The following is a 71,482-nucleotide window of genomic DNA, read 5'->3' on the forward strand; positions in this document are numbered from 1 at the left end:
CCTTGTTTATCTGACTTCATACATTAAAAATACCCTTCAACCCCACAGGGGCATTTATCTCCTCCCTCTCACCTTCCTCTCGGGGAGACTTCTCCTGCTGCTCCAGCCATAGTTGCATGCGTTAGAAGCCAGGTGGCACTTTCGTGTTTCCTTTCTCACCTGACTCTCTAAGTCAATTAGAAGTTCCTTAATATATTTTGAATCTCTATGGCTATCTTGCAACCTAGGCGGCAGTCCCTACCTCCGCCACCCCAGCCTCTCATTGCTCTTCCCGCTGCAGTCCTGCTCCATCCCTACAGGATGCTCTTTCTGGGGCACATACCTCACTTCCCTGCCTATAGCCACAGCGGCTCCTGGTGGGGAGGGTGGGGGGGCAGAGGGGTGGGAGAGATGGGAGGTGGGGGGCACAACTTCTTCCTTAGCCTGGCCATGTGGGGTCTGGCTCCTTCCAACCTCAGTTTCCTTGCAGCCTCTCTAGCCAATGCCTTTCTGTCTAGAGCCCCATCCATTCCTCCCCTCCAGAGTTCTGTCCCTACTGTTCCCTGTGCCCGGAATTACCTCTCATCCCCTTTGCTTGGCTAATTCTTGCTTTTCTTCCCATCTCGGACATATTCTCCTTCCAGAAGTTTTCCTTGACCTCATCCTACCAGGGATAGCTCATGTACCTGTAGTGTGAGTTTTAAGCTTTTCATTGTCAGGGCATCCGTTTCAAAAGATATCCATCTAGAACAAACATATTGCCAGCTGTATGACCCAACTTCTAGCAAACAACAAGATGAGGGACTCGGCTGCCCTCCCTCATGAAGGCACACCCCGTCCAGAGTTGGCCAGGCTCTGCCCTGTGACTGATGGCTCGGAGTTCATCTGGGCAGTGGGTGGGGGGTGGGGTGGGGGTGGGTGGAGATACCCGTGCCCCTCTGCACTGCACGCAATCTGTGGCCGTTTATGTAGCTTTATGTAGCAGGAGAATTCCAGATTGAGCCAGAAGCCCGAGGTGCCAGTGCGGGCTTTCCCACTAGTTCCCACCATGACCCGGGATAAAGCACCGCCTCTCGCCAGACCTCAGTTTCCCACCTCTGGGACGGGACGCGTCAGACCTGTGCAGCCTGTGTCTCAGAGGGCCTGGTTGACAGGTCCTGAAGCTGGGGGAAAAGCTGCAGCCTTGGATCAGTGGGATGACCCACAGGACGGGCTCCCAGGGGCTGCACATGCCCTCTCTGAATGCGCTCAGCCAAAGCCACGCAAGGCAAAGGCATGTTTGTGTGACGGCTGAGGACCCCAGCCCTCCCTTCTCTTGCACCCTCTCTTAATTGCAGTGTGGGCAGCTGCCATCTTCTCCCCCCTTCCCTCGCCTGCCTTTGTTCAAACCCCTAATTTGTCAGTCAAAGAAGCAACAGTGCATTAGCAATGGGTGGAACGTGCCAGGCAAAAATGTGGCGTTCATTCAGCCTGGGGCCCGAGTGGGGAGGGGCACCGAGTTATTTCCCTGCCCGGGGAGCTGGAGACCGGGGTGGTGCCTTTTCCCCTCACACCCTTGTATGTCTTCACCCGGAGAGCATATTTCCGAACGGAGGCAGGCAGCGGGCACGCAGTGGGTGCTTTGCTTTCCTCTGACAGTTGCCTTTAATAAAACATGACATTAAATCGGAGCTCGGAGGGGATAATTGGAGCCATTTATCACGTCTGCAGCCAGAAAGAGGGCTGGCTCACCGGCACAGAGGCTGGTGACCAGGCACTGAGGGGCGAGCTGAGCACCTGAGGGCCGAGGCTGTATGGGGGGGGGGAGCACCGGGCAGAGGCAGGGTCTAGGTTTGACACTCTGACCCTCCCACCCAACCCCAGGGTTTTCAGCAGTGTTAAGGACCATCCCTTTGGCCTAAGCAGAGGCCAGGAGGCCAGCTCTGCTGCCAGATGGGAGACACTGGAATCCTGACCCCACTCCTTACCACCTGGGCAAGTTCTCTAACTTTCCCGAGGCTCGGTTTTCTCATCTGTAAAATGGAGATGGTTAGTAATACCCACATCCAGGGCTTTTGTAGAGATGATGTGAGCGCATGCATTGGAAGTGTGTAGCAGTTACCTAGCACGCAGGAAGGGCTCAGGAAACATTAGGTGTTATTTTATTCCTTTAGCTGGCTGAGGGAAGCATGGAGCGTAGGAGGGGTGCCGCCCACTTCCGGTGTGAAAGTTCACCATTAGGAAGTGGGGAAAACATGAGCTTCATCCTCAGGCAGACCATCTGGGCACTTTCAACCCTGACCACTCAGCTCCTTTCTCACTGCGAGACTGTAGACAGGTCATACAACCCCTCTGAGCCTATTTCCTCTTTGCACAATGGGGACGTTCACAGCCACTTCACGGAGCTGTTTAAAGGTTCCAGTATGAGTGGAGGTATAGCTTCTAGCTCAGAGCTTGTCACACGGTGGGATTCACTTGATTTGTGTTAAGGCTCTTCTTTTCTCTCTTAGAAGAGGATTGCCTCCATTGTTAAACAAAACATGCTATCCCTTAAGGTATGTAGAGGGCGGGGTTGGGGAAGGCAGATCAGTCAGACTCAAGTGGTGAGTCTGGCTCAGGCTCAGCTGGCTCCAGCACTTAGATTGCCTTCCAGCCCCACATCTTAACCTCTGTCCGTACCACGCCCTTGGTAACAGGACTTTGCCGTTCCTTCGACTTAAGGGGCAAAGTGGATTTCAGTTCCCCTTGACTCTGGGCCGTGTGACTAATTTTGGCCCATGGAAGGACTAGAGTGATAGCGTGACCGTTCTGAGTCCAGTCCTTACAAGACTTTGTGTGGTTCTGCTTGCTTTCTTGCCCGTTTGCCATTCTGTGAGAAGGACTATCTAGCCTGCTGGCCCAAGGAGGATGAGAGCCATGTGTTACAAAGTCAGCCCAGCCGCTACTGTTCCTACAGCAGAGTGGCCCAGCCGAGCCTGCCCCAGCTCAGCCAAGCCCTAGCCGATCTGCACGTCCGCAGGAATCAAAGCTTAGTGGAGCGTGCTGCTGCAGTGTCGTGGTTGGCTATTGCACATAAAAGCTACCTGATACACCAGGAGCGCTCCCTCTCCATCTCTCGGTCTTCTTTCTCAAGAAGGTGCTGCCCCTACTGTGGCAAGTTGACCACCAACATATCCAGCTTACCTCTAACACCTAAGACACCCCAGAACAATCCCCAGTGGGTCCTATAAAAGTCTAGGACCTGACTCTAATTGACTTAGATTAGATCAAATGTCTATCCTCAAACAATCATTGTTACCAGGGGTGTGGAATTCTTTGGCAGGCCTAGGTCACGTGCTTACCCATGCAGCTGGGGCCTGGGGTCAACCTAGAGCTCTCCACCAATCCACATGGACCGAGAGGTGGGAGAGGCCTTTCCCCAAAGGAAATCAGGGTGGCCTTATCAGAACAGGGAGGAATGGATGGTAGGCAGGCAAGAGCAACAGATGTTCACTACAGGAAGGCAGGGAGGACATAATTACATACTGAGGAAGGAGAATTTATGGGTATTGATGGCTGATTGAATAAGCAGAACATGACCCTAAGGTTTCTAACTGGTGGAGGACTGGTGAGGTCATCTGCAAGAAGAGACCTAGCTGTGAACAGAGGAGAGGGAAGACTTCGGGACAGAATCCCCATGGCTTATTTGGAGGAGAAAACAGTAATCCAGCCTGGATAGATTGGGGGAGTTCTTCCTTTGTGTTTAATTTTAGGTTCCAGAAAAGTCCCAAGAGAAATGGAGCATTTCACATTCAACAGGCCTCCCTGACTCTGTGTTTTTAGGACTAATGAAGGTTATTCCAGAAGGCTTGTCCCCAGTAGGCGGGATGGAGTAGGACACACTTCCATGGAGGAATCCACAACTTGAGAAGGGGTGCATCAGAGTCTTTGGGGCTAGGCTAGGCTATCCAAGATCAGTCCTGATGCCTGGCCCCAGGGGCCAGAATGGTCGGGCACTGAGACAGGGTCCTGGACACCCAGCTGGACTCCCTTCTCTCAGCAAAGCTCAGGCTGGATTCCAAAGCTGAGATGTGGTCTCTGAAATGTGAGTGGTAAGCATGTCTACCATGTTGCTTTCAAATGTAGATGGACTGGATTTGATCTTCTGGGATCTCCCAAGAGATCACACACTGAGAAGACAGCTGTCTGCAAGCCAGGAGGGGAGCTCTCAGAAACCAACCCTGCTGCCCCCTTGATCTTGGACTTCCAGCCTCCAGAACTGTGAGAAAAATGTCTATTGTTTGAGTTACCTAGTCGGTGGCATTTTGTTATGGCAGCCCAAACTGAGGACTCTGGGAGAGAGAGTGGCTGTAATGGAGCTACCTGGGCCAGGTGTTTACCAAGTATCATTCCATGTGACCCTCAAGTGACCTCCCGGAGGAGGGGTTATCACTCTCACTTCCCAAGTGAGGAAACCGAGTCCTGGGGGCCGGGTCCGTCCAACTCTTTCCACATTGATGCACTCCAGACCCAAACTACCGATGGCCTATGGTTCTGACAGAGGAGGACCTTGGGGACCTTGGTGGTCTCACAGAGATGCCACAGGACCTCCCTCACCCATTTAATTCCCTAAAGAATTGTGCAAGGTAGATACTGTTGTCCCATTTTATAGTTGGGGAAACTGACTTTTGGAAGAGTTCAATGTCTTGCCCATGGCTCCGTGGCTGATAAGAATTTGAACCCATGCTTCTCTGACTACAGATCCTGCATTTTGGACCACAGACCCAGAAAACCCCTTGTAGAACATGCTCCCCAACAGATGGGAGCCTGCCTCCTCCAGACTGATTCTACTCTAATCAATGTCCCTTAAGGAAAATGGCAGCTGGCACTGTGACGCGTGGTGCCAGGCCCATCAGAAGCCACGGCGGAATGCAAGGAAGATTTCAGGGTGCGCCGGGTCAGAGAGGAAGTGGCCCCTCGCCCTGTCTTTTCTGGATCTCATCTTCCTCTTGGGAAGTCTCTGACTCTGACCCACCCTTGCCCTCTTGGTGGCCGAACTGCTGCTCACCACCCCTGTTACACTTCTGTCGTCCACCAGCCCTAGCCACTCTGGTCTTCAGAAAGCCAAGCCTCTTTCCCTCTTCCTGGGCCTTTTCCCACACCTTGCCCTCTGCCCGGATGGTCTACCCCGACTCCAGATCGTCACAGGACGGAGGTGTCAGCTCCTCTACCATCTTCTCTCGGGGCCCCTTCCTGACCACGTCCCTTAAATCTGCCACCCGCTCCCATCTCTATCACTTTATTGTTTCCAGAACACTCTGACGGCCAGGCATCATCTTATTTATTTACTTGTTTGCTGCTCTTCTCACTGTCTCTGCCAGGGTCCAGAGCAGCTCAACATCTCAGTGCCCAATAAGTAATAGTTGAAAGCACAAATGAATGAAGGGCCCTTTAAGGTGGCAGCAGTGGGGAGTGGGCTGGGGAGCCACAGATCCCTCTTCGGGAGAGCTGCACAGTTTGATGGTGCCCTGGAGATGGTGAAGGCTGCTCGCCTTCGGAGATGCTCAGCAAAGGAGCAAATGGGCTGGTGTGGACACAGCCTATGAGGAACGTGGCCAGACCTGGGGAGCCTAGCCCAGCTCTCCCATGCCAGGGAGCCCCGGGAGAGGCTGTTCACTTTGCAGGAAGCTTCTCTACGAGGCTCCCCTCCCAGGGCCCCTCCTTGGCTCCTGGGCTGAGTGGGGCCAGGCCGGGCTGGGCCGGCTGATTTTTGCTTTATTATGTTATGATGATTTCCCCCTCCCCGGAATGATTAGGCCTTAATAAATAACACTTCTCTCCGATATTGTGCCATCATTAATTCTGCTTAGCTCTCCTCGGAGAAAATTTTGTGGAAACATTCTCAGTGCTGCTATTTAAAGCTAAATTAATTCGGCTGATTATTTCTGTCCAAGTAGATCTGTGCCCAGGCAGCTGGGGCCAGTCCTGAGGAGAAGCGAGGTGGGTGCTTGTCTCTCTCCCCGAGGCCATGCCCAGGGTCTCTGCTTCCCCCTTGCTGTGCAGACCTCAAGCTTGAGTCCTCCCTGGCAGGGGGAGGAAGGAGCGAAGGGGGCCGGGATCCTGGTTTGGGGGGCCCAGGTCCTCCCAGCCTCACCTAAGGTGAGGGCAGTATTGGGAGGATCCATCAGCCATTCTTCCTATCACTGGCCTCACAGAGGCTTGTACAGGGGCCCATGTCCTTACAGAAGCCTCTAGTGTGATGCCAGGCTTCATTGAAGAACGTGGGAATCTGTGAACCAGGACGGGGTCCTGCCAACCAAAGCTGAGCTCAGTGTAACCCACTAGGTTTCAATGTACCAATTCTGGGGTACTATGTCCAGATTGGGGTTCTGAACCTCCTGGGAGGACTCCGTGCAGCCAAAATGGGTTCTAAAGAACAATGAGATTGGCAAACAGTGCTCAGGCGGAGAGCAGGGTCCTGAACCCCAGAGCAGGTGTCCGAGTCAATGATACAGGCGCAAATCTGCTGACTTTTCTCTAATGGGGCAGAGCGGTTAGAGCTCAGCAGGTTTCTCTGTAACAAAGCAGGATTCTGTGAATTCAGATTTCTATAAAATCACCAAGGGTTCGGCACGACCAGGCATGGTTCTGAAAAGAAAAGGCAGGATTCTGTGTAATGGGGTGGGTTTCTGTAGAATAAAGCTGGTCTCTGGATGTCAATATTGGAATCTGTTTTTTTTTTTTTAAGCCAAGAGAAGAATTCCGGGAAGCTGAGTGGAGTTCTGCAGAATCAAGTGGAATTCTGTATAAGAGAGCAGACTTCTGGGTCCCTGAAGAGGGCTCTGTGGCAAGTGCGGGATTTCTGATAACAATGATGCAGTTATGCGTTCGGGGGCCAGAAAGCAGATTTTTATGATGTATAAAGACTGAGATCCAGATAAAGCAGGGCTCTAGCAACAGAGCAGAGTTCTCTAAGGGCTCCAGCAGATTCTCACTTTCAATGACCAAGAGCCTTGCATGCGTGCTCTGTGCCGTGGTCACAGTCCTGGGTGGCAGAGCAGGGCACAACTTGCCTTGGATGGTCTGGCCCAGGTCCAGTGCCTGCATCCTGGCTGCAAGGGAGACTGGGAATGTGACTATTTGACATTTTTAGTGACTATGGTGGGAAGCTGCTCTTGCCAGAGGAAGTAGGGGACTCTTCAACATAGCAAGGGGGTTCTAATATAGATGAGCCAAAAAAGAATGGCCAATTTCCATTGCATCCAGCTTCCATTGTGCCGAGTCTCCGTAGCCCCAAGGCCTTTGCTCATGCTGTTTTCTCTGCTTGTCTCCCCTCTGCCCCATTGCCGTCCTACCATATACCTGCAAACCCTCCATGTACCCTACGTCTCGATTTAAACATCATGAACTCATGGAGCTTGCCCTGACTTTTCTCATGCAATCTGTTTACTCAGATACAGCACCTTATTCTTTTCCTTCCTTGTACTTACCACACTGAGTACATTCATATTGATCTGAGTGTTTGTCCAGCTCTTCTCCAAACGCTTTGTCACCCCTGTTCCTGGGCTTCAGCTCCTTAGAGAGATAGTCCCTAAGTCTCCACTTCCGGCCCCCCAGGCTGCCCTGCATCCCGGACAGCACCCCCTGGAGGGCATGCACACACTTCAGTTCCCTGTGTCCCAAACTGGGCTCATCATCCTCTTAGATGGGCTCACCTCACAATCACGCCATGTAACCAGCTCTGTCATCATCCTTCCATCCTCCAAACAACACATGGACTCTGCCTCCATGTGTCGCTAACCCGGTCTGTCTAGTCTTTATGACCCATCAGTCTGCTCTTCCCCTGCCCACCCTCAGGCAGACCCTTCCCCACGTTCTTTTCCACTCCTTGCAATTGAGCTGTAGTGCCAAGCTGTGGTGATCCAGGAAAGAGAGTGTTATCATTTCGATGGGGGGGACACCTTCCATTGCAATACAAAGGCCTAGGGTAGCAGGAGCTTCAAGAGGATCAGAGCTGATTTTGTTCTCATGTTTATAGGCTGGTCATGAGCAGTCCAACTTAACATGGCAGCCCCTGGGCATTGGGGATCCCTTCTGACTGTTCTCCCTTCCTTGGAGTGCTGCCCTCCTTAGCATGGGCAAGATGACTCATCAGCGTATCCATTGGGTCTGCTTTCCCGTCAGTTAGAAGGGAGGAGACGGAGCAGTGGAGAAGGAGGGCCAGCCAGCTGCCTTCCTCAACAGCATACCCAAGAGTTGCACACGCCACTTCTCACCCACTGCTGGCCAAATCTAGCTGCAAGGTAGGCTGGGAAATGTGCTTGCTTCTGGAGGGCCATGTGCACAGCTAAAATCTAGAGCTTTCCACCATGAAGGGAAGAGGGAAACATAATGGGCAGTCTCCGCCACACAGGTTTAAACACTAAAATAGCAGAGACATGAAAAGCAAACATCTACTGAGCCCCTGGCCGGCGCGCACTTTCATTTGATCCTCAAGACCCCATTGCAGGGGGAGTGTCCTCTCCTTTTCACAGAGGAGAACACCAGGGGGAGGAGGGGGCATTAAGTGACTCACGCAGGATCGCAAACCTGAAAGTGGCAAGATGGGGTCCAAAGTGCTGGCATCTGAGGCCGGAGCCCAGGATTTACCCATCACACCACACAGGAGGGATGTTCCAGGAAAGGAGGGACATTGCGGGTTTCCCCCACAGCCCTATTCCCAGCACCTCAAACAGGAGGAGTGGCTCATGAATATTTTGGGACTGGCTGGATCTGCTTATTTCTGTTGGTGCCTTGACCGACCAGAGAGGAGGGACATCCACCCTTTCCGGCAGGAGGGCCTTCCCGTTCCTGTGGGAGGGGGCTGACAGGGTCTCCCGTCCCTTACTTACCCCTCCCAGCCCGGGCACCGGCCCTGCGCCTCCACTTTCCCCGCTGCGTGCGTGGCGTGCGTGGCGGGGGTGGCGGGGGTGGCGGGATGCATTCCTCCGTGCGGTCTGGTTTTCAAGGGTGAGAGCTCAGCTAGAAAGAACGCTTGCCACGGTTTCCTGGACCTTAAATGGTCTCCGCGCCTCTCTCTTCATAGAGTCCTGCTGGGAATGAGAGGCTGAGGAGCCCGAGGGGGGCTGTGCTTCTCTAGTTCCCTCCCGACGCGTCAGTAAGAGGCGACATCTCTCAGCCCCTTACCACGTGCTGGCTCTGTTGCAGGTACTGCATTTACTTCTCACCCGGTCCTATGAGTCGGGTGCTCTTTTTAGTCCTGTTTTATAGACAAGGAAACCGAGGCACAGAGAGGTTAAGTAACTTGTGGAAGATCATACAGTAAGTGATGGAGCTGGGATGAGGCCCCTGTAACTGCACTATAACTGTGTAACGCACAGCTAGATGGTCAAACACTTTACAGCGTACAAGGCCCTGTTGTAGCTGTGGTGTATTGTCATTCACCCTGAAACTCATTTGCCCGATAAGGAGACTGAGGCTCAGAGGGGCTAGCTACGCTTCCTGGTGGACCAGCTAGCCACTAGGCCTCTCCAGGGCTCCATGTGGTTTCCAGTTGGGGGAAGCTTGCAGAAGAATCTGGTCCTGAAAGTCCCTTTGGCTCTGAAGGCAGCTGTCTGGCTCGTCTGCCTCCTTTCCCTCCAGGGGAGCTCCCTGGCTCTCCTTGGGGGCCGCCCGCCGCCCCTGGCAGCCCTCTCCGCCTTCCAGCTGTTCCAGCTGGGCACGTGTAGGGCGGAATGGTGGTGGATGGTGGGCGTTGAGTGGGGGAAGAAGGCTGTTTATTTACGATGTGACAATTTTGATGTATTTGCTAGGGGGAAAAACACCCCAGCACTGCACAATTAAATTAAAGACTGGCAGTTGTAGGCGAAGCTCGTCTACAGCTGACTTAGAATCCAGTAGATTAGAGAAAAACAACAGAAATGGCTGTGGCTTCAGTCCCTCAGCCAGGCAAGTCCCCTGTAGCTCTTGGATGCTGCTCTGGACAGGTCCCAGTTTGCCCAGGTGTGTGCCCCGACTAGGACCCTGTTTATGGGGGGTGGTAGGGGCCTTGAGGGGGGCAGCTGTATGTGCTTATTGTCTTTCATGGTGCCATGGGCCTTCCTGGGGCATCAGGGAACAAAAGGCCTCCATATTCTCTATGGACTGCTCCATCTTTTCTCTGCTGTCCAAAAATGTGGCCATTATAGTCCTGTGTCTCATCTGAAATATGGCAACCGCCTCCTACCTGGCCTCCCTGCCTCCAGTTTTGCCTGATTAGATCTACTCTACACTCAGCTTTTATTCTCCTATTTGCATGGATCCTAAATGTGTTAGCATGTCATTCTAATTAGTATTAGTCAGGCTTCTGCTATGATAATGCAGTATAAGAAACAACCCCCCCTAAATTCCAGTGGCTTACAGTCACAAACACTTATCTCACTCCTGCGTCTTCAGGTGGGCTGGGGCAGTTCTGTGTCAAGTCTGTGACACATAGCTCCCATGCTGGGTTCAGCAGGTGCCCAAAGCATGCTCTTCCATGGCAGATCAGAGAAGTGCAAGGCGCCATGCTGAACCACACAAGCTAATTTAAAGTCTCTGCTCACATCAAGTCCACCAGCACTTTATTGGTCAAGCCCAATGGGGGCAGGGAATATACGCCACCTCCTTTAATAGAAGGAGGCAAGTCACATGGCAGAAGGAGCAGATATGTCATTCTATTACAAGGAGGAACTGAAGAATTGGGAATAATAATCCAGTCTGTCACAGTCCTTTATAACTGTGGTTCTCAAAGGTGCAGTCTTGGGATGGGTATCATCAGCATCAGCTTGACCCCACCCCAGACCCACTGAGTCAGAAATCTGGGACTGGTAATTTGAGTTCTGATAAGCCCTCCAAGTGATGTAGGCCATAGTTTGAGAACCACTGCTGGACAACCAGGCTGTCCCCCCTCCTTTTTTTTTTTTTATCCCCGAGTCCCCTAAGCAACGCCCCTCCCTGGAGCCTTTACCTTCTCTCTCTTTGGGAATGCTCATTCCTCCTCCATCTGGCAAATTCCTGCTCATGTTTTAAGGCCTGAGCCAAATGTCTCCTCCTCTGGGAAGCCCTTCTCCACCCTATCCCAGGCAGAATAAATCATTCCCTCCTCTGTGTTTCCATAGGATTCCTACAGATACACTCCATACGGTGGGCCTTGGATTGTATGACCACTTTGTGTTTGGGACAGGGTGTCCTCCGGGGCCAGGACTCTGCCTTATTGGCTATTTCATCCCTAGCACACTATATACATTGGGCACACAGTCAACCCCCCGTTACTGTTCAGTGATTCTGCTGCTGATTTTCAGGTACGCTTGCTGGGCTGAGGGGATGCAATATTTCTGCCTCAGGAGCCCGGGCTTCCCAGAAAGTTAGGTGGTGAGTGTGGATGGAGGGGGGAATCATGGGTGAGGATGGTCAGGACAACCCAGTCTGGTCTCTGCTCAGGCTCCAAGTGTTGAGTCGCAGGGAGGTCCTGGAAACCTGGGCATGGGCAGGAAGCAGATGAAGAGAGCATCTGGTGCCCAGATGTCCAGCAGCTGTCCTTGCTTATGGCAAATCTGGTGAAGGCTCACCCAGTGACTCTGCAGGGCTGGAAAAGCTCTGATTGTTTATCAGATGTTGGGAAAGCTGACCAACCTTCAGACTGGGGGATTTCGGCAGAACTACCTCCCCCATCAGACTAAGAACTTGTCTGAGGCAGGGCTGTGTCTCCTCTGTTAGGTTGGCAGCTCCTGGGCAGTATGAGTTTTCTCTGCCTGCCCCATTGGACAAGGAGAACCCTTCCTCTCCAGCTGGGCTGTATCTTTCCCATCATATGGAGGGCTCCTGGTTCAGCAACTGGGTCCCCCTCTCCAGACTTGGGCATCCCTGGGATGGGGAGGGGTGTGTCCTTTTTAGTCCTCTGCCCAAAGAAGGAGGCAAAGAACTCTCAATTCACTTTCTTTTTTTTTTTTTTTTTCAATTCACTTTCAATAGCAGAGGTCCTTGTAAGGCTTTGCTCCCTCAACCCACCCATTGCTCTGCCTTCAAACCCAACGCATCTCCAGATGAGCTTTCTCCTCCCTTCCCCAAAACACTGAGAGAATGAACAGTCAACCCAAGGGGAAGAGATTTCGGTGGCCCTGTGGAGGGATGGGAGCGGGGGCACCGGGTGCTGGGAGGAGGGTTAGGTGCAGGCCAGGAAGAGCCCCCGGCTCTCTGATCTTTGCGTTCCGGGCTGACAGGTACATTTCAAGGGAAATTGAACCTGCACCTCTCAGCTTCATTTGCGTTTAACGCATCTGGTTGGCAGTGGGCAGGCGGCTTTTGATGTCTGCGTCTTGGTGCCCAAGACTTTTAAGCCTCTCTTCTTTGAAGCCAAGGAGACTTGTATTTCTGCCAAGGAGTAAATAGACTTGCATATCCTCCAGTGCCTTAGTCTTTGGAGATCCAGCTCCCAGACACCCTAAGGCCTGGTGGCCCTTCTCCATTCGCTCAGCCTGCCAACGGCTTGTGGGGGACTTAGCTCGGGAAAGCTTTCATAAAACTGTCTTTGCTAGCATGGGATCAGGAGACACCGTGGGAGATTTCAGGATTGGGCTCACCAAGCTCATCCTTCTAAGAAGCAAGGGAAGGGGGCCTGCATTCCTGCCAGGGCTTTTCAGCGGGCGTTTAGCTTCCCCATGATTTCCTCAGTGTCCCCATTTCCCCCCACCTCTAAAGTCATCCTTAAAATGGTGTTCTTGTTCGTAATATGATCAATTGATGATTTCTCAATCTCACGGAAAGTGTGAATAAAGCACCTTTAGAAAGCTTTGCCGTTTTTATTGATCGGAAAGCATCTTCATGGTAACAGCAGGTTTGCCGTGCAAGGTCGCTTCTGTGGCAGAGCTTCCTTTGGGAACAAATTGGTGCCCTGAGCCTCTCCTCATAGAAATTTTGCAAGAGACACAGGAAAACACCTAGGCCGCCCCTCTGCCCAGTCCCACTGCCTCTGCTTTCTGGCCCCCAGTCTGATCCCAGCCCCATCTCTACTCCTCTTGAGACTCTAAAGGGAGGAGTCCCACTTTGGGCCTTGACCTTCGTGAAGGCAGCTGCAGTCATTGCTCTGGTCGGAGCAGTGAGGGGCTTCCCAGGAGGGAGAACTGCAGCCTCCTTCCCTGTTCACCCGGCAGGCCCATGGACACTGGGATTCGGGGTCTTCTGATGTCTGGATGGTTTCCAGTGCTTTAGCGGGGCCTGGGACATCTCTGTGTCCCCCTGCCCACTCTCTGTGTACCCAGACATCTCCATGAGGGGTGGCATGCGGCTCTCAGGGTCTGGAAGGAGGTGGAACCTGAGCCTAGTGAACAGGGGTCGTGGGGCTTCTGAGAATAGAGGGGGAGCAGCACTGCTATGGAAAATGGGGCCCTTGTGTTTGGTTGGGGGAGCCTGAGCCTGGGGGAGACTCCATCCTTAAGGCACAGTTCTTTATGGGGATGGAGGGGGCTTGTGTCAACTATACCATAGTGTCAGAAGCAGGGACAGCTGGAGACTTTGGCCCCAAGAGCAGAGAGTGGAGTAGATGGGATTAGCTCCCTTTTCATTGTTTTATGGTGACCAAAGTGGGCAAGGCAAGCAGGAGAAGGGGCTCCCTGGCTCCCTGGCTCCGAGGTCTGAGCCACAGAATGAGAGTGATCTACGGGACGTCTTAGATGTGAGCTGTAAATTGACAGAGCCTCAGCGGTCCCCAGCTAAAGTCCTGTGACCCAGGGGAGGGCACAGCACAGTGGTGGTGGTGGAATTGGGGCCTGGACTTGGGTCCCTTGACCTTCAGCCTAGTGTCTGAGCTCTGACCATTACAGGTTGAACTTGAGAAAACATGTCCTGACTCTGACAGCTGACACAAACACAGGGGCCTCTCGGAGTTGGCTGACAGAGAGCTCCAGGTAGCTCAGCAACCAAGGGCAGCCAGAGAGAGCCTCACCTGTGAGTCAGGGAGGGCGACCCTGACCCCCAGCTGCGTGCACCCACCTGGCCTGAGCAGAGGCTCCCTGTGACTTGGAAGGATGGCCTGTGGAAAGCAGGCCTCACTGTGGAGCTGAGGTCACTGGAGGAGGGCACCAGGCACCAGCCTCCTGCTTAGAATAGACATAGACTCATTATCCAGCAAGTACCTATCATAATCCTGAAGACGCGCGATTCCCCTCCGGTGCCTTCAATCACCACCCTGAATGCGAGCGGAAACTTAAAGCAGGCATCAAACCCACGCAGATAGAAGCTGACAGCTGTCTCCAGCCTGCCCCTGCGCTCCCAGCTCAGCCCGTTTCCAGGGCTCAGAGACACCTGGCTTGTGAGGAGGCGGTGCTTTGTCCTCACCAATGCTGGCCTAGCTGGGGGAGGAGGAGGGGGCCCTGGTGGGTGGGGGTGTGAGTGTTGGGGTCCCTGATATGGGAACTCTGATCCTGGTCAGGCTACGACAGGTCAGGGATGCTCACACCCATCTCTCACTTAACACAGGGTTGCAGGAGATGACATGTGGGACGCCTGGCACCCAGTAAGCTCTTTATCAGGGCAGTAAACCTACTGTGTTCCTAGAGCTCCATCCTCCCAGATGCTGGGGCCTGTCACCCCCACACAGACTCTGAGGAATAAATGTTGCTGGCCCAAGGCAACATTAATCCAGTCCTCCCCTCGAACCCCAACAGGGGCCCAGGCTTCTCAAATGGCCTATGCAGGGAGGAGCTCCCACCAGGTGTGGGAGTGGGGCAGGGTGTGAGTGCTTTTGTCTCAGCTCCCTCAGCTGGTGGGCTTGGCTAAGCCCCTCCTCTTCCCTGCACCCCAATTTCTTCACCCACCAAATTCCAGGAGGGTTGGCTAGGAGGGTTCCTGATGGTCATGCAGATGCAGGCCTCCAGGGCTCTTTGAGCCTTTCCTGGAGTCCCTGGGGTCCCAGAGGTGACAGGGTAGAGGAACACAGATTCCCCATCCCTCCGACTTCCTCTCAGGAAGGAGGGATCCAGGAAGTGGCCCCTTCCATGGGTCCAATCTGCTGGGTAACTGCCAGGAAGCCACATGCCTCCTCCGCATCGGTTCCCACCCCCCTCCATGGGCACGGTCCATGTGGCTGCTGACACCTCCAACAAGGGACGTTTGACCCAGGGCTTCTGCTCATGCAGTGTGATGTCGTGGAAAGAATATAAATTTGGGGCCAGACAGACCTGGGTTCAAATCCTGATTTGGGTATTTCTAGGCTGTGTGGCTTTAGACCAGTCCCTCCTCCCATCTGCGGCCATAAAGTGGAGACAAGAGCGCCTTCCTCACGGGGCTGTTTGGGGATTCAATGCAGCCCTGGGCATGGACGGCACCCGGGGGCTTGGCACTACTTGTTTCCCAGTCGGGGTTAACCCCCCCTCCCCGGGCACCTGGCCTCAGGGTGGCAGGAGGGTGAAGCATCCACTTGGGGGTCACGCTGTGCCTGTTTCCCCAGGACCTGGGCCTTCCCTGCCTGCATCTCTCCCATGAAGCCCCAGCCGGCAGCAGAAACCCCAGACATGGTGCCTTTCAGAAGCAAGGCCCAAAGGCCAGATTTGGTGAAGAAGTCCTCTTTGAGGGATTTTCGTTTCCTTGTAAACATTTCTATTCAGGAACACGGAATGAGGCACTGACTCGGAGGCCGGTTCTGGGAGCCAGGCCGATATGAAAGCTGGTGCTCTAGTTTCAGAGCTGTGCGAGGAGAGGAATCCAGACCCGGGGCTGTTCCAGGAGGCCTGGCTGCCAGAGCCTGGTGCCTTCTCCCCTGCAGCGCACCCCACCCCCTGCCTGCATCAGGGGGAGGGTGGCCAGGTGAGGAGGGATAACCACAGCTCAGAGCCAGGCTGCCCTGAGTGTGACTCCCAACTCAGCCACTGGGGAGCTGTGCAGCCTGGGGAGATGAAGTTAACTTCTCTGAACTTTGGTGTCCTCACCTGCAAGATGGGGACAACCACAGTTCTCTGAGCACATTGGAGTGCAGATTAAATGAGGCAAAAATCTGTGAATCTTTGCCCTGAGAGCCCGATTCATAGTAGGTGCTTAATGCGTACTTGTTTCTTTCCTCCTATTGAGACTTTTTTGTTGAACTTTGATGTAAGGCAATTTATTGTGTTTGATACTGAGGACCCAACAAGGAGTAAGATCCAACTGCTACTCCTCCGGGTGCCACAGTCCAGTGGGAGGAGCCCTCGCTCCCTCCCCCCAACCCCTCCCCCCACTTCCTGCTTCACTCTGGGGCTGCAGGTGGGGACACGGGAAGTCATGTTGGAAGCTCAGAAGGGCTCAAGCTGGCGCTGTTGAAAAGGGGCTGCTTGGGGAGCCTGGGTGGCTCAGTTGGTTAAGCACCTGCCTTCGGCTCAGGTCATGATCTCAGGGTCCTGGGATTGAGCCCTGCATCAGGCTCCCCGCTCAGTGGGGAGTCTGCTTCTCCCCCTGTCTCTCTCCCTCCCCTTCCCCCTGCTCTTGCTCTCTCTCTCTCAAATAAATAAATAAAATCTTTAAAAAAAAAAGAAAAGGAAAGGGGATGCTTACAGGCCCAAGGTATATAAACTGGCGGTCCCTGTGTCCCTAATCCCTAGGCCTTGTCTTCTCTTAACCTCTCAGTTGAGTGAGGTCCCTTTCTAGGGCTGTGCTCCAAACCCCTTCTCTTTTGAGCCTGGCTGAATATAGGTAAAATCCTGGGCCTGTGGGGCACCCGAAATGGCTGATCTTCGCTCCCAGCGCTGAGTTTCATCCCTTTCCTCTTGCCATTCAGGACCTTCACTTCATTTCCTTAACCAAGCAGAGCTCAAGGTCAGGTTAAAAGAAAAAAGCTTTTTAAAAAAGAACGGGAGCAGGTCTGGCTCTTCAGCCAGCCTCAGGGTTGGGCTGGCGCTGAGGTTTTATGTTGGCTGGGACCATGTTGTCCCTTGGAAAGGCAGGGGAGGAGGCCCGTGGGCGAACCCCAGGGGCCTACTGCTGCTGCTTGCTTATTACACAGCCTCGACTAAGTCACTCCATGGCCCTCGGTTTCCTCATCTGCAAAGTTCATCTGCAAAATTCAGGGAGGATGAGGTTGCGGGCTCCCACCTGCAGAAACCCTTGCCACCCCCTTTTCCTGCTCGCTGTAGCTGCAGCTCTCCCAAAGAGCTCAGGGCCCCCTGGGCCTCCGAAGAAGGGGGGGCTGGGGAAACCAGGGTGACTCCTACCTAGAGGGGGGCTGCAGGGTCTCTAAGGCCCCTTCACATCCTGGCTCCTGACGGGGACTCAGAGGTGTGACTGTGGCATGACGTGCCTGGAGGTTTTGGAACAAAGAGACAGGAGGGCATACGTCACAATGAGTGCCGCTCAGGAGCTGGTGTTCTCTCGTATTATCTCAGGAGACACAGCCACACTGTGTTTGCTTAGACTGTCTGGGAGGTCCCCTTTGGGAATGGCCATCAGAGCCCCTGGGAGACTTGGGGTGGGGGACCCACAAAAGCATCAATCCAGGCACCAGACTTGGCTGGTTCTTCAAATCACACCCTGCTCCCTGTGGGGGCGAGGGGCTGCAGAGCCTGCCAGCCACACCATGAGTCACGGATTGTGTGGTGGGAAGAGGATGGGGGTGCTTCCCCGACGCTCCCACTCTCCCTGGCCTCCATCCCATCCATGGCCTTTCTGCTGCTCTCCTTGCTTCCGTCCTTGCCCTCTCCAGGTGTCCCCCTGTCCTCCCCGGCTCCAGGCCCTCAGAAACTGCCCAGTGTGCATGTGATCCCTTCAGCCTGTGCCTTCCACATCGCCTGCCCCAGACCCCCACTCCAACCCAACACCCCACTTGCTGCTTTATAAAGTCACGTTTCATTTTCATGCTCACCTGGGTGCCTTTGTGGATGCGGTTCCCTGCCTGGAATGGCTTTCTGTCCCCAGCTTCTGAATAAGAAGGGCCAGCTTCTTATTCAAACCTGAGCTCAGGCATTACTGACTCAGGACTGCCACCCCCCCCCCCCCACCTGCCCTGCTTCCATCCAGCACAGGTCACAGCATGGTATCTTCCTTCTGTGGGCTTCCATGGCCCACCTCCTCTGTGAAACCCACAAGTAAAGAATTAATATGATTTTTTTAAATTAAATCTTTGTATCCCCAGGGCCTCGAACAAAGCGTGGCAGAGTGTAAGCGCTTGACAGATAACTGTGGATGCATCCATAGAGAGAGGGTGCAGGCTGTCTGGAACCTACCAGTATAGGGAGAAATGAATAATAAACATGCTTATTGAGTGTGTACTATGTGCCAGGCATTTTAATGACAACAGGTGACATACATTGTGAGTGTATACTGTGCAAGCAGAATGATATTTATTCCTCACAATAACCAACAGAGGTAGATAGTTCCAAGATCCCTCTTTTATATAGATATGGAAACTGAGGCACTGGGAAATGCCAGCACTTGTGACAGCTTATTCGCCAACTGAGGCTGTCTGCTTCAGAGCCCAAACTCTCTGCCTGGCTCTGGGTCTACCCGTCTCCAGCGAGGGCACTTGCAGAGAGCAGCCAGGCCCCAGGCCTTCTCAAGCACTACCCCCTCCTCACCTCCACCCCCACTTCTTCCCAATGTCCCTCTCCCTCCCCTTCCCCCTGCTCTTTCTCTCTCTCAAATAAATAAATAAAATCTTTAAAAAAAAAAGAAAAGGAAAGGGGATGCTTACAGGCCCAAGGTATATAAACTGGTGGTCCCTGTGTCCCTAATCCCTAGGCCTTCTCAAGCACTACCCCCTTGTCCTGCGGACATTTCCTGCCATTGTCTCTTCACATAGCGGGGAAACTGAGGCCAGGGCCAGGAGAGTCTTGCTGGGCCTCCCCACCCTTGCTGCCGGCCATGTCTCTTGCCTGGCTCCCCGCCCCGCCCCTTTTGGCTTCCTCTTCAGAAAGAGGAGATGGGGGTCCCTCTGGTAGGACCCTGCCCATCCTCAGCCCTGTTTCCAGGAACTTGTTTTCTGGGCAGTGCTCCTTGGTGTGGCGATGTTGCCATGGTGACCACAGTGGGTACAGGTGCATCTTCACGACGGTGAAGGATGCAGCTCCAGTTCCTTCCCTCTGAGAGACTCAGGGGTGCATGGATAGGTCCTCTGGCATGCAAGCTCACCAGGCACATGCCAAGGGAGGACAGGGTTGGGCTTCTGGTGGGGGCGGGGCCGGGGGCGGGACTGAGACTGGATGGGGTGGGAAGGGAGGGTACAGGACTCAGAGCCTGGTTCATGTGAGTGCAAAGAATTCTCCTCGAAATTCCTGCTTCAGAGTCCGGGGCATCAGAGCATCAGCATCTGACCCCTGGCCTCATCTTCCCAGATCAAGGAAGAGAAAGGGATTTCATATTCTTTGGAGAAGGAGTCACCTTTTTTTTTCCTTTTTTAACTTGAAAAATATATGAAAAATAAAACCCCAAGGAAAAAGTCACCCCCCAGTGCCACGACATAAAATTATACAAAAATAAATTAAAATTGACACTCGCCTCCAAAGTAAGACTTATCACTCAGAGATTAAAAACTAACAGTTTGTGAAAACTACTTACTGATTATTTCTATGCTTAGACAGATATATCCACCTCTCTCTAAATACATTCATATCTGTAAAAATATATTGTATTAAATTAGAATCATACTCTACAAATTGGCTTACATCTTGCTTTTTTAACTTCACAATGTATCCTGGAGATTTTCTGTATCAGTTAAGTATTGATGTATTTTATATTGCTGAGGAGGGGATTAAGAGTAGAGAAAGAGGAGGCTTGAAACAGGGCAATCCCGGGGGGGGCTCCCTGGAGGAGGTGGGGGGGGTGACTGATGACCTGAGCAGAGCAAGGAGATGGTTAGAGCGACAGAAAAATAGTGCTTATTATAATTACAGTGTGCCAGGTATGGTAATCCCATCATCCCATTTACTTCCCTCACAATCCACAAAGGAGATCTGATCCTCCTATGTTTACAGGCACAGAAATGAGGCCCAAGCTCAGAACGCTGGGATGTGGGGAGAAACCAGGACCCGATGCCCGGCTGGCATCCGCCAAGCCTGTGGGTTTCCCCCGCCTCGGGTAAGGCCAGCTGTGCAGCCCCTGGTGTGTGGAAGCTGGGGGAACCCCTTCCCCTTTCCCCAGCCCCCTCTGTCCTTTCTCTTACGGCGGTCAGAGCCAGGTGGAGCTCTGCGCTCCACAGAGCACTTTGGAATTCATAAAATGGTAATTTATTGAACAAGCCTTTGGAGAAGGGAAGTAATGAAAACCGCTATATAAATTACGAGGCCATTGGTGTTATATGGCTAACAGCTAATGCTGTTAGTCCCCGGAAGGGTGCTGGGAACCTCCCCCGACTCCACCCTTCTTGGCCAAGATGTCAGCCCCTGGGGAAGAGCCTCCAAGAACAATGGGCCGGTGGGTCCACGAGACTGGCAGGCCTACGCCTGGGCTCAGCTGGGGAGGCACCTCCTCGCCGCGGTGGAGAGAACCATGACGGGGCCATAGTGCTTTGTGGATGGACAGGGGCCGCCCGTGTTGGGCGCGCATGTGTTGGGGTTCTTACCACTGCTGCCCCTCCTCAGTCTGAAGGTCCCCGTTATCTTTCCTTCCAACATTTTAATTCCGGAGTCATGATGCATCTTACATGTAATGTAATGTAGCTCCCCTTTTGTCCCTGAAAAGCTGTTAACTTGACTTTCCCTTAAAATCAATGGCCTCTTAGAATTGAAGAAACATTACATTCTTGTTGCTCTTGTTGTTCATGGCCATTAGAATTTTGCAGGCCTGGATGCCACTACCTGGTCCTTCCCTCACAGGAAACCGGTTCCTGGGGCGGGGGGGCCGGGGAGGGCCTGTGCCGTGGGACCCTGAGCACGGGGCCCACAGGCTGAGGCTTTTCCCCGGATGTGGGAGCTTTAGGGCTGCAAAGGGGCAAGTCCCGCTGCTATCTCTGGGCCCTGACTTACCTCCCCCATCCGCTGGGGACGACTGCTATAGGAAGGCATGATGGATTTGTCGGAGACAAGCAGCCCCCCTGCCATGCAGGGTCCCCCTGACACGTGTCCTTCTGGTGGGGCCATGAGATCCTAACCTGAATGACGCAGATGGCGGTGTCTGTGAGCAGGAACCCGAGGCTTTGGGGGTGGATCGTCCTCCTGTCTGGTGACCCATTTCCACGTGGCCCGGGGAGTTGGCCAGAGTCGCCACTTGCGTTTGTGGGAATTTCGTTCTCACTGGATTCTCGACTCCCCTCCAGGAAACAGAAAGGTCACCTCACAGAGATTCAAGTGACAGATAGAAGAAATGAGGCCCAGAGAAGGTAAAGACCTTTCCACACAGCACTTCCTTGCCAGGCCCAGAAGGGAAGGGATGTGTGGTCAGGCCACTTCTCGGCAAATGCCCTGCTCTAGCTTTCCTGGTTTGGTTACTTGGGAAGTAGTGGGGGTGGAGGTGAGGAGGAGGTAGTGCTTGAGAAGGCCTGGGGCCTGGCTGCTCTCTGCAATGGCCCTCCAGGTTGAAAGGCAGCTGGGACTTAGGCCTTACTCCGGGCTTTCGCTGTGTGACCTTGGGCTGATTGCATATCCTCTTTGGGCCTCAGTTTTCCCATAGAGAATTTTGGTAAATAAACTGGTTTCTAAACCTATTTGCAAATCGGAGCCACTAAGGCAGGTTGTTAAAATACAATTCCCCGGGCCCCACCCCCGGCCAAGCACCTCTGGGAGAGGGCTCAGGCACCTCTGAATTTAACCAGCTTCCCAGGCAACTGGAAGCAATTAGTGTCTGAGCTGATATTTGGGTACCCTGGGCTGGGTGGCCAGGAGGTGGGTGGGAGAAGCCAGACTGTGTGAGCCCGGTGGGAGTGGGGTATGAGGAGGTATTACAGACAGGGGGAGCACGGGAGGCGCAGGGCTGGGCTCCAGAACAGCTGATGTTTTTGTCTTTTGACTGGGCGACCTTGAGCAAGTTACTTAACCTCTCTGAGCTTTCGTTTCCTCATCTCTTAAAAAGTAGGGTAATAATTCCCTGGAAGGGCCGTTGAGAGGATTAAATTCTATGATTGATGCCAGGAAGATTCCTATTTCCCCCTCGGACCACACATCTCCCACTTCAGCCTGGCCCAGCTTGGCCCACTCAGTCCTGTGGCCCTGACTGAGTCTGGCTCCCATCTCTGTCCCCTGGAATCTGGGGGACCAGAGGGTGAGCGGCAGGGCCAAGGAGGGCGGCGGTTGGGGGGGCTTGGCAGAGGAGGAGAAGGAAAGGAACAGCAGAGAGAGAAGGGAGGGAGTGGAGAAAGGTGGAGGGTCCTCTGGGGACTGAAATATGGTTCCTTCATTCCAGAATGTGCTTCTTAATCAACTTAATGGGCCTCTGACTGAGCAGGGGCCTCGGAAGCTAGGAAAGATGGGGATGGCAGCCAAGGCCGCCCACTCTGGGGCTCCCAAGGAGGGTTCCGGGGGGGGAAGCCTGGAAGCTGGGCTGGCTGTTGAGACCTTCACCATTCTCACTCCTGACCCTCGCCCCAGCCCGGGCCTGGCTCCTCCTGGATTTGGTGGGAACTGGGAGCCCCTGACCCTGGGCTTTTGATTTCTGACCTCTGACCTAGCTTAGCAGCCTCATGAATCCAGGGTGTGCTGGAGCGAAGGTGGAGAAGCCCACTGTGGGGTAGGTCAGGGGTCGTGGTCATGGCCGGGGCACCCAGGGGTGACTCTTTCAGATGCCATCAATCAGAGGAGCTCCAGAAATGTCCTGTAGGCGGTGGCATTGACTCTTGGCCTGAGTCACCGGTGATGCCAGCTTCCCGAGCAGGGAGCCTTGTGCCTCAGGGGTGCAAAGGTGGGAAGTGGGGCCGCCATGGTTCTCTCCTCCTCCTCTCCTTTCTCCGCCCCACCCCGGAACTACCGCCCATGGGAAGGAATCCGGCATAACGGGTCTCCTGCTCAGGGTTAACCATTCTAGCAGGGTGACTTCTCTCAGGTGGCTCCATCCTGAGCCTTGATCTTCCCGACCTTAAAGTGGGGATCCTGATATCACCCTCCCAGCAGCGAGGGAGAAAGTCGGTGAGTGAGTGAAGCACTCAGCGCAGAGTGGGTGCCCTGGACACCTTGGTGAGATTTGATCCGCCAGTCGGGGCCTTCTGCAGACGTGGTGAGGCGTCTCAGACCTGGCCAGGCTGAGGATGGGGCACCAGGGTGGCAGGGTGGGGGCGGTGTGGGGAGGGGAGGGGTGGAAGCGGGAAGACGGAGCTCTCCCCAGGTGACCAGGCAGTGTCCTTCCCGCGTGTAGGAGCACAGGAATGCATGTGTTCCATGCGTGGCGCACCTGACGGGCTAGCAGCCAGGGGACAGGCTGGGATCTTGCGCTGCCCGACTGCATCACAGCTTGAAGGGCACCTGGGCCATCCCTTTGGGGGTACAAAGGCCAAGAGGGCCAGAGGATGAGGTGGGCAGGGTCAGAGCAAAACCCTAAATCTCAGGTTCCTGGTCCTGGGTGCATCTTCTACCCCATAAGGATGATGGCAATGATGGTGATGATGATGGTGATAAAAACAGTAGAAGCAGCGAACGCTTACCGAGCATTTTGCTAAGTATTGCACCCATGTTCACTCATTCAATCTTCACACCAGCCCTATGGGGTCGGTGTTACGCATTATTCCCATTTGACTCCTGAGGGCACCGCGGAACAGACAGGCTAGGTGATTTCCCAAGGCCACGGAGCTGGATGTGGCAGAGCTGGGATCCACACCTGGGCCGTGTGGCCCATCATGGCCTGCACTGCAAGTTCACGGTGAGGCGTGCCCACGGTCCCTCCTTGCCCTGGCCCCCCAGCTCCTGGCCTCTGGCTGCCCCGGCACAGACCTGGGGACGGGGTAGGGGTGGAGGGGTGGGAGAGGCAGGGTCCCTCTGTCTGCGGCTCCTGCCCCGAGATGATGAAGTTTATTGCCTTGAGAACATTTTTTATCTCCCCGGTGTCGAGCCCAGAACAGCCAGGGAGACAATGGCTGCAGGAATCACATTTGTTAATCTTGCATTCGTTAATTTATTTTATTTTCCATCCTTAGAATTAGGATGAGCCTCTTGAACTCAGTATGCAAATGTGTGCAAAGCAAGATGAACAGGCATCTTTAAAACCTTGGCACTTTGTTTCCCCCCCTTGCATTAGTGGAATTGCCGCTCTCCCCAGCCAGCGGGTGGAAGGGTGGGGGCAGTGGGCAGGCCTTGGCGAGGGGGTCCTTTGTCACAGTCCACAGCAAGTTTCTGTCCATGAACTCATCTGACCCTTCCTGGGACGCTCTGCAGGGGGTCCACATTTTACTTAGGAGCCAATGAGGCTCAAAGCAGTGAAGTTACATATGCTCAAGATCACATAGGAAGGAAGGGGTGGAGCTCAGGCCCGGGGTTTTGGACTCCAAACCCCATTCTCTTTGCTCTGCATGCACACCCTCTCCTTCTGCCCACGGCCTCAGCACTAACTTCTTTCCTAGCCCTCCTGCAGCGGGGGTCCTGTGGCTCGGTGGCCTGGCTGGGGCCGAGCTGGGCCTGTGGCCCTTGAAAGGTGGCGTGCAGGGAAGGATTTTTGAGGCCTGCAACCCCCCCGCAGTCCCCAATACCTTCTCCTCCCCCATAGCCCTTCCTGCAGGTGGCCTTGGCCCCATGGCCGGGTGGTGGAAAGAGGCCCTGACTGCTGCCCTGCCCTCCTCCCGCCCTCCCCACAGAGCTCAGTGGAGCGGGTTATTGCTCGCCAGGTGTTTAGCAATCTCTCGGATCAGAGGCCTTGGCCCAATTGCTAGAAAAGCCTCCCTCGGCTCCCCAGGAAGCAAAAGCTGACAGATTTCCCAGCAGCAGTCATGTTGCTGGAGGGGAGATGGAGAGAGAAGGAGGAAGACAAAGAGAATCAGAGAGGGGCACAGAGAGAGAGAAGTGAGTATCCCCTGCATCCCTCAGGGGACTCCTCTGTGCTCTTCCTGATCAAGTCCTTCTCTGACCTTGCAGGTCTCCCAAAAGGGGGACCCTTCCTCCCTCCTCACCTCTCCCCCTCTCTATCTGCTCCTCTACCCTCTCTTCCTTAATCTATCTGGAACCCAGTTGCAAAACTAACATCCTGAAGGATGAGGACAGGGCCATAGAATGGCCTGGGGACTGGCGTGGGGCAGTGAGCTGGGGTGGGATGGACAGGGAGGATGGGAGCAGGCCCCTGGGAAGAGGCAGAGAACATCAGGGAGTCTGGAGGAGGCTATGCGGGCAGGGAAATGGTTCTGCATTCTTTAGAACAATCCCCACAGTGGGTTTGTGCAAACTCTAAACCCTGAGCTGGGAATATTATCTAGCCCGTGCCCTGCTTCCCTGCTCGGACGGCCCCACCCTTGCCCAAGGCCCTCCCCGTCCTTAGACCCAGGAATGAGGAGTTTGGAGGCCCAGGAGAGGGGTCATACAGACAGGCCAGGACCGCCTCCCTGGGCGTCTTGCACCTGGTTCCTGCACCACAGAGCCTGTTGCTTGGGGAACTGTGCCCAGGCCCAAAGTGAGACTGCAGTCTGGTGTCAAGGGAGAGGGGCCCACCATCTGTTCTGTAAAGAAACAGATACCATCAGCTCAGCCAAGTCAAACAGCCTGGATGAAAACAGGTTCTCCCGGAATCCCAGCACCAAGAGCCAGCTTCTCAGTGAGCGATAGGGGGTCCTGGGCAGAGGGAACCCCAAGAGCCCTGCCCCGGGGCATTAGCGAGCCTGCCCTCTCCAGGGCAGGTGTGCACCAGCAGGCCACCCACCCCCATGACGCTTCCCCCCAGCGATCCCCTTCCCTTCATTGAATTGTTCTCCAATGTCAGGTTTTACTGGGAAAGAATGAGAGGGGGCTTGGAAAATAAATGAACACTAAAAAAAAAATCAATAAATAAGAGAGCAGGCCACTCTTTTCCCCTTTAATTTTTTAAAGGAAAAATTAATTTTCCCTTCGCCTAAGTACCTGTCACCTTAAATTAATGTCTGTGAGAGCAAAAATGACGGAGAAGTTGGGTCATTAGGCAAATTTTAATTAGAGGCTCAGATGTCCTTTACTAATAAGATGCTACATATATTTCCTTCTGTTCTTGCCTCCCGACTGCCAGGACATCTCTGCAATGTAACCGAGGAGCCCGGCCAAGGAGCTGGGGCCTTGGGGAGATGGGTGTGGGGCAAGGGAGGGGAATGGTGGGGGCTTTTTCCATGCAGGGGAGGGGATTGTGTGGAGAGGGGTCCACTCTAGGGCCCAGATCAGCTTCCCTCTTCCTAGTGTGTGTTGTGTGCATGCATGTGTGTGCAAAGAGACTGTGTTATCAGAGATAGCAGAGAGGGTTCAGAAGCCAGACTAGTCCAGACGCACATTTAAGCTCTAATTATGTATCCTTGAGTGGTTACTTAACTTCTCTATGCCTCAGTTTCTTTGCCTGAAAAATGAGGCTAATGAGTACCTACCTCCTATAGGGGTTGAAATGGTTCAACTTGACTTAATAAACCCTTCGAACGGGGCCTGTTGGTGGTAAGCCCTTGATGTTGGCCACACCCATGTGCTGGGGAGAAGGTGCGAGGGCACACGTGTGTCTTTGTGTGTTATACCAACGGAGACAGCACTGAGTTTGGACTCAAGAGATATGACTTTGAGTTGGACATCTACAACTTTCGGTTTGGGTGACTTTGGTAGGTCGCCTTCCTTCTCTGAGCCTTTTTAGGTTTGCCGTCTGCCAAGAGGCTCAAAGATGAGACCTGGAACTCTGACCGTCTGTCCCTGGGTAGGACAAGACTCCGATGAGACACGAGGCAGATGCTGGGAAGCAGCGGCCACGGGTCAGGAGGCGTGTCTGCTCACACCTGCCCTGCAGCAGTGCCGATCAGCACCCAGGACGGGATGCGTGACCTGCCTCCAAGCAGGTGTGTCTGTCTGTGAATGTGGTCGGGGACAGGCTCTTTAAAAGGCTCCCTCTGCATCCCTCAGGGGACTCCTCTGTGCTCTTCCTGATCAAGTCCTTCTCTGACTCTGCAAATGGGCATCATTTCACCCAGGCCCACACTGGCCATGGTGCGGGCACAGAGCTCAGTGGCCCCTCCACGGCCTGGTGGTGGTCATGGATAGTGGCGGATGCAGAGATTTAGCACATCCTACCCTTCTCTGTCTAGATCTAATATGCTCAGGCTCAGGGCTGGGACATGATTCAGCAGGAGCTTCTCTTATCTTGTTGTGGGAACTGAGGGCCTGAGGGACCCTCTAGACTCCTCTGGGGACACGATTTTCCATTTCTGGGCTTCAGTTCCCTCTGGAAGCCATTCAGCACAGGGCAGGAGGACACACTGGCTGTGAGCATCACCCTGGATATTCTTCGATATTCTTGCTCCCCCCAGCCATGTTTGGGGAGGAAATAGTGGAGAAGTGCACAGGCTCTGTGCATATTAAGCACCTACCTACATGTTCCAGGCTGACCTGTTTAATACTTTAACCACCCCAGAGAGACTATCATTACCACCTTTCCCAGAGGAAAACACTGAGGCTGGGTAATTTTTCTAGGTCCCTCTGGTTTTAGTTCTTTCCTTTGTAGATAAGCATGTAGGCTAGTGGCAGAGCCCTGGGAGGGTCAGAATGTCCCACAGCCTCTGTGGTTGGCAGGTGGTAGGGTTCTGAGCAGCTATGTGCCTTCAGATGAGCCCCTTCCCCTCTCTGGGCCTCCATCTCCCTCTGGTGCTGAGAATCAAATGAGTTCTGGCAGCTTCTCCTGAGACCAGGTCTGGAGGACTCCCTGGAAAAGAACAATAATGCAGTGTTGAGGGGCTGGTGCAAGGGGTGGTATGGCTGAGTTGAGGCTGTCACTCCCCCTGGCTCATTGACCCTAAGTTCATCTTTGGGGCACAAGGTACAAGCGAAGGGCAGAGCCATTGCTGGGCCATTACTCACCAAGGCAACACCTCGCCGCTGCTGGCTCACTGGACCCAGCTTCCTGCAGAAAGGAAGGGAAATTGCACTCATTTTCCAGGAACAAAGAGGCCAGCTCAATGACCCTGCCAGTTTCCTCCCACCTTTGCTCTATTCCTCCACTTGGTTGTATAAGGACTTCTGCTACTTCTCAGAGATGGGTGGAAAGACAACCCCCCCCCAAAAAAAACCAAAAGCAAGCAGTGGGGCAGAGAGCTCAGAAGTGGGGCAGAGACCTTGAAGTCCTGCTCATCAATCCTTCCTTCCCCAGCTTACTCTGGTGGGGCGGGAGGTAGGGGCACTTAGGTAGTGGCAGGAAAAGTAAGGGTGGAGGCCCTCCAGGGAGAGCAAATTTGCTGATGGGGTTGAGAAGGAGCCGGGGGTGGACTGCAGGTGAAGAGGAAGTCCAGACTGGGGAGAGAGAATTCACTTTTTTGATCATCTGTTGCATATGAAGCTCTTCTACACATGCTATCTCATTAAATTCCCACAATACCCATCATCAGCCCCTTTTAAATACTGAAACAGACTCAGAGAGGTTAAGCGATTTGCCCAAGAACACAGAGCTTCTCCGGTGGCAGGGTAAGGATTCGAACACCAGCCCTGTATGACTCCAGAGCCTTTTCCACTCTCCCATGATGCCTCTCCCCTGCTCAGGAGGTGGGAGTTCTGAGTTTCAGACATGGAAGGAATGTTACATTACTATACAAATCTCTCTGAGCCCATATTCACCAATCTGTAAAATGAGAAGATAGACTAAATTATTTCTAAAGTCTCTTTTAGCACTTTCTGTGCTTAAGAGGTGAGTTTTGGGGCTCCCCAACCCAGAGTTGATAACCACGAATGGCTTGGAGGGGCATCAGGGCATCAGGGCTGACCTTTGTGATGAGTGAATTAGAACGAAGTCTTTTTGGCTCTCAGGACTTCATCATTACCACCTTCAGACACAGAGTACTTTGTCTACTGGTTCTGGCTCTGCAGACATATCCCTGCCCCCAGGAAGGGAGTAAAGAGACAGCCCCATCTCAGGGAGCCAGTAGGCAAGGACACATGAACACTTTCTCTGTGACACAAGAACCCTTGTCTCCAAGCCACAGACCCCAATTAGCAACTTAGCACCAAAGTTCCCAAGATGCTTTCCTGCCTTTTGATACACTGAATAATGGAGATGTTTCTGGGGCTGGGATGAGGGGGATGGGAGTTAACGATGTGAACCTGTAAAAATGTAGAAAGAGAGATTTCAGACTCCTGGGTGTTGCACTTCCTTCACACTTTTAGGAAGGTGTCTGGCTCCTGAAGGGACTCCTGGCCCAAGTATAATTTTCTTGTAATTACCCCCCTTCCTCTGAGCTCACACTATCATCGTCAGTATTGAGGAGTGAGAGAAAGAGACAGGGCTCTGCCTCCTGGGGGAGACCAGTCCTTGTCCTATGGGAATGTGAATCCAGTGAGGGAGAGAGAGCTCCCAATGGGGAGGAGTGCCTAACCCAACAAGGTATCATGGCTGCCTCCCTTAGGACATTCTTGGGCTGGTGAGGAAGATAGTACCCTTGTCTAGTGGGGGGCTGGTCTGAAGGAGTTAAGGGGACTGAAGGCGGAAAATATGAAGTTCAAATGCAAAAAGATGAAATAACTGAAGAAGAGCATTCAACTTGATGCTGGAGGGAAGAGGGAGAGAGGTAAGTCACCCTCAGGGAGCCCAAGGATAAAGTTGAAGGATGTGTGTGTGTGTGTGTGTGTGCGTGTGTGCGCATGCGCGTGTGCATGCACACATGCAATCACATGCCCAGGACAGGAACTCCTCCTTTCTAATTTTGTTTGACAGCGACTGTAACAAGGAAACCTCAAGAAAAGGATTCTCTTGTCCTGTTCCTCATCATCTGGGGCAGAAAATCTCAAATCGGAAACACACATATAAATATCATACCTCCTTCTACCAAGTTGAAGTTGTTAGACTTTGTACTCTTTGTTGAGTTATGAAAAAAAGGTCTGGAAGTCAAAAGAGCACACTTGGTCACTGTATGACTTCAGAAGGCTCCTTTCCCCATTCTGAGCCTCACTCTGGTTGACTGAATTTAGAAAATCCCTCAGATCTTTCCTAGTTCCTGACATTCTTGTTTTTGTTTTGCTTTTCCTCTTGTGAGTCTTCTCAACCAGCTTCCTGGAGGAGGCGGGATCTGTTTGTGGTTCTGAAGACCATGGGGCCAATGAGAATCACCCATCTGGCCCAATTACAGTCATAACTGAGATAATCTGAAGTTCAAGGGGCCTTTGCCTTCTTGGATTTCTGAGGTGGTGTTCAAAGGCTTGTATATCTGAGATGATTGAGGCACAGAAGGGAGGACAGAAGAGAACCTGTCATTCACTCAGTCCTCAGGAGAATCCTGTGAGGAGGGATTGTTATTATCAGACTAGTTTTACCAATGTGAAAGCAGAAGTCCAGAGAAATGAAATATTTGGTCCAAACTGACCAGTTAGCAAGTAGTAGATCTTAGTTTCCAGTACAGAATCCATACTTCTTCCACTCCAAAATGAATGGCAGGACAGGGGTAAGAATAGAACGGGCCTACAAGAATCTCTTAGTGAGTCCTTTCAGATTTCCCATCTCTTTCCACCTGCACCCCTGTCTTGGTTGCGGCAGGCAAAATACCAGATTTTTTCTCAGAGTGAGTCCATCCTTCTCCTTTTTCTGGAGAGTGAAGCTGGGTGGGGCTTCTCCCTCTTTATCCTTGCCCTCCAGATCTCAAATATGCCTCTTGAGAGAGTTTTTGTCACACTAAGTGGCTTTGCAAGATTGGAAATGTTCAAACAGCCCGCTCTGCTCCACAAGGGTCGTTTGGCGGCTCCCTAGAATAGTAAATCTGCAGGTGGGGAGGCGTCCTGCTGGGACCAACTCCACTCACCCAATAACTCCTGCTGAAGCCATTCTTTCCCCACTTCTCACCTCTACATTGTGTGTAGGGAATATGTGAGTAGCAACAATGTGTTAAGGGGGAAGAACCCCCTCAAATGCCCAAAGGAAAACACTTTCTTGTAATGTTGGAAGTGTGATGGACTTGTCAACATTATTCGAAACCAATTGCATCAGTTGTGAAACACAAGTCATGATTCTGTGTATTCTGCATCAGTGTAAAAAATTGCTAAAATGTCATCAAGAAAAGGAAATAAAAGCAGAAGAAGCTGGATGAGAATCTCCAGCATCCTGGGTTTAGGAGGCACCAATCAGGAACAAGTTTATAAGCATGAGTCAGCACCACGGACAGAGACAGAAGCTTTTACCGGCCCTCCTCCTTTCTCTCTTTTTAATGTTGCTGTGCCTGTGGCTAAGGTCAGGTCCTCCAACTGGCTGGCCTCCTTCCCCTGACCCCTGCCTTCCCTCTTCCCTAGCTTGGGCATCTCCTGGGGGCTGCGAAAAGCTGGCACTGTCCTGGCACACTTACAGGAGGAACTTGCTACTTTTCAAAGCTCAGGCCTCCGACACGGAGGGCATCTGGGCTGCTCAGGCCTCCTCCCCGCAGGGTAGGTGACCTTCTTCTTTGATGAAGGAGCAGGTGGGTTGGTTTGGCTCTAGTGAGGAGTTTTGCTGTGACAGGTGGCCTAGAGCGATTGGACAGGAACCCTCTCCCTTCCCCCCACATCCAGGAGACTCTGGCTACAGGGAAGAAGGAGAAAAATTAAAACTACAGTTTATTATAAAATTAGGGCCATAAAACCACAGGCTATAGCAATGCAACAGCTACAACCATAAATATAGAGCCCATTCGATAATCAAATAGGTGATTTTACATATCAAGTAGGAACACTTATGTACAGGTAACAGAGAACAACGCCTGTGCTTCTGTTTGTGGCAGTAACTGGCCCTTTATGGAGTTCTTGTGGCTGCTTACTGGTGAATGGACAGAGGTCTGGGATGGGGTAGGTCAGTGTATATAAAACTGTGGCCATCCTCCAAGAAGCATGAACCCAGTGTTCAGGTCAGATTGGTAATGCTCACTTTGGGACATAGGAAGCAGGATGTTGTTTGCTTGTTGTTGTTGATTTTCCTAATCAGCATTTTTATTAAGTTTTGCTCTGTGGTATGCAATGTAACAAGGGTTGAGGTGAGAAGTGGGGAAAGAATGGCTTCAGCAGGAGCTATTGGGTGAGTAGAGTTGGTCCCAGCAGGATGCCTCCCCACCTGCAGATTTACTATTCTAGGGAGCTGCCAAACAACCCTTGTGGAGCAGAGCGGGCTGTTTGAACATCTTCTGATGAAATCTTCAGCAAAACTGGCTTCACTTGCTAAGACTCTATGATGTACTTGGAACAGCTGTTGGGGTCTTGGCTAAAGTTCTAGGTCCTCCTTAAGGGTGGGTGCAAGTTGCCAACAGAGGCTATACCTGGAGCTCTCAAACTGGTTTCCATCTCTAGGTAATTTAAAAGTGGTTCAGCATAGAGCAGAAGCAGAAAGATCTTTTGTCTTGAAACACAATGAATAATGAAAGTCCTGTTGTGTTTCGTGAGCTATCATCAAATGTGATACTGCTTTTCCATAAGACTGGAGTTTTTTAGTGGCAGGTTATTTTTCCTCCTAGTCCTTCTGTTTTTCCTGGCTCCAGCCTCATCAGTAGAGTACCTTTCTCTGCTAACTCCAAGGACGATGCCAGCCTAGGCTCTTCCAATTGCCCAGGTGTCCAGCTTGCCACATGGAAACAGAATGTTTTGAAGTATTCCTTGGGTTTTTCTCCCCTCACCAACCCAATTTTTATTCAGTGAGTCATGGCCACTCTCAGCATTCAGAACGCAGCTCTAGGGATGATTTTTGAGCTTAGGCTCCTCTCTTCCCATCTGCTAAGAGTTTCTGTGGCCTCCCCTGATCTGTCAGGGTGGGTCACAAGGCAAAGGTGGATTTGTAGAGTAGGTTTTTTTTTTCTCCCTAAGTTCTAGAAAAGGCTAAGAGGTACAGTACAGTTACCCAGAAAGGTCTCTGACAACTAGTGACACATTCTAATCTCTAAATTCAACAAACATTCATTCAACAAAATTCAGTGAGCACCCATGGTATGCCAGCCTCTGGACACAGGGGTGTAAAGCGAGTTAGACACAATCCCTTCCCTCAAAGCATTCCCAATCTGATGGGTGGGGGAGTTGTAAAGGTAACAAATGACAATGTAATAGGGGATGTATAACAATAAGACCATTGCCATGTCATTATCTGGAGGCTAACTAATGCATTACCTGTGGCTAAAATACTTTAGAAACTTAACTCCCACAAAGGGACCTAGAAGAGGTGATTAGTGCATATTGAGACCTCTTTTGTGAAGGGAGAATGTCTGTGATTCCATGTTAGAGGGTCATATCTAAGCCCCTACCTATGCCCCAACTGGAACAGCCCACCTCATCTTCTCCATCCCTACTCCAAGCTTTCTGATCCCAAGGTTAACTCCTTTCTGTAGTTACACTCATTACCCCCTGCCCAGTTTCCAACTCCCTTCTGATAAGTGAGCACCTCTGGGTCCAGTGTCCACCTACCCACATGATAACATGTGATGGAGGATTGACTACAGTTTTGCTTTATTTGTGACTCAGCTCTATTTGTGGCTTCCTTCCATGCCCCTGTGTTCCATTACTCTAGTTAATTGAGATTTAGACGTTTATGTAAGCAGCAGAACTATCCTGGGGGAAGTGGTGAGGATCTCTTGCTGGAGGACTCCAAGCAGTCTTTCTGAAGGAGGGGACGTGTGTGATATGGGACTTTGAAAGATGTAGAGATATATAATTAGCTTGGTTTCATATGTATGACTGTTGTAGGATGTGGAGGCTGGTGTGGAGTAGGTAGCTGACTTACCCTGTTCTACCTCCCTTGTGTCTACTCTGGGGAGGACCCTGACCAGGCTTATGCCACAGAAGACCCTGAATATCCTTCCACTGTCAGAAAGAATGGCAACCCAACATTCTGTGAGCTGGCTCTTGTTTGCATTTTTCAGAGGCAGGAAAAGTCATACCCTTCCCTCCTCTCTCCTGCAAAAATTATTTCAGCGATCTATACTTCCAGGAATAATCTAATAAGTCCACAGAACTTTATAGTTTATGAGACTTGCCACTTGGGTGTAAGCAAAGCCCTATAGTATGGACAAGGTGGGAAAGAATTGTCAGTTTCATTTTATAGACAAGATGCTTGGGCCTCAGAGAGATTGCCTTAGGTGGCAAGCTGGGACAAGAACTCAGGTCTCCTGACTCCAAGGAAGGACCTTTTGCTTCTACTCGACTTGAAGCTCTACCTCAGCCTAACCTGAATACCTATTGCTGAACATGACTCTCACTTCTTCATTCTTGGTATTTGAAAGGTTCCACAGGGGAGATCCCCACATGATTTGAAATCTCCTGGGTTTAGCCCAGATTTCCTGAATGATAGTGATAGCTGGCACTTACTAAAAGCCATTTGCAGGCATTGTTCTAAATTCTTCACATATATTGACTCATATAGTCACACAACTCACTCTGTGAGGTCAGTACTATCATTATCCCCACTTGACAAATGGAAAAATTGAAGCACAGGAATGTTAACTAATTTACTCAAAGTGGCAAATGGCAGACCAGGCAGCCTGCTCCAAAGTCTATACTGTTAACCACCACACCACCCTGTCTCTGGAGGGTGACGTATGTTCAAGCCCTTGTTCTGCATTTACTTGCAATGTGACTTTGGATGAGTCACTTAACCCCTCTGGTACTGAGTTTCCTTCCTTGATAAATAACAGCAATACCTCACATTCATATGGTACTTTGCAGTTTACAAAGTGCTTTGTCAGGCACCATCTCATTTGATCCTCACAGATATCAGTGAAGCTGATAATCTTGACTTTACACATGAGAAGGCCCAAGGTTAACTAGTATGCCCTGAAGTAAGCCCTGGAACCCAAGCCTCGGTGATCTCCTTGATGTGGATTATGTGCGTCTTGGACTAAATGCTATCCAAGAGTCCTTCCAGCCCTTATCTTCTCTATGCTGGGAAAATAAGAATCTGGGGTCTCAGTCAATTTGGGGTGCTATAATAAATTACCATAGATCAGGATGACTTATAAAAAACAGAAACGTATTTCTCACAATTTTGGAGGCTGGATGTCTGAGATCAGAATTCCAGCATGGTTGGGTTCTGGTAAGAGCCCCATTCTGGGTTGTAGACTACCTACTTCTTATGTCCTTACATAGTGGAAAGAGGGTAAAAGAGATCTCTAGCATCTCCTTTATAAGAACACTAATCTCCTTCATGAGGGTTCTACCCTCATGACTTAATCACATCCCAAAGGCCTCCACCTAATACCATTACACTGTAGGTTAGGATTTCAACATATGAATTTAGGGGGGGACACAGACATTCAGTCTATAATAGGGACAATAGCGAGCCCTTAGCTTGGGGCAGCTCCTCTGTACAGAACACTCAGACATCTGAAGCTCTCCTTTGTAATCCCTCACCAACCACAAGGCTTAATGGGAGCCTCCCACAGACCGTCCTCCCAGTAGAAGCTGACTTTAGAGAACAGCCATGAAACCACCTCTCGACCTTCTCTTCCTCAGAAGCCTCCTCTCCTGTGCCCTTTCATTTTTTTTTTTCAGATATCAACCCTGGGGATGGCCAGGAAGCATCTCTGAGCTGAGGCTTTGTCCCCAGAGTGGCAAAGGGAAAAAGGGCAAAAATATAAAATAAAGATTATACAGAAGAATTACCCTGCATGTTTCTCCCATCTCCCTTATCTCCCCGTGTAAATTACCCTATTATTCTGCTCCCTTAGGACTCCTGATCGTCCTTATTTCTTCTTTTGAGCTAAAGTCATTCATGCAGTAAATTAGTTCTTTGCTTCGAAACAGCTCTGATTGTAGCAGTTGCCCCCACGAGCAGCAGCACCACATCCCCCAGACAGTTTCCCAAAAAAAAGGAGAGAAGAAAGGAATAAAGAAAAAACCCTCAACAACTCTCCCTTCCTCCCACTCTATTCACATGTATGGAAAGACATGGGGTGCCCATTTCCTGGGAAATGTTTTCTTCGAAAGGCAGGTAGGTGTTGAGAGGGAGTCCAGATGGAGTCCTAACTAAGAAACAACTCAAGTTGGATGTGGCCTGAAAACTTCCACTCAGCTGTCTACCCTCAAAAACCAAACCTTGGTCTAACCTTGGGTTACCGGGGAAGCAGTATAATAACATAGAGGTTAAGGACCCAGTTTTGGTGCCAGACCCTCCTGGACTGAGTGCTGGATTCTGCCACTTTTTAGCTGTGTGACCTTCAGCAAGTGTCTTAAAAGACCTTAATATGCAAGTTTCCTTTAAACATTTATACATATTCATTTTATTTTTATATCTGACTATCCATCAAGTATTTATTTAGTGTCTACTATGTGCCAGTTTCTATTGTAGAAGTTGGGCATTCAACAGTAAACAAAACATACCTGCTTTCATGCAGCTTACACTCCAGTGGGATAATTCCAATATCTGAGGTCAAATGATTTGCAAGTAATTTCTCTCATTCTGTGGGTTGTCTTTTCAATGTTTTGATAATGCCTTCTGATGCCAATACCATACTATTGTTTACTATGGCTTTGTAGTAAGTTTTGATACTGGGGAAATGTGAGTCCACTGACTTTGTTATTATCTATCAAAATTGTTTTGGCTGTTCAGGGTCCCCTTACAACTCCACATGAATTTGACGATTGGCTTCTCCATTTCAGAAAAAAAAGGCTATTGGAGTTTTGATAAGGATTGCCTTGAATCTGTGGATCACTTCGGTTAGTATAGACATCTTAATAATATGGTCTTCCTACCTATGAACATGGGATGTGTTTTGTTGGGGAGGGAGAATTCTCCTCTACCCTTTGAAGGTCTTTTGGCTGGTCTAAGAATTAAATTGACATGAATACATTACAGGAGAAAATCAAGTTTAGTCATGCACCTACAGGAACTCCGTAAGAATATGAGGCCTCCAGGCAGTCAGGCAATTGGGGCTTATATGCCATCTAGAGCTAAGGAGAAGGGGGTATGGGTCTGGGACTTCAAAGAGAAGGAAGACAATTCACAGGAGGATGAAAAGGAGTAAATATTTGGTAAACAAATATTTGCTGGGTTGTACAGAAACAATGAGACACATGACTTTGTAGGGTTCCTTCCTGTCTACCACAAGTAGTTCATATTATACTGTAGTAATCTATGCTGATAGCTCTCTTCCTGGAACAGGTCCTCTATCTAAATTTCTGTTAGGCAGTTAGAGGGGAGGCAATAATGAAAAACTTCTTGAGTCTTCTATTTCTCAAAAGTAATCAGCGTAAAATAATTCACAGGCCAAAGAGATACATTTTGGGGTGGTAAATTTTGCTCCCTTAAGTTTCCATTTAGTTAGGCCTTCTTTAATTTCTTTTGGCCATTTTTGTGGTTTTCAGCGTATGAGTCTTTCATCTCCTTGGTTAAGTTTATTCCTAAATATTTTTTTCTCTTAGATGCAATTATGAATTATTTGGTTCTTTTAACTTCCTTTTCTATCTTGCAGGTATATAGAAACACAACAGATCTTATACCCTACAACTTTGCTGAATTGCTAGCTTTCTTGTGAGTTATTTGGGATTTTATACATAGGGGATCATGTTATCTATAAACAGAGGTAGTTTTACTTCCTTCTTTCCAACATGGATGCTTTTTATTTATTTTTCTTGTCTAATTGCTCTAGTAGTTAAATAGCAGTGGTGGAAGTAAGTATCCTTGTCTTGTTCCAACACCTGTCTTTTGAGTTGCCTTGCTGCTTATTACTCCTTGCCCTAGTTTCAGTAAATTTGGGGGGAGAGATGGGACTATCACATATTTCTCTTACTTATGTTGACCATGGAAATGCACTTAAGTCTGTTTTTGCAGGAGCTAGTTGTTTTGTAGTGAAAGACCTCTTAGGTTATTTAGTTTCCTATCACTGGAAGCAACACAGGATGATGCTTTCAAAAACTCTGACAGAAAATGGGGGATTAGTTCTCATGGCCTAGCTTAATGGCCCTCTCTCCATCTCATCCAGAATAATAAAAACAAGCTGTATTATCACATTAGAAAGTGAGTCCCAAAGAAAACCTGGAAGTTAATCAAACTTATAGGGGTCAGAGGTTGGGGGAGGCTCTGGGAGAAACTGGCTTGAAGGATGGGAGATGAATAGATCTTGTATCCCATACAATAACCAAGTTTGTTCCGTTTCTCAGCCAGGTGCCTATTGTCCAATCGTGCAACCCCTTGAAAATGTGTCATCAGTTGCTAAGGAACTTACCCTTGAGAACATGAATCATACTTTAAGCTGTGCATCTGTATATTCATGAGACAGCAGGGGTGGGGGAGAGGGAGAGAGAGAGGGAGAGAGAATGAGATATGGGGGAGATATACTAGTTGTCTCATAGAGTCCTCTAAAGAAGAGAAGCTCTTCCCTCTCTCTCTTTTGCTGTCTGTTCTTCTTCCTGGGGCCTTAGCACCATCCCCCTTTCTCTGGATATCTGGGCACACCCCACCCTCAGTTCCTATGAGCCCAGGTGTGTGAAGGCGGATGTGCTCCCACCTGCCCAATAAGCTGTTGAGCACTGTGACCTGCTGCCAATGCCTGGGGGTGACGTTGCCCAGCTACAGTTGCTGGGGGAAACTCAAGTTAGAATTTCTTCACTTTAGGGCGTGTAAAGTCTCAATCACTACACTGAATTAATGTTGCTTTTCCCTGGCTAAATGTAAGTGAGTGTCGGCTTCTGGGATGATTGAAGTTAGAGCATTCCTGCTTGGATACTGTCAATCGCTCCTCCCTCACTCTCGGCTGAGTGCACTCAGCCTACACAGTCCAAGTGGAAATCATGGAGGAAACACAGGAAACCATTGGCAGGCCTCTGAAAAGCCCCTATCAAATGGCATTTACATCCAGGGAGGCCTTCTGATGGTGGAGTTAGTCCCCATCCTGAGAGTTCCCAAGCAGATGGAAAAGACAACTTCTAGCCTAAGGAAGCTCCTGGTGTGATGGGGAAGACCTAGGTCCTATTTAAAGTAAGCACTTAGTCTGATAGGGGATACCTAGTCCCTGCCCTGGGAACCTCCGGTTTTATGGGGAGGACACTCTCATTGGGAGATGGAAAATGTGATGGCACCACGCTGTCCTTCAGATGTCCTATCGGATAGGTGTGATCAGGCTGGCTAGGCAGGACTGTTGACAGAGAACTGCTGGGACTCATGCTGACTGGCTTTCTGACACACAAGGGCTGTAGAACCCTAGCTGAACCCTATTTTACCCAGGAAATCCTGACCACTCCTTCCTGCTCTCACCCCAAGGCAATTCTTAGTTTTTTCCATTCTTGACCAGCTTCGCATTCCCTCTTTGGACTCCCCTTCCCCCAAAGGTTTATTATAAAATTTTAAACCTGAAAAGAAGTGTGAGTACTCACAATTGAGTACTCAGCATGTAGATTCTACAAATGTGAACATTTTGCTATATCGCCTTCAAATATCTATCCATATAGCTACCCTTCAATACATCTTATTTTTGGTATATTTTAAAGATGCAGACCATCAGTATATGTCACTCCAAAACACTTCATCATGTATATCATTAAGCAGAATTCAGTATTTGCTAGTGGTTCTTTGTGTGTGTGAATGTGTCAGGGGGTGTTAAATTTATATCAGTGATATGGTAAAATACACAGATTATAAGTATATTCTTCCAGAAGATTTGACAAATGCTTACACATGTGTAACCCAAATCCCTATCAAGATATGGAACATTTCTATCACACAGGAAGTCTGTTCATGCCCCTTTCCAGTCAATCACTGTTCTCATCTTGCAGAAGCAATCAGTTTTCATTTTTAAAAAAATCTTTCTAGAATTTCATGTAAATGGAACCAAATAGTATGTACACATCATGTTTTGGGGATTCATCCATTTTGCTGCAAGTGTTGATACTCTGTTCCTTTGTATCATTGAGTAGTGGTTATAATTTGTTTATCCATTTTTCCTGTTATGTGGTGTTGTTTCCAGTTAGGGGCTACTGTGAACGAAGCTTCCATGGATATTCTTGTAAAAGTATTTTTGTGGATTATGTTTTCTTTTCTTTTGGATAAATACCTAGAAGTGGAAATGCTGGGTCATAGGGCAGGCATACATTTAGTGCATCCATCTTATTTTGAAATGTCTGTTCAAATACTTTGCCCTTCTCTTTATCGGGTTGTTTGTGTTTTTATTGTGTTTTAGTTCCTTATTTATACTTGATATAATTCCTTTAATGGACATATTTTGCAAATATTTCCTCCCAGTCTGTGACTTGTTATACATTTTCTTTCTTGGATAGGAAGTAGGGATTTATTGGTGGGTGTGAGTAAGGAGGGGGTGACGCAGAAGCTCTCAGGAGTGCAGGGCTCACCATTTGTCCAAGGGGGTCACAATTGGGGTTGTATTTGACCCTACAGCCATCCAGGATAAACTGCTTTTCAGCTGCCCTGTCTTCAAATTCATCTGTATTAAACTTGGTAAAGCCCCACTTCTTGGAGATGTGGGTCACCTGGCCACAAGTTCCCAGTTCTTTTGTTAAATCTATTCCTAAGTATTTTTTAATGTTTTTTTGCCTTACTGTAAATGAAAATTTTAAAAAATGTCTTTATCCAATGATTTGCTGCTAGTATATGGGAATATAATTGATCTGTAAGTATTGCTCTTTTACCTTGTGGTTTTTTTTTTTTAGATTTTATTTATTTATTTTAGAGAGAGAGTTAGAGAGAGAGCACAAGCAGGGGGAGGGGCAGAGGGAGTGGGAGAAGCAGGCTCCCCATTAAGCACGGAGCCCGATGTGGGGCTCGAATCCAGGACCCTGGGATCATGACCTGAGCCGAAGGTAGCCACTTAACCTACTGAGCCACCCAGGTGCCCTTTATCTTGTGACTTTGCTAAATTCATGTATTTGTTCTAGTTGCTATTTGTAGGGATTTTCTACATAAAAAAATCACATCACCTGTGCATAAAATTTTAGTTCCTCCTTTCTGATCTCTGTGCTTTTTACTTCTTTATCTTGCCTTATTGCCTTGGCCAAAGCCTCCAACGAAATATTAAATAAATGTAGTGAGAGTGGACACACTTGCTTTGTCATAGATGTACTTTATCAGGTTGAAGAAATTCCTTCTCTTCCTAATTTGCTCAGATTTAAAAAAAATGATGAACAGGTATTGGATTTTATAAAAACAGTCATGGTTTTTCTTCTTTATGCTGTTAATGTAGTGAATCACATTAATGAGTTGGAGTGTTCAAACAATCTTGCATTCCTAGGATAAACCTACTTGGTCATGATGTATATTTTTGTGTATTACTGGTTTTATTTGCTAATAATCTGTTAAGGATCTATGTTCATGAAGGATATTGGTTTGTCTTTTTTTTTTCTTTTTGTAATGCTTTTGTCAGGTTTTAGTATCAGGGTTAATCTAGCACCATGAAACAAGTTGGGAATGTTCACGTTCCTCTATTTTCTGAGTTTGTATAGGATTAATATTATTTCTTTCGAAAATGTTGGATCAAATTCATAGTGAAACCATCCAGTTATGGAGTTTTGCTTGTGGGGAGGTTTTTGATAACAAATTAACTTTAATAGATAAAAAGCTATTTAGATTTTTCTATCTTATCTTGTGTCAGTTTTAGTAACTTAAATTTTTCAAGGAATATGTCCAGTTTGTCTAAAGTTGTTTATAATGTTATTACCCTTCTAACGTCTGTGGGAAATGTAGTAACAGTCCCTCTTTCAGTAGTCCCTCTTAAGTCCCTGATATTAGTAATTGTGTTCTTTTTTTCCTTCATCAACCTATGGACCCTCCCCTACTCCCTACTTTTTTGTTTTAACTAATGCTCTTGCCTCTGACTTTTCTGGAAAAGTCAAGGGTGGACCTCCTAGGCCACTCAGTTCTCCACTCTCTACTTCAACACGCCTTTATCTTCTTTCTTCCTTCCCTCCGACCTTAAAAGAAGAATTGTCATTGATTCTTCCTGTTTGAATGCTCCTCTGACAGGAAATCCATGTCCTGAACTCCCATTAGGGTTCCAATATTCCCAACACAACATTTTTCTTGATCCTTCCCTCTTTCCATATTATGGCCCACACTGCTATCTATGCCATGTTGTGTTTAGGCATCTCCAGCCTCAGCTCTGGATCTGATAGTCCCAAGTATCAGAGTGACTTATAAGTCTAGAACATGTTATGTTTCACTCCCTGGTATTTTCCTCAGGCTTTCCCTCCATATGGAGTATGTTTTCCCCCACAGTCTTCCTGGAGAACATTTACACAGTTCTTGAGTAACTTCCTCCTGGAAGTCTGGTGAAATCAATCATTTCCTTGTTCTGCGGTCTACTTGGACTGCTACTGTGGATAAAAGCATCTGTTATACTTCATTGCATGCATTTGTTGATGTCTTTGCTTCCTCCACTGATACCATAAAGTCCCTGGGGCAGGAACCATGTCTATTTATATTTATATTCTTAGGGCCTGACACACTGTAGGCTCAACATATGTTTGTTGACTGAATATAGAACATTCGCATTTTGTGAAGATCAGGGTTTCCAATGTGGAACCACACACCCTTTCCCCATCAGTCCTTTCTTCTCCTATTCTCTTACTCCCCCTCCCTTTCTTAAAAGTGTGATGTCACTGATGAGTCCTTGCTCTTCATTATTTGCCAACTTCTGCTCTGCTGAGTCCTTTTCTTTTGCTTGCTATCAGTCTCTGTTGTCTCCACTAAATTTTGAAGCAGCATTACATTACTCATGAATCATTACCTCAAAATCTAGCTCTTGGACTTTCCCTTTGCCCCACTCTAATCCGTCCTTCCTACCATGCAATGATTAATTTCCTTAAAACATATTGTGAAAAATGGGACTACATCAAAATAAAAAGCTTCTGCACAGCCAAGGGAACAGTCAACAAAACAAAAACAACCTACTAAATGGGAGAAGATATTTGCAAATGACATATCTGATAAAGTGTTAGTATCCAAATATATCAATACAACTCAAATTGTAAAAACCCCCAAATAATCCAATTAAAAATGGGCAGAAGATATGAACAGACATTTCTCCAAAGAAGACAGATGGTCAACAAACACATGAAAAGATGCTCAACATCACTCATCATCATGGAAACTCAACTCAAAGCCAAAATGAGATATCACCTCACATCTGTCAGAATGGCTAAAATAAAAAACACAAGAAACAACAAATGTTGGCAAGGATGTGGAGAAAAAGGAACCCTCATGCACTGTTGGTGGGAATGCAAACTAGTGCAACCACTGTGGAAAACAATATGGAGATTCCTCAAAAAATTAAAAATAGTATTACCATATGATCCAGTTATTCCACTACTGGATATTTACCCATGGAATATGAAAACACTACTTTGAAAAGATATATGCACCCCTAGGTTTATTGCATCATTATTTACAATAGCCAAGATAGCAGCACAAATGTCCACTGATAGATGAATGGATAAGGACACACACACACACAATGTAAAAAAGAATGAAATCTTATGATTTGCAACATGAATGGATCTAGAGGATATAATGTTAAGTAAAATAAGTCAGTCAGAGAAAGACAAATACCATATGATTTCACTCTTATGTGGAATTTAAGAAACAAAATAAACGAACAAAGGAAAAAGGAGACAAACCAAGAAACAGACACTCAACTACAGAGAACAAACTGATGGTCACTAGAGGGGAGGTGTGTGGGGGGATGGGTGAAATACATGAAGGGGATTAAGAGTGCACTTATTGTGATGAGCGCTGAGTAATGTATGGAAGTACTGAATCACTATACTGTACACCCGAAACTAATATAACACTGTATGTTAACTATATTGGAATTAAAAAATGTATATCAGGGAAAAGCTTCCCTTACTCTTCATCACTCACAGGACAAACCATAGCTCCCTTGAGTACCATTGCTTTCCAGGTGCTGCATAAATGTTAGCTTAGTGTTACTTTTTAGGGGCATGTATTAGTGTCCTGGTAAGGATAAGAAAACTGAGGCTTAGAACCATAACTTACTCAAGGTCGCTCAAGTACTAGGAGGAAGTGGACCCAGATCTCTGCCTTCCCTGGCAAGCTTGAACCTTGTTGCTTGAACCTTGTTTCCTAATTCTCTTCTCTCCCCACCTTCAGGCAAAGATGCCTATAGTGGAAGCCCGGACAATTTTTTCTTTTTACTTTTTTGTAATGCAAGGGCTGGCTTATGCTTTGATTACCAAGGCATCCACATCAAAGACCGCGATCTCACCATCTGGAATAAACACTTAGCTGGCCACAGGCTGGGTAAAGAGCCAGGCCGCCTCCTCCAACTGAGGCTTCTTTGTTTTAGAGATCATGGCTGATTTTGATAAGTGACCATTGGGGCCACTAGTCTTTTCTCTTCTCTGTGCTTTCAATTCCCACCTATATATTTTAAATTCACCAATAGAGTGAGCCTGAGAAACCCTCAGCCTCCAACCCTGACCCCAATAAAAACAGAACCCCGGTCCAGATGGGCTCTCTCTCCACCTGTGACCTCGCTGTTTGGCCCCAGGTGTGCTGTGTAATTTCCAGGTCTTATAAGTAATAATCCTCTCTCTTTTTTAAGTTTCCTGATGGCTGTTGCTGAAGCGTGTCTTGCAATCATAACGAGAACCACAAGGGCTGATCTAGTCATGACGTTGGTTTGGAAAGGGGAAACGTCTGTGGGAAACTCACCCAGGCCCAGGTGAGTGCCCCCAGGCATTTCTAGCCCATAGCATTACCGCTGTTGGTTGAGACTTCACAAAAAAAATGCCCTGTAGAGAAACCCTGGGGCCTATCCTTGTGTGTTCTTCACTATCTTCCAGAAAGGCCATGTGCTGCTACCCTGGGTCTTGGCTCTCACTGATCCCCTTTCCAGAATGCTTCCTCCCCAGCCCCCACCCCCATTTCTGGACACTTGCCAAATTTCCACCCCTCCTTCATGCCTCATGCAACTCTCTCCTCTTCCAGGAAGCCTGACTGGTTATATAATTGGGGATATCATGACCCTTTGATCGTTTCTTCCTGAAGGTGCTGGTTGCCTAAACTCCACATGAGCCCTGCAAGGGCAGGTGCTCTGCCTTCTATCAGCCAGCATAGGGCTGGTTCTCACAAATGCTTCTTGTCGTTGAGGGTTTCCTGTTCACCTCAGAGCTGGCTCATTCGCTCACTTGATCTTTATTCCCACCCCCCGCCAGCTTTACTGAGATTTAATTGACATATAATATTGTGCAGTTTAAGGTGTATAACGTGATGGTCTGATACATTTATATATTGCAAAGTGATCACTACGGGGGGGTTAGTAAACACCTCCATCACCTCACATAATTACCATTTTCTTTTTATGGCGAGAACATTTAAGATCTACTCTTTCTGCAACTTTCAAGTCTATGAGATAGTCGTCACCATGCTGTACATTAGGTCTCAAGCTTATTCTCCTTGTTACTGGAAGTTTGTGCCCATTGACTGACATCTCCCCATTTCCCCACCTCCCAGCCCCTGGTAACCATCAAGCTACAATCTGTTTCTACAGGATTGGCTTTTTAAAATTCCACATGTAGGTGATAGCATACAGTATTTGTCTTTCTCTGTCTGACTTATTTAACTTAGGATAATGTCCTCAAATTCTATCCATGTTGCCACAAATGACAGGATCTCATTCTTTTTTAAGGCCGAGTAATATTCTGTGGTATATATATACCACATCTTCCTTATGCACTCACCCATAGGTAGACACTTAGGTTGTTTCCATGTCTTGGCTTACTGTGAATAATGCTGCAGTGACCACGGGAGTACAGATATTTCTGCAAAATTCTGATTTCATTTCCTTTGGCTATGTACCCAGAAGTGGAATTGCTAGATCGTCGGGTAGTCTTAATTTTGTGAGGACCCTCCACCCTGTTTTCCATAGTGGCTGCACCAATTTGCATTCCCACCAAGAGTGTACAGAGGTTCCATTTTCTCTGCATCCTAGCCTGCGTTTATTATGTCTTGTCTTTCCCCACCCCCCAGCTTTATGGATGTATAATTGACAAATAAAATTATAAGATATTTAAAGTGTATGTGTGATGATTTGATATGCATATACGTTGTGAAGGGATCCCCCCCATCAAGTTAAGTAACACATCCATCACCTCACATAGGGCATTATGCTAAGTGAAATAAACCAAACAGAGAAAGACAAATACTCTTTGCTATCACTCATATGTGGAATCTAAAAAAAAGAGTCGAGCCCATAGAAATAGAGTAAAAAAGGTGGTTGGCAGGGGCTGAGGAGTGGGGGAAATAGGAAGAGGTTGGTAAAAGGGTCAAACTTTCAGGTATAAGATCAATAAAGTCTGAGGATCTAATGTATAACATATGACTATAATTGATAACACTGTGGTGTATAACTGAAATTTGTTAATAGTAGAATTTAGATGTTCTCACCCTCCCAACAAAGAAACACACAAAATCCCAAACAAAAAACCCCACTTTGATCTTTAAATAGGCCCTAACAAGAATTAGTCATTGAGAAGGTGACCTAAAGCTAAAGCTTTAGGGATCCCGGGATGATGATGTGAGCACACAGGTCCTGGACACTTTTTCTGTGCTAGGTTCTATTCTAAACCTTTTACATTGATTGTAAATTCAATCTTCACAATAATCCCTTGAGGTAAGAACTATTATTAGCCTCATTTTACAGATGAGGAAACAGAGGCACAGAGAGATTTTTTTTTTCTTTTAAGAAATTTGTCAGATGGTAACTACACGTGTGGTGGGCAGAGCATAATGTATAGAGATGTTGAATCACTATGTCATATACTTGAAACTAATGTAACATTGTGTGTCAATTATACTCAAAAAAAAAAAAAAAAGAGAGAGAGAGAGAAATCTGCCCACGATCACACAGTGAATGGCAGATCAGGAGCCAGGCATCTTGGCTGAGTCCAATCCAAACAGCTGGGGAGCTCCTGTTCCTGCGTAGGTTTACTCATTACAGACTAATAATGATAACCGCCACTTATTGGGTACTTAATATGTGCAACATATTATTCTAAGCACTTTAGAAGCCTTGTTTCACTTTAATCCTTTCCCAAAAAAAACCCTATGAAGCTGGTATTATGACTCACATTTCACAGGTGAGGAAATAGATATTCAGAGAAATATACTGTGTGCTTAAGGTCACACAGTAAGTAAGTTGCAGAGCTGGGACCTGAGCCCAGGTCTGTCTGTCTGAACTCCAAAGTGCTTGCTCGTAACTGTCCCATCCCACTGCCTCTGCTATCACAAGATCTCAGAATTAGAAGAGCCGCCTTTAGAATCTCCTACTTGAGGTGGAAGTTGTTCTGTTAATCTCTGACAGAGGATCTTCCCAGCCCAGTTTGAATGCTTCCAGGGATGGGGAGTTCACTCCCTCCTGGGGCAGCCCAGCCGTCGTTGCACAGGGCTGATTGCCAGAGGACTCTTTTTTCCAATGAGCCCAAGAAGTCAGTCTCCCTAAGTCCCCAGAGAGTCCCTTCCGGAACTGCCTCTATCCCCATCCTTCAGGATAGACTGTGTGTTCCTCCAGCTTTGCCTGTGGGAAGTTGGAGTCAAATTTCCTGGGCCAGAGAGGGGCTGACTGGCCTAAAGTTGTGCAGTGGGGGTGGGGAACCAGGATGTAGCAGGCATCCCTGGGAAGAGATGTTCCTGGGTCTTTCATCTTAAGTGGTTTCTGATCTGTCTGCCTGAGCGATTGCCTAGAGCCACTCCTGTTTAACATTCGCGTAGACTCCAGGCTGGGCTGTTACAGGAGTAAATCACCCTGGCCTGACTTAGCCCCCACCCAATCCCAGCCCCCCAGGACACGTAGCTCCCTGGTCTCCATGGCAACAGGACCATCTGTTTCACACAGCATCCCAGGCCAGGAGAAGTTCATTCTGTCCCAGCTCTGCTAAGTTATGGGTCACGCAGGAAGAAGTGGGAGAAAGGAGCCTCAGGGGAGGAGGGTGGGCTTTCGTAGTTCCTTGTGATTCCGTTTAGAACAAGGAGCCTGTCAGAACTGGAAGAGCCCTTAGAGGTCCACTGGCCCAACACCCTCACTTTATGTATAGACACTGGCTTGAGAGACGAAAGTGGTAGTCACACAGCATGTTAGGGACAAAGCTGGGGCTAGCGGGTAACCAATAAACATTTGCTAAATGAATGAATCATAGAATCATAAAGAGTTGGAGGCAGCCAACAGATTATGCCAAAATTCTCATCCAGTGCATGCAAGTGTCCAGAAATTATACTCTACAACAGACGGTCATCCAAACTGTGCTTGAATGCTTGAATTTAGCTTGATCACTATCTTAACTGCCTCCATTACTGGCCACTGGGAATAGAGAAAGCTTCTTCCGCATACTGAATGGAAGCCTGAATGCCTGTCCGTTTACCCATGGGTTGTGATTCTGTCCTTTGGAGCCACAAAGATTCTTCCAGCCCTTCGCCAGTGATGTCTTGTTTGACTAGCTCTAGGGGGACGTCTGAGAAGAGGTGATTCTTCATCTTCTAGGAGTCTCGGGGGTGAAGTAATTGACCAGAGGTTGAGTGAGAGCTAGTTAAGAGTGCCCTGGCCCTGGGGTGGGGGCAGTTGTCTTCTATCTCCTCTGGGTGCTTCCCATTTTCCTCCCATCTGGTGGGCTGGCCCAGCCCATTTCTTGTCTATACCATCGGCGGAGTAAGTTTCCGAGCTGCGTCTTTTGCCTGCCCTGCTGCCTGCCCCGGCCTCCCAGGGACCTCCGGTCTCTGTAAGGCAAGAAAGCAGCCCCCTGCCTGACCTCAGGCCCAGGCCTTGTGAATGGGTGGAGATGGTGTCAGGTCCTGAGTCCCCAACCCAGCCCGTCCCCCCCAGCTCCTCCACAGCTGCTTCAACAGCCTCCGTGATCCCCGGTGTGGAGGCTGGAGAAATGCAGAAGGGACATGGCATCTCTCACCTTCCTGCTGTAGAGACTCTGTTCTGTAATTTGGGGGGAGCTATGAAGCTCCTCCAAACATTCCTGTTTCCCTTCTCAATGCCCCTAGTGCCTTGTATTTCCTGCAAGAAGCTACACGTGGGGAAGGGCTTGAGGGGGGTGGGCTGCGCGGGCCATAGTTCCCCAAGGGGGGCAGACGGGGACAAAGGAATGAGTGTTTGGGCAGGAGGCAGAGTCAGGGCTGAGAAAGGCGCAGCAGAAGGTGATTTTGGGAGACTCTCCTCTTTCATTCCTTCCCACGCATCTTAAATTCTGCCCCTTACTCCTATTCTTCCAATGAGGCTAAGAAGCTCAGAACGGTAACAGACCATCCTTCCTGGACCTCAAAATAAGCCAAATGCTTTTGGGTGGATTGATATCTGGATTCCCTCTGCCTTAACTGGGAGCTTGCCCTCCACCACAGGGGGCAGTGGTTTAGCCAATCAGTGCAGGCATGCAAATGAGAGAATCCTGAGTAGCCTTTTCCCTCGCCATTCACCGGCAGAGTTACACCCTCAGCTCTATGATTGGTCCATCACAAGACTGAGCTTGGGAGTTCAGGCTGTTATTTTCTTTAATAACTGGGCCAGTGGGCAGGGGAGGGAACACAAGAGTAGATAATTAGAACACACACACACACTTTCAGTTTACTTTGGAATGCATTATATCACAATTTTTACATCCTGTTTGTCTTCAAATAATGCAACAATTAGTTGACTTTTGTTAGGTGGTGTGGGTGATTGGGAGGGGTTGAGAAGGGCAGCCAGGGACAAACATGGGATGGATATGGTAGCTACCACCGCCACCCCTACCCAGTCGCACTTCCCCACCTTATGTCCTGTCTCCTCTCTGGTTGGTGTCAGACCCCTCTCCGTTGCCGCCTCCCTCAGATGTGTTCACTGAGACCGCTCCAACATTTAGCACCAAGACCTCGGGTGTGCCCTGAGTGGAGCTCTGTGTGCACAGACCAGACATGAAGATGGATTGTTCCCTGCAATAAGTATCGACTGATTCATAAATCTGGTTGCCAGATTCAATCAAAGTCGCTGCCTGCATAATCCAGGAGCATAAGACCCCAGCTAAGTGTGTGCTGGGCCGGCTGATTCCCAGCGGAAGATGTTGTATAAACGTCAATGTCTCTTAGCTCCGTGCAACCTGGAGGCTGTGTGCGGGGGCTGGGAGAACAAATTTTCCCAGCCGAGAGGGCAGGTGGTGAAGACAGAGTAAGCCAAGGGGCAGAAGGTTCCACAGGGCAGGACTGCCACTGCTTCTCCCTCACCGTCCCCTGGCCTCCTCAACTCCAACCTGTCTCTACAGCAAACCACTGTCAGCCTGAACCTAGGGAATGCTGAACATCTGGACGAAAAGCATAACCAGCCAGTCCATCACTCAGATGTTTCTAAATACCTAGAGCTTTGTACGGGGCGGGGGTGGGGGGGTGGAATAAACCACCTTGACAATGATGATTTTTCACTTTTCATCCAGATGTTGGATTTCAGGTAAATACAGCCTTGGGGGCCTTAATTGCTTTTTCTTAGAACCCCCTCTTATTGGCTTGGGATCCCACAGCCCCTGTGAGGAATTTAATAAAAGGGAGAAGGCAGTTGCTTTTGCTGGCACAGTCCTTTTGGGTGCTTTGGGGAGGTTTCTACTTATACTGTGGCTGGCTGTGTGGCTGGTGCTGCTGGGGTTATTTGAGGGGGAGATAGAGGGGACCCGCCCCATCTGCCCTCCTTCACCCCTCCAGCACTTGGACCCAGCCCCCACTCACCTTCGCTCTCACTCATTCCCTCGTGAGGCATCCTTTCATTTTCTTGCTTTGTGCAGCCCTTCTGCTCTCGTTCTCTTCTGGGCTCAGAGTCAATAATCCAAACTGCTCTCTCATCCCCTGCTATTACAGGAGTGACTCCAAGAAACCAGCCCTGCCCTGCCCGACCCTGGACAAGACTGGGTTCCCTGTGCTCCTGATGGAGGAGGGGCAGGGCCGGGGGTGGTCAGGCCAGGGGCTTGGGAAGGGCCCGCAGTAGGTACAGCTGCTAAGAACGTGGGCTAGGCTGCCGGACCCTGCCGGACCCTCCGGGCTCTCATCTCACTGCCACCAGCTCTGTGGCCTCAGGCGGTCCCCTGAGCCTCAGTGTTCTCATCTGGAAGACAGGGGTGGTAACAGCGCCTGCCTCACAGGATCATTGTGGGGTGAAGTCGGTCAGTGCGCGAATGAGCCGGAGCAGTGACTGGAACAGGACATGCACTCGGGCGTTGGTGGGGACTTCATTCTACAAAGTGTGTGGAGCACCCAGAGGGCGCAGGACCCTGGCTGATGCATGGAGCCTGCAAAAGTCAGTCAGAAATAGTCCCCGTCATGCTCCTCTGTGATGTCCATAACGACTGCAGGCAATGGGCAGAGGGCAGGCCTGGGTCAAATGTTCCAACCGTTTGGAGAGTCAGGGAAGGTCTAATGGAGAGAGGGAGGATGGCCTTTGGTGGGGTCCCTGGAGGATGAGTGAGTCGTTATGACTGGCATGGGCGGGCACTCGAGGAGGGGGCCCTAGCGTGAGCAAAGGCGCGGAGATGGGAAAGCACAGGGTCTGGAGAACAGAGGATGAAAGGGGGAGCCGAACTGGGAAAGGGAAGGTGGTGCTAAATTGTGGGGGGCCTTGACTGCTCTGGGAGGGACTGTGCCTGATCCCATAGGCAGTGGGGAGCCATCGAAGGATCTGCAGGGGGGTGGCAATCAGAGCCACGCGGTGATATGGTCTCTCTGGCGGAGGTGTGACAGTGGAGAGAAGGGGGCGAGACTGCAGAGGTGGTGGGGTGCCCTGGGCCTGAGCGAGGCCCCGTGGAATGGAGTGGACAGCGACCCCACTAAAGCTAAAGGTGGGATCCCGAGAGCTGGCATATGCCACCAGGAGAAAGAGGGCGTGGGCAGCGGGGCGGGACACACGCGTCTCTTTTGGGGCTTACTCAGTTTCCCTCCAAGGAAGGGGAGCAGCCGCCTCCCTCCAGGGGTAGGTCATGGAATTTGGAACAAAACCCTCTTAAAGCCACGAAATGTTAGAGCTGTTGACACCCAGAAAGACCACGTGCTGCAGCCCTTTATTTCCTGGGCGCCCGAACGAGGTCTCCAGAGGGTGGCTAGCCGTCGCTAAGGGGCAGAACAGGAGGAACCCACCGCTGCCCCCGCCCCGGCCCAACCGACTCAGTTCCTCATAGGTGGGCCGGGCAGCGCTGCCCGCGGGGCACCAGTGAGGCGCGCGGGAGGGCAAAGCGAGAGCGGCACTCGCCCCCCTTGCAAGAGGCTGAGCTGTGGTGGGAGAGGGACCCGTGCGGGCCCAGCCACACGTGTGGTCGTGCAGCCAGAATTCCAACAGCATGAGAGGCCGCCGCCTTCCAGCAACTGCGAGATATTCTAGGCAACTCGAGCTCTCCCGCTCTCCCCCTCTGCTTTCCCGGCAGTCTCTGGCTGCCTGTTGACTCTGAATATCTTTTTCTAAATTTTCCCCTCTCCTTTCCCTCCCTCCCTCCCTCCCTCCCACTTACACCTTCCGTGGCTGGTCTGGACCCTCCTGATCGAATAGAAGCATATGCTGCAGTGGGGAGAAATGGGCAGCCATAATGACCACGATAATTGGGACCACCCGGCGGAAATCTCCTGCCTGGCCCAGCCTGACTCCCGCTACCCTCACTCACACACTTGTTCGCAGTTGGGTGGTTTTACAGGTGCCTGGATGTGACATCTTCTCGTCGCTTCCGAACACCAACCCAGACTGTGGCCCAGGTGGGCCTGGCTCCCACCTTCAGAAGGTGAAAGACCCAAGGGTGGTGCACACGTGTGCCAGGCACAGTGAGATGCTCCGGGGACAAAATCCCTGCCCTCCCAGAGTGCGTGTGGGACGGACAAACACATACATACATTAGGACAAAATGTATTATACTAGATGGCCGGAGGTATTAAGGAGAAAAGGCAAAGAAGGGAGTTAGGCCATGGTGGGGTTGACTTGCAATTCTAGCTGGTGTCGCTGGGGGTGGGGGGATATTTGAGTCAAGACCAGAAGAAAGTGAGCCAACCATGTGATGTCTGAAGGACGTGCGGGCAGAGGGAACCACAATTGCGAAGGCCCAGAGGCAGGACTGAGCCTGTGGTGTCTGAGGAATGGGGAGGTGGCCCATGCAACTGGGGAGGGGTGAGCAGCAAGGACGGAAGTAGGATGTGAGGTCAGTGAGGTCACAGGGCCCGGGTCATACAGGTCCCTGGTGGCCAGCACAGGACTGTGGGCTTTTCCTCCGGCTGAGCTCCAACCCCTGGGAGAATCCTCCTAAGACCCAAGCCCCGAAGGAGAGCAGCTTCGATGTTCTCCACCAAGAGCCTCCTCCTCCTCCTCCCTTTCCTCCACCAACCATCCAGAACTTTCTGGGATGGGGGTGAGTCCTTCTGTGCTCCTGGTGCAGTGTGTGAGTTTCCATCTAGTCTACACACCTGTTCTGGGGGTGTCCAGGTGCCCGGGCCTTGGGGCGGCTGGGCTGTCCACACAGGCAGGGCGAGCCTCTGAAGGGAGAGAAGAAAGGCCAGATCCCAGGCGACCATCTGATCTGTGGGTGCTGCGGGCTGGGGTCCACCCCGGCTGGAAGCAAGGTCAGCTGTCTGTTGCTTTGCTCAGACCTAGCACTCGTGACAGACAGCATTGTTTTTTAGTGGATGAGATGATCCCCAGCCCTACTCTGACCCTCTCCACCTGGCTTCTTCCCAGCTTGTGGGATTTCCAAAAATTGAATCCGAGGGTAGTCTTGGGAAGAGTGTGGGCTCTGAGGCCAGACAGCTTGCAGTTCTAGATCTACCATATGCCTGCTGTGTGATCTTGAACAAGTTGCTCAGCTCCTCTGAGCCTCAGTTTCCTTATCAGTAGAGTGGGCAGAGTGGAATGGTGCCGCTGTGGGAGGGCTGGATATGACGATCGTGCCTGGCACGTAGCAAGCCCTCAGTGAACCTCGGCAGCAGCCAGAACAAGGGTAGATCCTGGGGTCCCAGACTCGCTTGGGGGGGTCAGAGAGGCAGAGGCACGAGAGCCACTATTTCTCAGTGCCCAAGGCCCTGCTTGGGGCCCAGAGGGCTCTGGAGGTGGCTATGGTTCTAGCATTACGGGTCACTCAGGGACTGTCCTCATTATCGTGCTACTCTCTGTGCGGCTACTGCCTTCTCTCAGGTGCTGCTTGCTGGTTCAGTGACCTCCTGCTTTTCTCTTTAAGTGCATGGTTTCTGCAAGTTATAAAAAATGACCATGTTTAGCAGAGGGAGGAGAGAGAAATCCACACAAGGGGCCTCAGGAAACGTGGGTTCTCACCCTACCTGTGCTGTGTGGCCTTGGTCGGGTCACCTCTCCTCCCTGGTTCCACGCAATCATTTCTATAAATGCTCCAGCTTGGCCCAGAGGATCAGGGGGTCCCTCAGGCTGGGAAAAAAATCTATTCTGAGGATCAAAAAATAAATCAAACCCAAGTTCTAGTGCCAAAGTTGAAAGCCTCTCATCTGTGAAGAGGGTTTAAATTACCCTGTGTTTAAAAAAGAAGAGAGAGGGAAAAAATTAATGGGGCTTAGAATGGAAAGTCCAAGTGTGATCCGCTCAGTGGGCAAAAGGGGTGGTGGGGGGCAGGGTTATTATCTTCAGCATCTGAGCTTTTGGAATCTGTAATCTCTGATTTAAAAAGTTTTGCAGGTGTGGGGAGAGGGTGGGGGAGTTCCAGATTAGGTATTAGAAGGGGAGGAGGTAGGCCCCAGAGTGGGAAACTGGGGAAGATTGGGGGCGGGGCGGGGACAGCTGGAGGAATCTGGCCAAATATGGCTGCTCTGAGGGTGGGGGTAGCTCGGAGGCTGGGCCAGGCTGGTGGGAAATTTTCTCAATCTAGAGAAGGAGTCAATTTTACTGAGGAAATCCTGGCAAATGGTTTTTGCCAGTGAGGTAGGCTTCACAGGCCTGATTGGGTCATCAGAATTTGCATTTGCTTCCCCCTATAAAATTTGCTCGAACATCAATGCTGGCCACTGGGGTCAAGGTGAGGGCACGAAGGATGTGCCCAGTCCAATTTGGGGCCAGGCAGGGCCGAATCAGGCTGTGTGGGGAGAGCCGGGACAGGCCAGGAGTGCGTCTTTGGTGGTGGCCATGGTGTAAGAGGTGGGGTATGGGGCCATCTCAAGTGTTTGGGGGACAAGTGTTGTTAACCAACTGGAGGACTGGAGCAATCAGATAACCTGGTGTGGACCACGAAGGACAAAGATTTGTGGGTAGGGTGTTCCAGGTGGAGGGATGGCATGAGTCAAGGCTTGGAGGCGGACAAGTATAGGTCTGTTGGAGGAACAGGAAGTGGCCCAATGTCAACCATTGCTTCCAGGCCTATTGCTCATTTTAGAGACCCATGACCCTCTGACAGGACACTCATGTCTAGGGAACTCTGGCTCTTGTTGGCACAGCTGATTGCATCACGGTATGCTGAGCCAGTCAGAGAGCCCCGCTCCTGGGAATTGGGAATTTGGACTCAGAACTAGTCAGATGGATGGTGAGGAGGTGAGCTGACAGGAAGCTCATCATGGGAGCAGGGATTGGGGGCAGACCAGGTAAAGCCGCCTGCCGGCCCAGGTTATGGAGCCCTGAGTAAGCAGAGAAAGCTGGTGTGCAACAAGGAGCAGGAGAGGATAGCAGAGAGCAGAGGGAAGCGGATACGGACCCTGGAGACCCATACGAGGTATCCTGTTCTGCTTCCATTAAACTCCCTTGAGTTAGTACCAGTGGGTTTATGTTCCTGGCCACCAGTGACCCCTGGGCTGGGACCCCTGGCTTGCTACAGGATGGAGCACGTGTGCTGGGGAGGTGGCAGGTGTTAGAGAGGAGTCTGAGGCGCGTTGGGGGCCAGGCCGGGCAGGGCTTTGAATGGCAGGTTTCCAGATCCCATGTAACTCTGTAGGTCATATGTGGACGGAGGGTCACTGAAGTTTTTGAGTGCCTTGAAAGCCCAGATGTAGTGGAAGGGAAGGGGACAGACGGACCCTGAAATGAAAGTCCTGAGTGTTCCCAGACAGAGAGCCTCAAGGGCAGGAGGCCGCTCAGAGAGTTGCCGGGTGCTCCTTGTAAGGCATGGGCCCAGATCCCCAATGGATGAAGGAGGCACCTTCCATCAGATTCCATAGCCTGCTCTCTCCTCCCAGGACTGGCAGTCTTGAGGAGCCTGCTCCCAAACCCAGTAACCCCCAGCCATCCACAGGTTCATGCCTGCCCAGCCCAGCCCATGAAAACAAGAGCCCTCCAGCTCCCAGCACAGTGGTATCAAAAGAGCTGGGCATTTGGATTCTGACAGATCTGGGTTCCGATTCTGGCTCATACTTAAGAGCTGTGTGACTTTGAGCAAACCCCTTAACTTCTCTGAGCCGCAGGGACCTCATCTATAAATCTCGGTTGATAATCCTCCCGCCTAGAATTGTCCTGAGGATTAAATGAGGCACAAATGTGAGAGGCCCAGCATTTGCTTGGCACGCTGTGAGTACCCAGAATTCCCTCCCCTTCCTCCGTTTTCCTCCCGCAGGGGGTAGGGCTGGTCACGTCTACACTGCTATAATCACTGTGCTGTAGGGTCCAAGAAGGTCTCCCCTCTCCAATGACGAGGGCGCACCTGGCACTTCCTAAGTGTTTAGTATGCGCTCATTGAATAAATGAATGCGAGTAGAAATGATTCCTGGAGATCTCGTTCCTGGAATCCAGAGGCTACCACCTCTTCACTTAATTCTTCCTTCTCTCCACCATGAGCATCCAGTGTGCGGAGCTGGCCTTCTGCTCGGTCCGAGGAAACCAGTTCTGCTCTCAGCTGGCAGAGTCCCTGGGGGCTAGACCCAGCTTCCAGCTACTTCTCATCTCCTTGTCCAGTGGCCTCTCCCACTGGTGTCTGGGTACCATGTCCTCCTCCCCCCCGCCCTGTCCCCACCCCAGACTTTTGGCTGAAGCTTCCTGCCTCCCTGGTGCTGGGTCCCTCTGAGGCTGTGAGTGGCCCCAAGTTTGCCTCCCACCCTATAACTTGATATCAGTCTTGCTGTCTCTGATACCCTATCCTTTCCTCTTTTACCCCCTCAACCCTCTCTCCTCAGGGATAACCACTGTTCAGAGCATGACAAGTGTTCCTCCAGACCTTTTTCTATACATAGCTTAAAATCCTTCCCTTAATATAAAATCCAAACTCCAGACCTTAGCTGACAAAACCTTTTCTGAGCTGGCCTCTGCCTTCCTCTCTGACCTCACCCTCCCTTCCTCCCTTCCTCCCCTCCTCCCCTGCCCCCACCACGCACACACCAGGCTTCTGTCTGGCTTCCAAACACAATAAGCTCCTTCATACCTCAGGGCCTTTGCACGGGCTCTTCTTTCTGCCAGGAACCATCTTGGCCTCATGGTCACATGACCAGCTCCTCATACTTAAGTTTCCACAAAATGCTACCTTCTTCTTTTTCTTTTTTTTAAAGTTTTATTTATTTATTTGACAGAGTGAGAGAGCACAAGCAGGGGGAGCAGAAGGAGAGGGAGAAGCAGGCTCCCTACTGAAAGCAGGGAGCCCGACGCGGGGCTCAATCCCAGGACCCTGGGATCATGACCTGAGCTGAAGGCAGACGCTTAACGACTGAGCCACCCAGGAGTCCAAAATGCTACCTCTTGGAGAAATCTTCTCTAGCGATGTTCCCTATTTTTTTTCACAGCGTGTATTACTGTTTAAAATTACTAACTGCTGATTTACTCATCAGTGGACCATCTCTCTTTCTGGAATATAAGTTCCACGAGGGTGGGGCATTACTTTTTTTTTGCTACCCTGTATTCCCTAGTAGCTAGATGAGAAACAGCGCACAAAACTCTGGTGAATATCTGTTGAAGGAATGAATCTTTCTGTGTGTGTGTGTGTGTGTGTGTGTGTGTGTGTGTGGTGTTCATTTAGGTGAAGTGGGAACACACTGTAGGTTTTTTTTTTTTTTACTTGCTTCTTTCGCTCAGCCGTGGGGCAGGGCCATCTTCTACCTCCAGGGTTCACTGTTGGTTTGTCTGCCTGTTACCGCTAGTCTGAGCGCTCCCAAGGCAGGGCTCCCCCAGGGAGGAGGGGAAAGGAGAGGCAGGGGTCTGCCTATAGCATCTCACAGATCTGGCTTTGGTCCTGCCACAGGCTGGCTCCGTGGCCCCAGGCGAGTTCCCTGGAAGCTTCTGTTGCCTCAGCTGGGGTACTGATGGCTTTCTCTTTTCTTTCCAGCTGCTGAGGGTGAGTGACAGCGTGACAGGTGAGTGACAGGCCCTGGCAAGCTGGCTCAGGATACACGGCCCGCAAACCAAACGAGGGCTTTAGCTGGATTTGTGGCACCAGGTGCCGGGCTGTAAACACAGAGGGTGGCCCTGCCCCTCTGCCCCACAGCCCTGGCCTCTGGCCTCCCACCTCTGTCCCCTGGGCAGGGAACCTGAGGCCCCAGGTGGAAGCGGAAAGGCTGTCCCCAAGGAGACCGGACAGCCCTGAGCAGTCAGCCTGGCCAACTCAGCAGCATCTGCCCCTCTGCAGGGAAAGCAAAGAACGAAGATAAACCTTGCTGTCATCATGCAATTAGTAGAAATCAAATAATCCCAAGAACAGACAAGCCAATTAATAAAGGAGCAATGGAAACTAACAGAACCACGGGGGCTGTGAGGAAATGTTGCGCAAACACAAACAGAGCCGGATGCTGGAGGTTGTCGGGAGATGGCTGGGCTCTGGGTTGTGGTCTGGGGCGGGGGGGGGCCTGTCTGAAGGTACCCTGCCATGGGGGATCCTCTTGGGCACAGCCCAGCCCAAGCGGGCTGCCAGACTCACTGAGGAGACATGGTCTCTGCCCTGGAGATTAGGGATTTGAGTTTATTAAGCTGCTGTTATATGTCAGACCCGGTGCAAGGTATTTTTACACAACATTAATTCCCCAAAAGTTATTATCTTCAACTTGACCATCTCGTTTGGCATAAAACCCAAAGTGCTCCCTCCCATGGCTCACCAGGCCCTTCTCACTGCGGCCCCCATTGCCTCTCCAAAGTCCTCACCTACAACTTGCTTCCTTCTACCATCCTGGTGCCCTCATGCTCCTTAAGCACTGCAGGCACACTCCTGCCTCAGGACCTTTGCATTTACTGTTTCTGCCTGCCTGGAACATGCTTCCCCTAGACATTCACAGGCCTTGATCCACTCACTTCATTTTGCTCAAATGTCACCTCATCCTCGAGGCTTTTCTTGACCACTTTTCCTAAAATAGCACCCTACCCCACCCTTCAGTCCTCATTCCCTTTCCCTGCTAACTTTCCTCCATAACAATTATTCCCACCTCCTGACCTTTTGTATGTTGATTTGGTTCTTTCCCATCTCCTTCCTACTAGAACATAATGTCCGTGAGAGGAAGAGTCCTTACTTTATCCCCCACACTCAGACCAGCATATAGTAGGTATTCCACGCATAGGTGTTAAATGAATGACACAAGTGAAGCACAGGGAGGTGAAGTTACTCGCCTAGGATCACCCAGCATTAAGTGGCAGACCTCCTCGCCGGCTAGCCCAGACCCTTTTGCCCTCACTACACGGCGTTCCAGGCTCTGTGGCTCCTGGCAGGATGTAAGCAGCCAGGGGCCTCCCAAATGTGCCCGCATCCTACCCCCAGCACGGTGAATGTGTTAGGTGAACAGCAAAGGGGAAATAAGGTTGCCGATGGAATCATTTGTTAACTGGCTAAGCTTACGAAGAGGCAGAACATGCCCCGTTATGCACGTGGGCCCAGAGTAATCACAAGGGTCTTTCGATATGGAAGGGGAGGGCAGAAGAGTCAGGGCGGGTGTGATGGCAAAGGCAGGAGTGAAAGGATCCAATGGGAGGGTTCCGCAGGCCCTCACCGCCCAAGCTGGGGACCTCTGGGGGCCTCTAGAAGCTGGGAAAGGCAAGGAAGCAGGTTCTTTCTCAGAGCCTCCAGAAGGAACCCAGACCTGCTGACACCTCGATTTCCACCCAGTGAGACCCGTTTCAGACTTCTGACCTCCAGAACTGTAGAATATTAAATCTGTATTGGTTAATACACATCATGTCCAAAAGCTGACTGGTCTTAGGGGGGCAGGAGCCTGAGCAGAGGAGGTGGCTGGGCCTGGGGACAGCACAGGGCACAGACCCTCAGTAAACCCGAGCCCCTCAGGGCTGGGGCGTGGCCCCCCAGGGAAAGAGGCGGCCCTGTGGGCTGGGGGGAGGCAGGCAGGAGGAGGTCTCAAGCCTGTACCCTTGGCCTGGTGGCTGTGGTGGGGCTGGGGTGGAGAGGTTTTTCCGGAGCACCGTGAAGCCATGCCCCGGACCCACAGTCCCTCAGTCATTGCAGGGCGCTCTGTCCTGATCCCTCCCGCTCCATGTTTGCCTTTGGCTCACCATTAAGCACACACATACCCCAGTGGGTACCAAGAGCGGTGGACCTCTGCCCCTGGCCTGAGTGAAGCTGGGGGAAGGGTTGGAAAGAGAGGCCAGCTAGGCAGGGAGGTGGGGAGCAGCAAGGACAAACTGCATCACTCCCTGGTCTGGGGCAGACGTTAAAGCCTCCCAGGCTGCTCCTCAGAGGCTGACGGGATAGAAGGGAAATCCTGACCTGAAGGCACCGGGTAGGAGGCACAAGGCCAAATCACATACTCACACCTCCCAGTGTGCAGGGGCCAGGGAAGGGCTCAGGCCCTGGATGTGGCCAGGCCGGAACCCCATGTGTGGCCCTGCTCACACTCACCTGGTGTCCCTGGGCACGTTTGTTGCCGGAGCCCTCTTGGCTTCTGGCTTCAGTTGCCACATCCATAAAATGGGGACAGTGACTCAGGTCCACATTCCTTACCTGGAATTCAGGAAGCCAACAATCCCTGAAAACTAAGCTGGTTTTCAAAACTCATTTGGTGACAGACTTGATTTGAATTGACATGAGGCTGTAAACACGGAGTTTACTTACTTTGCTTGATGTGAAGAGTCACATGTCTCACTGCAGATACGTTAATGTATTTGATGATGGGATGCACCCCTGGAGGCTTTATCAAATAAACATTTTATGCACTGAATTACTTTTAAAACATCTGGTTCCCAGGGTTTTTGAAAACGATTTGGACCTATTGCATCCACGCTATGGGGCTGAAAGGAAGCAGTCTTCTTGGGGCTCCTGGGATGCTGTGGGCACTCAGCAGATGCTCAGATGACCCCTGTAAGGAGGAGGTAGTGTTCTCATTCTACACATCAGAAAACAGAGGCTCAGAGAGGTTAAGTAACTTTCCCGGGGGCATCTAGCAGCTAAGAAGCAGAGCTGCATGCAAACACAAAATTCCCGGGCTTAGTCACTCTACAAGTCACTGAATTAGAATGTCTACCGTCAGGTGACTCGTTCTTCCGAGAGTCAATCCAGGATGAATTCTATCCCATGACTTCTGCCCTGTGCACCCCCACCTTGGTCCTGCTAGACGCAGGACTTAGAGAAAGGCTGGCTGGAGTTCTCGGCTCTTCCTTTCTGACCAGGTAGAGGTTGGGAACCCATAATTTCCACATTCCCGGATGACCTATGTGCAGAGAGCTCTTGAATGCCAGTCCTGGGAAACTGCTCTGTCATCCAATACCCTTCCCTCCCTGGCCACTTTTACCAAGGTCTCTGGGCATTGGAGGTGCAGGTTCTTGCTTACTCACAGCTGTAGCTGGGAGTGGGGGTGGGGTGGGGGGTGGCATTGAGGCCCCTCTTTGCTATCTGAAGCCTGTGTGATTTCTAAGTTCATGGAGTCAGGGAACTGTGGGGTGCTCGGGGGTCAGGGAGGGCTGGCTGGAGGTGCCTTGGCACCACTGGACCACCTGGGGCCATGCAGGGGCATGTCTCGTGAAGCCAGGGTCCCCAGTGAGGCTCTCCGGCGTGTCTAGGCAACAACATGCAGTATGAATGGAAGGCCTGATGGCAGTGGGCGGTTCAGGGAGCCAGAACAGCCCACGCATGGATCACCCCCTGAAGAGTCAGGGGAGATGCGGGTACCTTGTGCCCGACAACACCCAGAGTGCCCCCAGCGATGCTCAGGAGCCCAGCCACCAGAGGTGGAATAGAGGCCAGAAAGGACTAGAGAATAAACTGGATGATAGAATCAGAGACCACGAGGATCTTGGTTGATTGGAGCAAACACCAGAACTGAACAAGATGAAGCTTAACAGGGACCAAGGGGACATCCTGCTGTGGGTGTCCCAAGAGCCAAGGCAGGGCCCAGCAGCAGGAGGGATGATGACCTGGGGGCTTTAGCAAATAGTCAGACAGCAGACACTAGGCAGCAATGATTCTCTTGGGGGGAGGTATGGATGCGCAGGCAGGAGATGTTCTCCTGGGCTCTGTTCACACAAGAGCTGCAGCCAAAATAAGGGGCGAGATGGTTCTTCTGGGGCCAAGTCCAGTTCCTAGTGTAAGATTCAGGAAGGGTATTGACAAAGCGGGACGTCCACATCCAGGGGTGGCCCTGGGGGTCTGGAGCTTGACTCTATACATCAGGGTTTAGAGTTAGGGATAAAAAAATTCCTAAGGGGCGCCTGGGTGGCTCAGTAGGTTGAGCGTCTGCCTTCGGGCTCAGGTCATGATCCCAGGGTCCTGGGATCGAGTCCTGCATTGTGGTGTGTGGGGGGGGTCCCTGCTCAGCGGGGAGCCTGCTTCTCTCTCTGCCTCCCCCCACCCCCGCCTCCCCCGGCTTGTGCTCTCTCTCTAGCTTACTCTCTATCTCTCAAATATATAAATAAAATCTTACAAAAAAGAAAAGAAACTCCCTATCTGAGAGGCCCTGTCCCCCGTCCAGTTTTAGACAGCTGTGACCAAGAAAGCCTCAGGTCTAAAGGCTGTAGGGCATGGAAAAACAGGAGGGATGGGGCCAGAGACAAAGCACTTTGTGAACCGTTAGGAATGCCAGGCTCAGTCAGGCATCTGTTGGGACTAAGATGCCCTCCGTGGTGGGTGGGCTGACTCAGGGCAGGGCAATGGCCCAGGTGCCCACGGGGTGTCCCTCCCAGCCCCCCAGCATGGCTGTGAGCCACCCCGGAGCCAGGAAGAGAGGAGCACAGTGGGGAGTGGGGTGAGGAGCCCGGGGACCGCTCTGTCTGAGACAGACTGGCAGCCTCAGCTGGCTCCAAGGCCCTGGGAGGGAAGGAGGCGGGCAGGGGCCTAGCGGAGCGCACTCTCCCTTTTAATTACCCCCTCGGCCTAATTGGGCTCCCAGCCTCTCCTCCTGCTGTGAGGAAGAGGCCTTTGTTTGCAGCCTGCATGTTTACCAAGCAAATGGTTTTTAAAAGCTTTCATAGACACAGAGAACCCATTTAGGAGGCTTGGCAGATAAAATTATTTATAGAGATGAATGGTTATCGTTCCCATGCCTTTAGAAAATCAGGAGCCATATGCCCAGGCCGGGGTGGGGGAGGATGGGGGGGCGCGCCTCTGCTCGGCTCCCCGCCTCCCCTGCGCTCTTGGATGGTCCCTAGTCCGGGTCCTTTCCGTGTCCTCCGCATCTTGTCTGTTTCCCCTTCAGAGTTCCCTGTAGCTTTCTGCCCCTCTGCTCTCCCCCAGCCCACCTTCCTGCTCTCTTCCCAGTCCTCTAGCCCCTGCTTCCCTTGGCAGGCTTCCTCAGCTCTCCGTTTGCTTTTGTCCAGGTGTCTCTGCCCCTCTCTGTGTTCTCCGTCTCCCTGAATCTCTGGCCCTCCTTTCTCTGCTTCTGTCTTTGTAAGCCTGCAGCTCTGTCTCTCTGTCTCTCTCTGTCCTCCATCTTTGTGTCTCTCTGTCCTCCATCTTTGTGTCTCTCTCTCTCTTCCATCTCTGTCTCTATCTCTCCTCTATCTCTGTCTCTATCTCTCCAACCTTTCTGTCTCTATCTCTCCTCCATCTCTCTGTCTCTATCTCTCCAACATCTCTGTCTTTCTCCTCTATCTGTCTCTATCTCTCTGTCCCCCCTCCATCTCTCTGTCCATTTTGCTCTGTCTCTCTGTCATTTCTCTCTCCCCCATGTCTTTGTCTTGGCCCCTCTTTCCCTTTTCCCCCTCTCTCTCCCTCTCTCTGGCTGTACCCTGTGTGTTTTGTCTGGCCCACCACACAGGGCTACAGGCAGTGGGGGTGAGTCCCTCTCTCCAAGGGTCTCCTAGGCCATTGTGAAGCCCTGTGAGTGGCTGGTGGGGTGGGTTCCTGAATGATCTGGGCCTGGCTGCCTCGGCTGGGGTGAGTACATCATGGCTCCATGTGTGCGGGGTCTTGAGGGTGGGGCCCTCTGCTTCCCCTGCAGAAGCAAGGCCGAGGAGGGGAGCAGAGAGAGACGAAGCTGGGAGCCAGAGCACCCCTCAAGCCCTTGCTTGTCCTCAGGCTCAGACTCCCCGGGATAGGGGGAAGTCCTAAGAGGGTATGGGAGGCTCCAGCGGTCAAGGATTCCAGGAGAGCTCTTGAGAACTGGGCAGACTTTGTGAAATTTCGCTGAGATCAGGTCCACAGAGGCCTGCCCCAAACAGTGCCTGCTGTCCACCCACTAAGCCTACCAAATGCACCCCAGTCCTTCCCTCCAGTCTGATGGGGACCCTCAGGGATGGGAAACCCTACAGTAAGCCCACTAGTCTGCCTTCAGGCAGCTGTGCCTGAGGAAGCATCAGCTCTACACTGAGACACTCCCAGGTGGGGGCTCTGCGTCTGGAAATAGAGGGTCAAGCAAGCCCCTGACTTTGGGAGGGCCTGGTCCAACGGGGAAGACGTAGCCTCCACCTACGTGAGGTAGTACTGTGGTATCCCAGAAAACAGTGGTGCTTGGAGAGTGGGGACAGGCTGGGCTCCAGTGCTGATTAATGCGTCACTGGCCCTGTGCCCTGGACTAGTCACTTGGCCCTTGAAAGCCTGGTTTCTTCCTCTAGAAAATGATTTGGTGAGAATACATCTCAGGGTCGATGGCAATATGACACAGTAATTAAAGCCCAAACTCAGGGTGGGAGATCACTAAAAAACCCAGGTCCTAAGTCATATTCCCTTTCTTCTTAGCTGTGTGGTGTTAGGCAAGTTACTTAACCTCTCTGAGCCACGGTTTCTTTCTCTATAAAATGGTGATAAAAATAGTGCCTTTCACCATAGAGCTGTTGTGAGCACAGTTCAATAAGATCGTGCATGCACAGTCTTGGCTTGGACAAGTTACTTAACCTCTTTGTGCCTCAGTTTCCCAGTGTGTGCAATGGGGGTAATAATGGCACTCACCTCCCACGGTGGTGAGGAGGCTAAGTGAAATAGCACTTGGAAAGCACTGCTGCTTGGTCAGGAGTAGGCGCCGCCCGAGGCTCACCTGTTGTTACTAGCACAATGCCTGGCCTGCAGTAGGATGTGGTCCCATCCACACCCCACCCCCCACGGACACTGACCCGCTTCCTCGGACGCGGGGAGCTCCCTTTATCCCTGTCCTGTCCGCTATGACTGGCAAGAGGGGAAGCAGGGGGCTGTGGTCTCCTGGGAAGATCTCTGTCCACATTCCTGCTCATCCATCCATCCACCTGTGGACTTGCAGCTGGAGCCTCCAAAAATCTCTTTAATGAGCCCCCATGGGGGCTTTCAGCTCACCTGCTTCCCAGGAGGCCCACGTGTTGTTCCCAGTGGGCTCGTGCAGCCCAGCGGAGGTGGGCTGGGAATGGGGTAGAGCATCCTGAGCGGACGCCCCAAGGTGGAGGAACCTCTTGCCCCCCATGCTTCCTGGCAGGGGTACCTGGCATTCCAAGCCAGCATCGAGCAGTGTGCCACCCGCGTGGCTCCTTCACTACACCGAGGTGGACACAGCAAACTGGGCATGGGACTCCTGAGATTTGGGTGGCTGGGCCTCTCTGGTCATCCTTATTGTCCTGCTTGATCTGCTCATTAGATGGTCCTGCCCTTCTCCCTCCCTGGGGAATTGATGAGGGGACTTCAAATCAGGGCTGTGGGCGGCCCACGATTCTGGTTTTCTGACTTTGTACTTGAACTTACGTTGAGACATTTTGAATCTCCTTATCATCTGGACCTCAATTTGCCGGTTTATAGGATGGAATTAACAACTCTGACCCCACTTAGCCTTTCATGGGGGGGTGGATTAATAATTAATAACCATACTGATGCCAGCCACAGAGGCCTGCCCCAAACAGTGCCTGGGCACTGTGCTAAGGTCTTTTTGCATGGTCCTATTTACTGCTTGCAACCTTATGGGGTAGGGGCTATTAGGGTCCCTGTCCCGCATGTGAGAGAGCAGACAGGTGAAGCCCTTGGCCCAAGGTCACACAGCGAGTAATTTGTGGAGGAGCTGGGGCTCCAGCCTCGACCTGTCTGATGCACTTTCCACTGAACCACACTGGGGGCTCTAAAGACCCAGGAACTTTGGTGGGGAAGGGTGCTCATTTCCAATCTGGGGAAGGAGGCCCCACTGTAAGGAAGTCTTCCCAGGGGACACTGTGGCATTGAGGCAGGCCAGCTGCCCTGGAGTCTGGAGAGCCCTGGCTTTTGGGAGGGAGGATTTTTGGCCAGGCTTGCTTGGAGGGGTGGGGTAAGGACATAGGGTCTCTCTGGTTCCTTAAGGCCCTACATGATGCCAGGGCCAGTTGGAACATGAGTGACACCAGGCCTGAGGTCTAGGGAAGTTGAGAGAGATCCAAAGGGGGAGTCCTCCTGTTTGGCTCTGCTCTCAGAGCACTTGGCACAGAGCAGGTGCTCAGTTAATGCTGCTCGAATGATGACTGAGGAGCCCAGCAAAAAAGATCCTGAGCTAGCTCCCTGTTTTCCAGAGCCCCCTTCTGTGAAGCCCACGTTCTGGACATGACTGAGAAGAGGGAGGCCCTTTCTGTTCAGAATGTGGGGCTGGGGCGTCTCTTCGGGAGGGAACCATGAGGTCTTTCCATGTTTCTGTTAGCAACCATGTAGTGCAACAGCTGTTGGGAGAGCTCACTAGAAGTCCCCCGCCGCCTTGGTCATGCCCCATGAGAGGTACTGGGACCGGTCAGACAAGTGGGGTGCACCATGCCCCTAATCCCTGCCATCCCAGTTTCCAGATGAGAAATTGCCAGCCATCTTGGGAGTATTAAAGGATAATTTATTTTGAAAAAGTACCATCATGATTCTCATACAGAAGTAAAGTGAACACGTGTCAAGATTGTATTTAACTCATTAATTAGTGAGGGACCCCATGAGATGTTACAACCTGTTCAAAGGAGAATTCAAGTACCTCTCATATATAGTCAAATAAGGTATGCTGGAATGAATTTATGAATAGATGCAAAAACTGGCAAATCTAGTCTGTATCCACACAACAACAATCAATGGCATGCCTCGGAAAGCAATTTGCGTTTCTATGGGCAAGAATTTTTTGCATTATCATCACTTGGGATGTGAATGACGGCAGGGCAGGGGTCCAGGGAAGGAGATCAGAAGGGCCCCACGTTTTCGCATTTGCCTCCCTGCCCTTGGCTGGCCCGCTCCCTGTGGGCGGGCATCACCTGCAGGTGCCGTGCGTGGCGTACCTGCGCACAACCTGGAAGCAGGCTGAGCTGAGCGGCCCCTCCGAGACCTGCGTTTTACCTGCTGGTGAGCAGCTTGTGGCCTGAGCACTCCACCCGGAATAGTCAAAGGGTGCCCGTGACCCCACCCGTGGAGGTGCCCTCTGCATTATGGACAAGAGACCGTGGGGGGCAGATCTGGGAGGAGGTGGAGAAAGGAGGAGGAGCCCTGGCTGGGATGGCGGGCCGGGGAGAGAAAGTTTGCAGGGAGAGAGGGCGAAAAGCTGAGAGGTGGTTTGATGAGGAAACAAAAGTGGCAGCCTGGAAATCTGGGGCTGAGGTCCCACACTCAGCCCTGGCTGCCTGGCCTTGGTGGGTGGAGACTTGGTTGAAGGGGTGACCTAAGATCTTCAGGGCCCCGTTAATTCTGACTTCTCTGTGGGTCTGGCGGTACCCGGGAGGGCGCTGTTCCCCAGACCTGCCACTCCCTTCCACACCTCTGTGCCTTTGTCCATGCTGTTCCCTTTGCTTGGAATGCTTTTCTTCCTTGTCCGCCTGATAGAGTCCTATTCCCTGGCAAGGCCCGTCCTTGTCAGAAAGACATCTTTCTTTACCGTTCCAGATTCTCCCACGCATCATCAACTCCTCGTCCCTCGGCTGTGCCGGGTTATGTGGTAGTAGGTAAAGAACAAGGGACTTGAGTTCGGACAGACTGGGTCTCAACTCTGGCTCTGCCACCTAGACGTGCTACCTCAAACGAGGCTAGCCTCTCTGAGCCTCAGTGTTCCTGGGTCTGAAAACAGGACCATTTCATTCCAGTAATGGCACCCACCTCCCAGTGTGGTGATGTTTCCGGGGATCATGCTTGGAAATCCCCCCGCCCTGTCCCTGGAGCCTGTGAGATGTTAATATACACCTGAAGCTGGCGCATGGCTCTCTGGTCACTGCGATCAGTTGTGACCATACGCCCCACCGAGCCGGGCTGTGTCTCATTTACTTTTGTGCCCCCATGCTGGGTCCAGTGCCTGGACCTTATCAGGCTCACAGTGAATCCCAGTAGGATGCAGTGATTTTGGAAATAAAAGACAGAAGTGGAGCGACGGGGAAGGACTGATAGGAGGAGATGCCGAGCTGGGCAAGGTGTGGAGGTCTGAGCTGCCAAGAGGAGCTGCCGGGGACAGTGATAATTAGCTTGGGAGGGAGGGGACAGGCCCAGCCAAGGCTGGCTGCTGGTAGGAGAGCTGGCATCTGGCTGGGGACTTATCTCTCAGGGCAGGAGCCCTCTGGATTTTCTCTAGGACACGGACTCCCCTCTGGACATTCCCAAGGATGGATGTAGACGGGTGTGTGTGTGAGACTCAATCCTTGGCTTTCTTGAAGGGAAAGAAAAGAAAACTTGATGCTCATCCCAGGTGGCTCCAGCTAGGAGATGCTCTCACCCTTCTCCCTGAGATGGGGACCAGGGCAGGAAGGAGCGATGCACTTACTAGCTTTTTTCCTAGCGCTGCCTCAGGAACTGAAGCACAGAGAAAGGCAGTTACTTGCTTAAAGTCACACAGCAAGTCGATCCATTCGACTTGCATGATCTCATTTTACAACCACAGAGTTGCGGGAGGTAGGGAGGACAGCGCGGGTTCTTTGCATTTGACAGATGAGAAAATGGGCACTTGGAGGAGGCAGGCACAAGCCCAGGACCAAGACTGAGACAGCAGCAGAGCAGTGAGCTCGAGCTCAGGATCTCGGTCTCCTGTGTGGAGCCAGAGGCTGTCCCTGGGCTTGGGCGGGGCTTTGTTCCAGAACAGCTTATAATCAAGCTTGGTGACGGGAGCCGCCCTGTCAGGGCGGAGGCAGGGGCAGCTCACCCCACTGGTAACTAGTGTGGCAGAGTCCCAGGCTCCCAGGCTGCTCTGGAAACGGAGGGACCAGGGGCTGCCAGGTTTGTTGGCAATGTGGCAGCCCCACCCCAGGAATGGGGAGAAGATGGGATTTGGGAAGCAGCGTTGGGCGGCCCTCCAGCATCCTGAGCCCGCTCCTGGCAGTGCCCACTTAGATCCCAGTTGCTCTGGGCCTGTCCTGCCGCCACACAGGGTCCATCCTGGCAGCTGATCCCAAGCCTGGATGCTGCTTAGAGAAGCCGCCTCTTCCCCACCCTCCGCTACATTACAGAGCGGAACCAATTCACCCCATCCCTCGGGGGGCGGGGCAGGGAACCCAGGGGCCCTGAGCTTCCAGCCTGCCTCTGCCCCGCTCACTCCCTGTTCTGGCTGCCTGTCTGCTCGGCCAGGCTATGCAGAGGCTCTAAGGGCAGGTGAGGGGGGTCAACTCCCCTCCCGCGGGGGTCCTGGACCTCCCAGGCAAAGGTGGGAGGATGGGGGGCAGGTGAACACTAACATTTACTCAGAGTCTCTATGTGCCTGTAGACATCATTAATCCTCCAGAAGACCCTATGAGGTAACTGTCCTTGTTCCCATTGTACAGACCGGGAAATAGGCGCAGAGACACTAATTCACCTGGACAAAGTCATAGCTCGTAGTTGGTGGAACCAGGACTCAAACGCAGCCCTCAAGCTCATCCCTCCCCCATCTCCTGGCCCCCAGCAGAGAACTCTCAGTGGGGGGAGGTACAGATGCAGTGACCAATGACCCCCCCCATCTAACCTGATGCAGGAGATAACAGAAGGGAGAGGAAGGTGCCCCGGGAGCTCAGGGGAAGGGGCACAAACTTCAGACGGGGACAGCAGGAAAGCTTTTTCACAGGGGAGGCCTTTGGAGCCGGGCCTGGCTGAACAGGTAGGGGCATCTTCAGGCAGAAGAAAGAGCCAGAAGGCTCTGCTCTGGCAGAGAAGGCAGCAGCAATAGGGCTTGAATGTCCATCTAGAAAGTTTGGCCAGGATCCTGTAGGCTTTATCCCTTGTGGGTGTGACTATTTGATTAAGATCTGTCTCTCTTCCCAGTTTGTAAGCTCCCTGAGTGTAGAGGGCATGTCTTTTATTTATATCTCCTTCCCAAACTTGGCACACGGGGGGTGGACAACAGATGCTCAGTACATCTTTGTCAGTTGAATGAGAAGGGCCTGCCTGAACCTAGAACTCAGGACCCCTCGCTCTGCCCCTCCCTTCACCTCTCTCCCACCCACCCTGAGCTTTCCAGCCCTTTGTCCTTTGTAAGGGGTTTCTCCTCTGGGGCTGAGTCACACCACCCAGCCGGGCTCCTGAGCTACGGGGTGGAGGCTCTTCTGCTGCTTTGGCCTCTCTTCTCTCCCGCCTCGGCCCACCCATGCCTACCATCTGTGGGGCCCTGGGCAACAGCGCAAAGGGAGGCCCACACAACGCACGTCTAAATACCTAAATATCATCAAGACAGCCATCCAACTGGCAAACATACCTTCGTAATGACAAAATTGCAAAGAATGTATGAGGCTACGGTGGTAAAATATCAAACAATTTAATGATGACTATGCATGTCCCGGAGTCCTGTTGGTGGGTTGCTGTCTGGATGAGTAATAAAATAAAAACACATAGAAGAAGCTGGACGCCAAAAAGTAGATGATACAGGATTCCGTTCATGTGAGGTTCAAGAACAGTCAGAATGCATTTGTGGTGACAGAAATCAGAACATCAATTGCTTCTGGGAGGTGGGTTTCAGGGAGAAGGAATACGAGGGACCTATCTGGGGTCTGGGGTTGTCTTCTATCTAGATGGGGGCATTGGGAGAATGGGAATATACACCGACCCAAACTCATCCAACTGGACACTTAAAATGAGGGCGTGGCACCATACGTCAATTATACCTCAAACACGGTAACAGAAAACCCAATAACATCAGACTCATGAGAAATTTAGAACAACTCAGGATTAAAAATCACACAAAAATAGCTGTGCACAATGCTTAAACTGTCATATATTTACTCCACAAAATTTATTTTTCCTGCCATCATGTCAGCAAATCACCAGTTTTGCAATCAGGATTTTTATATAATTTGTGTTCTATTTACAGGAATGATCTCAGGCAACCTTTTCTGGTAGAAATAACATGAGTCGGGCGCCTGGGTGGCTCAGTCGGTTGAGCAGCTGCCTTCGGCTCAGGTCATGATCCCAGGGTCCTGGGATCGAGTCCCACATCGGGCTCCCTGCTCTGTGGGAAGCCTGCTTCTCCC

This window comes from Leptonychotes weddellii, chromosome 15 (genome assembly GCF_054177405.1).
Source record: "Leptonychotes weddellii isolate Sample4059 chromosome 15, ASM5417740v2, whole genome shotgun sequence".
In the NCBI taxonomy this organism is placed as follows: Eukaryota; Metazoa; Chordata; class Mammalia; order Carnivora; family Phocidae; genus Leptonychotes; species Leptonychotes weddellii.